General features: G+C 40.3%; 1 protein-coding gene across 1 annotated transcript; it reads right to left on the bottom strand.

The window, feature by feature from the left end:
- Positions 1–44741: 44741 nt before the first annotated feature.
- SLITRK2 (SLIT and NTRK like family member 2) lies at positions 44742–47312 on the bottom strand (the record flags this gene model as incomplete). The annotated part of the gene is made up of 1 exon (XM_084212984.1): positions 44742–47312. The coding sequence occupies one exon, from the start codon at positions 47310–47312 to the stop codon at positions 44742–44744; it is 2571 nt and encodes an 856-aa protein (XP_084069110.1).
- Positions 47313–72089: the final 24777 nt, after the last annotated feature.

Raw genomic sequence — 72089 nt, 5'->3', positions numbered from 1 at the left:
GGCTGCAAGTGCACATTGCAGGGTCGTGAAAAGCTTCACCACCACCCCCAAGTCCTTCTCCTCAGGGCTGCTCTCAATTTCTTACACTTTCTTTTCTTTAGAGGCTGGCAAATTGAGCTAACACTCCTGTGTATTCCTCACGTCCTTTTCAGAGGTAGATAGAGCCAGAATTACATCAGAATAGTAATCACATCAGTCTTTACTGAGGAGAATATTGCCAGGCTTTATGGGGCTGATTAGAGACAACAGCTTTGAAACACATCCTGCACATATTTAAGACTTTATGAACAATGAATATAATTTTGCATTACACTCACAGCACAGTATCATTGCAGGATAGTGTTACAAAGCAGGGATTATCTTAAAAGTGAAGGTTTGATCATTTCTTTTTCAGCATTTAAGAGATTTTGACATGTAAACCAGCAGTGTGGCTGCTGGGACACATTGGGAATGTTGCTGCACAGCTGGCACATCATGCAGAGTTTCTCAGGAAGAAATAGGGACTTCATTTCCATCAGCTTTTGGCAGCACAGTTTACAACTATCCTTTTCTTTAGGGGCCACTATAATTTTTATCATGAGCAGAAATAATTCCTGCATTGTAGCAGTGGAGAGCCAGTGGCTGCAGGAGTCTCACTGTGAATGCTAATCCTCTCCTGAGGCTGGCTCCCACAGAACAACAAAGAGGAACAAGTATTTGCTGAAGTGCTCATAATTCAGCTGGGCACTGTGCAAGCTTCCAGATTATTTCTATTTCCCAATTTTTGTATTTCTAAATGCTCAGAAAGCAACAATCAGGGAAAGAAAAGCCAATTTAACCATGTTCCTCTTGCCTAAGATGTTTTCATCCCAGAATAGACCATAGGAAAACTGGTATTTTTCTCTAGGAAACAGGGTGGTGCTTTTGTTTCCTGAAGCATCTCTGCCTTTAGTCTTTTCTGACCAAACCACATGGAGCACCAAGATCTGGATTCAAACCATCCACTAATCCACCAAGATCCTTGGCTGCATTGAATTTTATTGAAGCAATTATTTGTTAGAGAAAAGAAGTGATTCAGTTATTCAAAGATTGCTGTTGGGGAATGGAAAATGTGTGTTTTCTCTCAGCTGTTTGATGACCACATGCAGATTGATTCTTAAAACTCCTAAGGATTGTGAAATTACAATAAATTGAGAATGTTGTTTAGTCAGTCATTTGTTAGACATACAACTGGCTGGTGTTTGTGTTGGCATATGATCTTGTGTATTTTGAACTTGAAAACTCATCTTATTGTAACCAAAATCTTCTAGAAAGGCATTTTTAGGCTCGATGAGCTAATTAGGTTGATATAAAATTACTGTCTTATATGTCATATTATTGAAAATTTGTATGCTTAATAAATGTGTTTAAATGGACAGTACTTGTATGGGTTTTCTTATAACTAAAAGATTGTTAGCTTAATCCTGGAATTTTAGTAACTCTTAGATGGCAATTTAAGTATGGGCTAATGCATAATAAGGCAAAAATGAAACTATAATGCCTATCTGACATGACAGTTTTATGCAGGGAAATTTTTTTGCTGACATTTTATGATTCCTTCTCTTGTCAAAAGTATCTTAAATAAATAAGGTCTGTTTAGAACAGGTTTGATTTGGGAGTTTTCACATTCTGCTTCAATATCTTGTAACTATAGTATAAATTTACACTGATCCATTCATTCTTTCCTATGCAGTCTGACCTCAAATAAACTGATGTAAACAGAGAAATTACTTGTGCCAGCAAACCTACTGTAATTTGAGGCTATTAAAATAGAGGTTAGAATCTGACCATGAGTATAAATAGACTGTAATCTAATTTCTTGAGGTCTGCAGATTCAGTAACTTTTGATATTTATGAATTCAAACTCTAGCAATGGTTTATGCTGATATGCACCTGCTTGATGCAGCTTAAAAATGGGTGAAGCAAAATTTTTGAGAGGAATGTATGTCCAGCTCAAGACTGAGTCTTGAGTAGGGGCTATGAAAGTCAATCCTTTGGTTTTAATACTCTCCATACCATCTCTTGCATACTTACCTCTGCCCCTCTTTGTGTGCATATAGTCTAGATTTTTTTTTTTCATCTTGAAAAGAAACTGTGAAATTTAACTTGTCATAGAACACTTTTGATTTTGAAAGGGAGCCAATCAAAACCATAATGTCCACCAAAATGCTTCTCACCATTGATTTCCATTGCACTGTCCTGCAGGAATGGCTTTAGTTAATTATACAATGGCATTGGCTGAGATGTACATTTTTGCTTTCTCAGATTCCTCACTGCTGCAGAGATCACAAAAGTGGGGGAAAGCAGCCCAGGCCAGGTAGAACAGGAGACTGTGATTTTCATCTCTTTGTCCCTGGATGTTATGACTTGGCTCTAAACAGCAAGAGTCATGATGGACAGTCAGCCCTAACATTTGCATCAAAACAGACTTCACTGGAGCTGAACTAATAAAAATGTAATGTTGAGAGAGTGAATGAAAGATAAAGGAGTCCATGGTTTGGACTTCAGGGTGTGAAACAGAGACTATGTCATCTGGTCACAGTAGTCCTTCCATCAAATCATTGGCAGCCTCAAAGATCTTTGACTAGCCAAATACCTTGCAGACATTTCTATTTGTTGAATCAGCCATGCAAAACACAAAAAATTAATCTGTTATAGAGACTTAATTATAGGCAATTAGGCCACAATGTCTGTGCTGTCAGTTAATGACAATAATGTTAAAAAAAGGTAACCATTGCCATTGTATTCATGACTGCATTTTATGCCTTAACTTCATCTTCAAAGGGAAATGCAAGTTTAATATGTTTTATATATGTGTTGTTCTGTAAATTTTCTGCTGTGGTTGCATGCAGTCATCAGGTTTGCCATTGCAGAGCTGCATTGTGGTACTTCTCATTCCAAATGAAAAGAGCACAGATTGCTGACTTGAGCAATGCAGTGTTCCTGACGTTTGAAGTAAATCTCACTTGTGTAATTATCTTTCACTGCAGTAGGACCAAGTAAATCATGACTCTGGCATACTCAGCATGATGGGTGAGATAGCTTTCATTTTGCCTGATGGCAGGGAAAGACTAAAAGTTTCTCCAGCTTGTGCTGTGGAGCTCAGTTCTCTAAGTGTCATAACTCACACCCTTGGAGCCCAGAGCAAGTGTGGAGAACACACGGATTCACCACTCTCCAGAAATACTGGAATGCCTCTCTGCACATGACCTAAACCCTCTCAGTCCATAGTGGCTGAAACAGCAAATGAACCCCAGGTGCTGACAGAAGCCAGCCTGGGTGAAACAGCAAATGTGGAACCAAGTACATTGGAGTTAACGTCAGTAATTTCCAGCATCAACTGAAACATGGTCAAAGAGACTGTCATTGCCTTTAATTAAGGCTAGATAGGATATGTGGGTGGGTTAAATATGTGTCTATTGGGAGACTCTGCATGCAAAAAATAACTGGTGTTTCTAGGAGACAAGGTAGATGTATAAATTATGAGAAATAAATGCCATTACCATTTGTAGATGTGAACTGAGTTACAGCAAAATAGCTTGCATGAAAAAATAACACCATCCGAGGTTTGCAGAGGGCCAGTGACAGCAGTTCTGAGTCCTGTGCCTTGCCATATGTCCATATTTAAGTATTGGAATAAATGGACTGTGGAATAGATAGTTCTAAATAATAAATTAATTAAATAGTTATAATTAATATGTGAATTAATTAATTGAATAGCTGTTAGTAATGGTTTGGGAGGCAATGATAACTTTGGAATAGAACAGGAATAGGACAACTTCTGGCTGAACTGGCCCACCCAGTGGTGTCCTTGATTGCTCTGCACATTTCGTTAGATTGTGGACAGGTGAGTTGTGACTGAACCTGAATGCTTTCCACAGGAGAAAGAAATATCTCATTACTGAGCTCCAAGATTGCCTGATGAGTTCATTTTTCCTTTCATTTAAGTGGTTTCCTTTGGGGTATAAAAAATCATAGAGTTAATACTGTAATAAACAGAGGAGAACTACAGAACTGCTCAGTTAAAATTGTGTTCTCTTTTGGAAGATTTACCTACTTTACAGTGGTTTACTTAAGGGTACAATTGATCTATAAGATCAATTGATATATTAAGAGTGTTGTAATTGCTCTTAATATAGCCATGTGAAGTCAAGTTGCACATGGGTTTTATCCACATATTTCCTATATTTATGACATTTATTTGCTTTCTCTTGAAGCAGTAGTGATGGTTGAAGAAGATGCTCTTCTTGTCTTCCTGTTTTCATAATCAAACCTGGACTTTTGGATACCAGACAAATCACACTAAGTGTCAGGCTCTTGGAATTCCAAGGTGGCCATGTCTCTGTGCCCAGTCACCTTGGAGAGAATAATATTTGATAACATGAAGAAAAGAAATTAAATATAGGACTGAAACAGTCCTTTCTTTCCCTTTCCATCCCCATGAAATAGACAGTTAGGTAGTATTTTAATTCATTCCTTTAAATGTAAAAGAGTTTTAATTTTAATTTTAAGAGGGTGGTGCTGCTCCTCTCAGTCAATATCTGAGTCACGTTCTGCGTGATGAGGGAACAAAATCCAAAGTACCTAATATGTGAAAATAGCAGCTGTGCCTTAAATTAGAGTCAAGGACTGGGATGGGAGTTGCTTTTTTGGAAGAATGTATTAATAGATAAAGCTGAGATGTATGACTACCACTAGTGTAAAGTTACAGTTTAGATCTCTTTAGAAATTAAATTTGGCATTTATGCATGTATGAATCAGAAGGCACATCTGAATATGTCAAGCTTCCATCAACTATCATTAGGCTTTTACAACTTCTTTTCCTTTTTTTTCCCCTCAAGTTTTCTGGCTTTTGTTCATATTTGCTCAGCGTAGGAACTGTGGGCCCTTAACAGCAAGTGTTGGCTTCACTTCTGCTCAGTTTTCAGCTTCCTGAGCAGGGAGCCTTTTATAGACTGTGACACAATTGTTAATTATGAGTGTTGCTCTGCTCATGCTTTGGAATACTAGTGGGAAGATTAAGGTATTCAGAGAGACATAAAATTGGCCCACCTTGCGTCAACGTGGCATAAAAACATCCGATTTGGAAGTCAAACTCTTGACCTCGGTGACATTTGGAGGAGTCCAAGTTTGTGTTTCTGGCTCATGTATAATTAAGTAGCAAACACAGGCATGATTTTGCAAGGTGCTTTTCGATACCCTGAACTTTCTGACAAGTGGGATTTGGTTTCCACAAATTGTATTTCCATACCTCTCTCTCATAAGGGAAACCTTGCAGATTCATATTGGAAAAGGTTTGGTGAGTCTGTTCCCAAAGACCTGCCTGGGGATGGGCTACAATGAAAGGACAAAGACACACAATGGCTGGAAATGAGAAGGGTCATACAGATGATACACCCAGAGCTTGTGAGAGGGACAGGGAGGTGCCCAAGAGCAGGAGGAGGAGCAGCATGGTCTGTGCAGCTCTGTATTCAGAGGTAACCAAGGTGCTGAGCACAATCCACACATGTTGCATAAAACACCCACACTCTGGGAAGAGCTGCATTGTTTAGTTCTTCATCACAAAACTGCCATAGCCTGTGGATGAGTTTCAAGCAAAATCAGGTGCCTTGCCATTAATTTTTTTAATGCAATACCTACTGAGAGGTACAAAATAAAGGAATAAGAAGATATTGTTTGTTGTGTGCAATGTAAGGAAAACAATCAGCACACTATTTTAGTCCAGTTCTGTCTTGGATTTCAGCTCCCAGATAAACACAGCTTTGCATTCAAAGACAATATTTAGCACAGCTTGAAAAGTGGGCTTGTTTATTTTTAGTGTTTTGAAGGATCAGCTCTCAGACAAATCATTTTTCACATAAACCAACTCATAAATTCCTAGGATGCTATCTCAGTCATCCCAAATATGCCAAAGAAGTGAAGGTCATACAGTGTAAATTGAAGCTGTACAAGTTTGCCTACCAGTTTTTATGTTTGTATGCAATGGAAGGAAAAGAGCCATATATTTTTCATTTTTTGTTTTTTTCTAATTTGCTTTTTCAGTCCACCTGCAACCCTTAAATCACTGGGGGAATACAGTTTATTTAATGAATAACTGGTGTTGGTGGGTAATGCCGATTCACTTTCAACTCGGAGAAGAGTCAGTTCCTTCTGGACAAAAATTTTGTAAGAGAGGCAAAATGGGTTTTCTTCATCCAAGAAAAAAAAAAAAAACGCAGACAACAAAACAAAACTACCCCTTGGTGTTCAGTTGTTTTGCTTATCTTGGGGAATGTAGAGGAAAAACAGCCAAAAAGCAAAAACACTACAAAATTCCAAACAAACAAACAAACAACAACAACAACAACAAAACAAAATAAAAAAACCCCAAAAACTTCCCAATTCAGTGACTGGAAATCCACAGTAGTTTTGGGAAAATGACAATGTATATTTTCTTTTTCTGATGAAAATTAGTCTATATCATTGCCAACCACAAATTCAGCTACTAATGACAGCTTTGGGTAGCTTATTAAAATTCCCAAAGCCTTTAAGTGATAAGAATGTCTTGTATTGTCTGCTTAAGACGTGCAGTAACTCTTAAAAGAGTTTATGTAATCAAGCACATCAGAAATTTCTTGCCATGAATTGACATACAGCAAAATTAATTGATGCCTTAAACTGCACACTTTCTAAGCAGTTAAACTGCGGACAGAATGAAAGATTTCCATTTGGAAAGACCTCTCTTTGCTGAGTACTGGAGTGCTGTGCACAGCTGGGGAGGGAGGGGAGCTGCTGCAGTCAGTGCTCTAGGGGGCTCTGAGGGTGGTGAAGAGATTGGAGCATCTCCTGTGAGGAAAGGCTGGGAGAGGTGGGGCTGCCAAGGCGAAGGAAGAGAAGGCTCAGTCAGGGAACTCATGAACATCTGGTGTAGAGAGGACAGAGTCAGGTTCTTTTCAGCTTTGTCCTGTGAGAGACCAGAGATAGAGGGCATGAACTGAAACACAGGATGCTGAAGTTTCACAGAGCTTGATGAAGACTTTACTGCTTTGGAAGTAATGGATTATTACAAACAATAGTATTTCTTTTTTGGTTGTTTAAAGATTTCTCAGTCTCTAAAATGACACCTTGATTTATGCCCCTACATTCTTGTGGCTTGCTGCAAAATATTTATCTAATCAATTGTGAGACTGTCACAGAGGAAAAGTCAAGTGCCTATTTAGAATGCAAATTGGTATAAACTAAAGGCTGTAGTGCTTCTGTGTCTGCTGCAACATTCTGACCCCTTTTGTGTAGCTAACATTCAATGATGCTGAATATTTAATTACACACTGTGCTAAGAGACTGATTAAAGTGATTGAGGCCTTTTGCTATTGCACATTAATAGTACGGGGTGAAATTCTAATGTTTGACCCCAGGTACATGCAGGACTCAATGACCTGAAGTTTAAAACTGATTTTATTATAATTGCAAGTGTGCAGGTCTTTTCTTTTCTTTTCTTTTCTTTTCTTTTCTTTTCTTTTCTTTTCTTTTCTTTTCTTTTCTTTTCTTTTCTTTTCTTTTCTTTTCTTTTCTTTTCTTTTCTTTTCTTTTCTTTTCTTTTCTTTTCTTTTCTTTTCTTTTCTTTTCTTTTCTTTTCTTTTCTTTTTTAACTCTTTGAAGCATTTTGAAGGCAATTTAAAGTGTAGGAATGTGTACTTGTATTAGGCAGTTCCAAGTATGGCTTTCCAATATTTAGGGTTCTTGCAAGCAGAGAAAGTTGTGATTTCTTTTCTGATTACTTTAGTGTTGTGATTTCTCTGTGATTGCTAGCTGTCCTGATTTTATAGCTGTTAACCACAGCTATAGGTGAATGAAATGTATCCCTTAAAATGTCTCCCTGAAAGCACCAGCCATTCTCTTCCAGTTCACAAAATTTTCAGTCATGAAGCAAGATTAGCACTTTTCAGAATCCCCAGGTCTGAAGATAGCTGGAAGAATTCAGACATATTTTTACATCCTTGATAATACTAAACTCTACTTTTATGGAGATCAAAAAGTGAAGCCATAGGAAACGCTTGTAGTCATTTTAAAACTGTTGTTTATACTGCTTTCCTCTGTAATTGCGCAGGCTCCTTTTGTCAAGCATTGGGAGAAAAAAAAATCTGGCTTTTGCTATGGCAACACAGAAGACTTAGAAAATGATCTCTCAGCATGGAAGAATGATGATTCCTAAAATAGTGTAAGAGCACTGAAAAAGAGCGAGATTCTCTCTTGTGCCAAGGTCTTTTCAGCTCTGGAATGGGGGTTCTCCCACAGAGCTGGCTGTCATTCTCTCATCATTAAACTTATTTAAATGTACAGTAATTTAGAGCAACCTATACCCTGCTGTAATTTGTGACTGTCTGGCTATTGTCTGCAAGGACCCCTGGATATATTGGGAGCTGTCAGAGTGCGACAACGCTTTCCCCAACTTTAATGCATCCCCAGCCTTCAAGTGAGGGGGAGGGATAAATAGCAGAGCATGAGGATCCTCTCACTTTACACTACTGGTTAGCTCCAAACAGCTGAGAGAAGTCTTATGCAAATTAATCTTTTCAGCTGGATTTGGGTACTTTACTTTTCAAAGAACTTTCTGTGCAGGTAGAAAATTGATCACGAACTGCTTTAGGAGGTGGCTGCTTTGCTTCATTAATCCAAGCAGCCAATAATTTGTGAACAAAACAATGTCACAAGTCTTTGAGGTGATGTTTAGTAATGCAGCATTGGGGTTGCCACATCTGAAGTTGAATAAATCTAGAGGAAAGAAGAGCTGGCAGTAAAGTTCTGCAAAGTTCAAGCTAATTACTTCAATGATTTTAAAAATGACTGTGAAAGAACTCTTAGTGATATTTCCAGTTAATGAGAATGAATAAAAATCCTTGTGCCATAATTTTTTTTATTGTTGACATGTATTCCTTCACCAAAAAATTAGAATAAAAATAAACAAATATCCAAAGAGTTTCTTTTAATGCAAAACACAAGTACCAAAGAGTTTCTTGTAAGGATTAGTGTGTCCTCTGGTACCTTCTGCAAGCATCATACAGGAATTTCAACATTTGGAACCAAAATCATGAAGCAGCCACTTGCAGGTCCCTAAATTAATTGTTCCCTTCATTCTTCTGCACAGTACCTCTTGCACAACAAAATGGTCACACAGGGGAGGCAATAAAAGCTAATATATTGAGACAGTGAGATCTATTTCATATGCCCCTTGAGGGCACTGGTTCTAACCTTGGCCTTCTGCAATCTCATGTTGGGTAATACTATCTCAGAGCCTTTTCAGTCTGCTAGCCAAATGTAGAGTGCTCTTCACCAAAACTCACATCATTGGTTGACATGGGTTTAAAGGCAGTAATTTCTGCTGCCGTTCATGAATTTGTGTTTCTAGCCCAACATGCCTAAGTGAAGAATGTCACAGAGCTAAATTCATTCTAGGGGTACTGTGAGTGTTCCTTATTGGGAGAATTGCTTGTTGTTTGTTTCTGAGATCAAAGACACATCAGCTGTCTGACTAGAACCCCACAGACTGCTGGAAATGAAAACCATTTGTGTGTCTTGCTTCTTAAAAAGCTGCTTATCAGCCTCTTAGGCAAATGCACATATTTAAAGGAGTCCACTGGCCCATTCATTTGCACGATACACTGAGGTTTTTGTGTTCCCAGTGATGTTACTCTGATGTACAGGAGTAAACATCCTTTGCTATGAGAAAGGTTACTCAAGATGTTTTTGGAGCTGCTAGGTTCTGCTCTGCCTTTGCTCTGTGTTGTGCCAATATTATCTGAAGTTACTCAGATCTACACCCACTGTACATATAACTCACCTAACAGTTGACTTAATCTACAGAATTACGATTATTCAGACCCAGGGTCTCAATCAATGGCTTTCAGCCTCCATTTTTAAATGAATGAATGCTTCATTCTGTGGTAAGAGTCTCCCTCTGAGCAAATCTCTCCAAATACACATATCCCATGTGGAGCTCACAAGTCCTTCTGTTCTTACACAGCTCAGCTAGATGAGCTTTTTGTGTTAACAGCTTTCTGTGCTCTGCAAACAGTTATATTAAGTGTACTTGAGAGGGTTAGGATGGGTCTACCAGTTCTGTGCTTTGATGAGGGTTGTGATTAGTTTTCTTCTTTACTGCTGTAATTGTGTTAGAACCGTCCCTTGAATGGTTGCAACTATTTTGCCATCAAAGGTGCCAGGTATTTTATTCACATTTTTAGTAAAGGTATATAATGTCTCCACACATAAATCCCTTTATGCATATATCACTAAAATGCTCATGTTGGGGGGGAGTTTTGTTGTTCTATTTCATTGCAGGTAAGAAGACAATTTTGTTTGTATGCAAGATTGCGGCTATCAGTACAAGTCAGCATTTTGAAAAGCTGCTTACCATTGGGAAGTGTGTGTGTATTTCTTCTCCATCTCTTTACAATTTGCCTGTCTATTTATATTTTATAGTGTGTGGACGTGAAATGCCTCCCTTGCTATGAACACAGGGTCAGTTCTCCCTCTGCAGTCTCTCCTAAATCAGAATCTATTAATCCATTTACCTTTTGTCTTTGGGAAAATATATAATTTTCCTTTCCCTGTCTTGTTCTCTTACCCCTTCTTTGTATGTAAATGGGACACTTATGATCTCATACCCTTTGGAACTGGGATTAAATCTGCTTCATTTTATGTGCCAAAACTGCCTTTCCTTGTTGCTTATCACCAGCCACATTGTATTCTTGCACTGACATTGCTTATCCATGGGGAGGTAATTTATGGCATGCAAAGGGCATTGTTGTGCTAACTTTTAATGGTGGCAGCTGTACTTAGCTCTAAGGACATTTAGATCTGCCTTCACATATAAATGGTTGATTCTGTAGACATGGGAATATTTGCACCCTTGACACTCCAAGATCCTATCTCTGTGCCTCACATGCTGAACCCAGAATGTATGAGATTTTGAACAAGAGACACAAGACAAATCTTGTAACTAATTCAGTAAACTAAATGAAAGTCACCTGTGTAACTGACAGCAAAACAATAATAAAAGAAAAGCCTCAGCAATCCAAAGATCTTACTAAGCATGTTCCATAGGAGTGGAGTGCAATGACCCTGTTACATCAGGAGTTAATGGAAAACAGCATTTTACAAATATGACTATCCAAAAAAGCAAGTATTTGAGCATTTATACAGTGGATAGTCCTTGTGCAGGTGGTTCTGGGAGAAAATTCTTCATATGTGAAAACATAGGCTACAGGGGAAAAGGAATATGTTAACATCTTGGAATACAAGATTATTTGTATTATTTTCAACTCCAAGTGATGGCTGCTCACAAAGGTTTCTGCCTTCAGCTCTTCTCTCTGCATCTGAGGCTGTGATGATTTTCTCCTGGTGCTAGATCCAAGAGCATTTCCATTCCTTTATGCTGAAGAATGAAGGTTGTAATTTACCACACCTCTTACGATACTGATGGAGGTTCTCAGCTGGGGCCTTCTGTAGGAACAAATTTCTTTAAAAACAAAGGACAATTCAACCATGCCTGTGTAGGGTTTTATTGGGACTTTGTTGCCACAGAGGAGGGGTAGTGAGACTACAAGGGGTAGTCAGGAGTTCTGAGTTTTGTTTTGCCTAGATGCTGCCTTTCCTCCTTCCAGCAGGGTTCTCAGTATCATGGGATGTGATCATCTCTGAAGTGAGTGTCAGGCTCCTATGGCACTGCTGTGAATTTTGGCTTCTAATATTGACCAATTACAGTGCCCTCCACACCATACATTTATTAAAAAACTTTTTCCACATGTGAAATGTGTAGCTGTTTTGCAAAAGAACTCCCCACTCTCACACTCAGCTCTTGGACATTTTATGCAGGAACTTTCTTTGATGTACTGTTAGCTCTGCTTGGTGACATGAGGTAATCTCAGCCTGTTATGGAAGCAGGAATCATCTCAGACTCCCACAGAGAAGAAGCTGAGTGAAGGTGCAGAAAAATGAAGTGGGCTCTTTCCAGCTTTGAATCCATCCTAAATCTAGAGAACTAAAGCTGATAAGATCTGGAAAGACCCAAAAGATGTATGTCTCAGCTGGACTATTAGGAATATCTGCAATTAGGGAAAGAAATAGAATATGTATTTTTATTCATAAAAATATCAGTAATACAATTTTGAATAGGAATATGAGCACTAGCAATATGTTTTCCTCCACAAGGAAAAAGCTCTGTCAGAAGTCAGGGACTTGAACTTTAAACAAGTACTAAATGACTATGTGACCACCATCTGTGTTCACTACTTGAATTTTTATTCTCAAAGACGTAATAAATTTCTTTCTGGTATAAATTAATTAAGAAATAAATAAATGAGATATGCACATAATTCACTGCTGACAGAAGGAGAGACACAAAATAACACAATTGCATAAGCATAATTTCATTAGAAAATAAGTCTCATGATCAGCTTTTAGAACAGACTGTTGCTGGATGCTTTTATTAAAAAAACCCACATTTTCTGTCATAGGTTTTGTGCCTTCATGACCAGATAGAGGATAACAGAAAACTGCTGCTTCTTTATAGAAACCCTATATCATACTGGAGAATGAAGGGCTAACCATTCCTCATGGTTGGAGAGCAGGTCATCTAATCCAAAATAGATTAAGAAATATAGAATAATGATTCTAAGTGTTGGTTTCCCACCCCTGGAGCTTTCACATGGTGTGTGGTTACTTTTTTCCCCATTCTCTAAGCACTTGGAAACTGACTTTTTGTATTCTGTGCTGAAGCTCATGAATGTGATTCATGGAAGTTTGGTGATTCTGGTTTCTCCTGGCTCTTGGATCAGGTTCTGTGGCTGGATCTTTAGAGATCAAGACAGTGAAATGGTAGCTAATTTTTACTGGGTCAAGAAAATATCTCTAAGTCCTCATCCCTGCTCTGTGAAGGTTTTTTTTTTGTTGTTGTTGTTTAACTGTTGAAATGTTATCATGTCTCTTTTGAGCTTATGTTTTAGAAAAACATCTTTGGACCTAAACCTATAAAAAAAGAATAAAGAAAGGCCTCAGTAAAGCAATCAGAAAAACATTTATGAGGAACTTGGTGGTACTTTGAGGAAGATTAGTTTCCTTGATACATTCTCTGAATGTCAAATTCTTACATCCAGGAAAAGTACTGACGAAGAAAGCAAAAAGGCATTTTTTTTTTTCAATGAGACATCAACACCTCAGAAATTGAGGGAAGAGGAGAAAATTTTAAGTTACAGTTAAAAGTAGACTTCTCTCTTACCTGTTAACACTCAGTGTTTTTACTAGAAAAAAATATAATGAAAGACAGGAAATGAGCTATGATTTGAAAAGTTCCTCATGCTATTAAAAAAAAAAAAAAAAGAAAGGACAATTGTATTTATATGATCTTTAAAAACTAAGTAATAATGACACATGAAAGGCTTGAATGAATGGAACAAAGGGTGATCTGCTGAAGTGTTTCATAGAAATCTTTTTTCCCTAGAAGCATCACTAAATTGATTAACTTATTAGGAAAGCATACATTTTCACTGAAGGAAAGGATTTTTTTATCCTTATTTCTGTCATCTATGTGTTCTGGTTGTTGTCAACACATTTTAATCAAAAGAAATTGTTTAACAGCTTGCCTACACAGAATAAAATATCTTGTTGCACTCTAGGTCAGTTAACAAATACAAATTGGGCTGGCCATCTTTAATTAGACTGGTTTGGGTTTTTAAATTTCTCCTGTCAGGCTGCAAGGAATCTATCCTTACAGTCAAAGTGCTTGGGGGAATAAAAAGAAATCTGAACCATGGAAATTTAAATAAAAATGAAAGAAGTGAAATGGGATGTGCACTGCCATTCGAAATAAAGTGCTAATAAAACACTCAGGTATTAGCTTCTGAAGAAGATTTTTATAGAAATCCCTTGAAGCGCTGGAAAGGCTGGAATAATATTGTAATTGGCATCCCTGACCTGTTTTATGTATACTGCAAGAAGTTTTTGTCTCTGGCTTGAAAAGTTCATGATAAAACAAAGCTCCCAGAATTCCCTGGTCTTTAGCTTTGAAGGTCTAAAGTATGGATTTTTTTCATTATAGTATAGTGAAAAATAAACCGGTTTAGCCATGACACAGAGAGCATAATCATCAGGTGTTCTTTCCTGCACACTCTTGGATAATGTTTTTTGCAATAGCTTTGATGAGGATTCTACTTAGCAGACTGTGAAAATGTGACCTTCAAAGCTATGCTATGTTATAATCATGTGTACAGTGCCCTGTAACCAAATCTAAAGCTCATGGGTTGTGTGTTTGGGTGTCATTTTTCAGAACACTTTTATTGCTCATCTAGGCCTGGAAACTCTGTTAAAACCAAATCAAGCATTAATTCCTACAAAAGAGGCAAAAATACAGTCATATTAGCTGTGACAAAATCAGCAACAGCTCTAGTATGAGGGAGATTACCAAAGGCAAAACAAACAAAGAAAAGTATTCAGGAGCTGAAATATGTGATTGAGATATTGAAGGTGCTTTGCAATTAGGAATTCTTTGCAGACTGGCATAATGCAGCCTTCTCACATCTCCTAGTGTAATTACAGTGATGAGGAAAAGATTTTCAGGTCAGCTCCTTAATTTAGATAATTCTGTCTTAATATTCAAGGATAATACACCAAAAGATTAGCATTCTGAATGCTGAAGGGATTCTTGTGCCTTGCAGTCCTTCACTGCACCCAGCTTTATTGTGATATGTCTAATATCTTTCTTGCTTTATAACACAGATTCTGCTCTGCAGATATGGATCTAATATTTTGCTTATTTTCTTTCCTTCCTAACCATCACTTTCAAGGTGGCACCTTTGTCAGCTGCAAATCATTATTTCTGCACCCTGCATGGGTGGGAGCTCACAAGAGCTGAGCAATGATGTGGGCACAGTGTTCCAGCCGTCCCTTTTCTGCAGGGAGCTGCAAACATGTGCCCACCCATGTGCCACACTTGTGTTGATGTTGCAAGTCTGTCCCGTTGGAGGAGAAAACACAGGTACAAAAATGGCAATGATTGAGACATTTCCAAACTTAAAATATGCTTTCCTCTTTGTGAAATAACTGTTATTGAACAGTAAAATCACAGGCTTTGTTTTACTGCTATTCATCTAAATCTCTTCCCTTTTCCCAGAAATTTGCTCTGACTTGACAAAATGTATGGGGTTTTTTGAGTAACAGCCTCTATTAACAAACACAAAGGGTAATAGAGTTTGAGCATCTTGAAATGTGATTTAATTTGGAAGACTGTAGTCTGTGAATATTAACTACTAACAAATTAAATTATTCAATGACAAATCACATCAGGCAGGCACCTATGTAATATTAATTGGTTTTGTCATTATAACAATTCTTCCAAACAGTAGGATGCAGGCAAACTCTGCATTAATGTTTTGGCTCAAGGTGTTCATTTGTAAATGAACAATTCATCATGTGAAGGAAAAGGGAAATAGCTCCAGGTTTGTGTCAGACTGCCCTGGTGTTAACTGCTGCTCTTTGATGTGACATTGTCTAGACCTATAACCAGTGGGAGTAATAGAGGGGAAGAGTGGCCATTCCATTATTTTGGATGAATTATACTATTGGCTGCCACTACCCAAGTATAATGTTTCTAGTGATCCATATCCATAACTTGCATTATTATAAACATTGATATGTTAGGTGTTTGCTTCCAAACTTTAAAAATATAGCCTTTAAATTCATATGCCATTTAAAATAAGAACCTAGGCAATATCCTAAAGTTTGGTCTTTTTTTTTTTTTTTTTCTATTTAAAAACAGAGACAGGGTCTGCTGGAGCAACAGGAGTCATTCTTAGTTTCTATTGACTTTATATTAGCTTTTATAGGAATGCATTAGTGAACTGCCATGAGGGATACAATTTATGCTGGCAACTACAGAAGGAAATTAACAGTTGGAGGGTTATTCCACAGTGCAGCAAAAAGGAAAGGGCTGCACCCTTAGTCCCATATAATAGTATATACCAACATTTATGCAGACAGAATCTAGAGAATACTAAGGCAGAAATTTGTCCTCCAGCTCACAAAAATGAGGGCAACAGATTTCAGACTTGCTATTTCTGTTGTAAAGCACTAGATTTTAGGATACATTACTGTGTCTTTGAAGTATATTGTAATTGACTCTTCAATAGAAGAAAACCTTATTATTAAATGTATTTTGTGTGTATATGGTTGGAGATTAGGTATATTATGATTGTAAAGAACATTTTTTCTTCCCCAGAATACACTGTGTATGCAGAATATGATGCTTTAACATCCAACAAAGTCAAAGACATAATCTGAATGTCTCTGAATTCAATCAATACTTTGATTCTGTTAAAAATAGTATTTCTTAATGCTATTAAATTCATGTTTATTGCCAGGCTACATGCCAGGAAATGTACTTTGTTAATTTTATTTTTAAAATAATGCTGTATACTTTTGAAACAAGGCACACAGCTGCTTTCTTTGACATTTTTATGCTTTTAATAAGCATTCTCTTCTCAGTCAGTCTCTTCTGAGATACTTTATCCCTTCTACAGATATTAGCAGTCTTGATACAAGAAAACAAAATCCATCCAGAAACCTCTGCAAGGCCCTGAAGGTTTGTCTTGTCTGTGTCATAAATTTAGGAGTAGTCTGTCTCAGCTGAAAACACACAACACAGGCTGGTCCAGTTACAAGGCATCTCACAATAATATCTTCAGTGCTCTAAGAGAATATTGATGTTCTGTGGAGCAGACATGCCGGGTTACCTTGACCTGCCAATATGGGATTACAGCTATATCAGTATATTGGACTTTGCCTAGCTTCAAATGATCAAAGAGACTTTTGTTTCTTCTCCCAAGAGGCATCTGCACAGCACAATAGGCTAAGGTTAGGCTTTCTTCACACTTATTGCTCACTCCTTTGAGAACAGCAATTATTTGGTACCATCATAAATAACTCTTCTTCCTCCTTACTGTTCATTGTCCTGTCTTATGCCTCTGTTTTCTGTTTTAGGTAGGTTAAACACATTTAGCTATTTTTTAGTCTCCTCACTCTGGCCAGAACAATGTGGAAAGTCAGAGAAAAATTCAGCTTTCTCAGTTTTGTCAGTCATGCTGTTAGTCAGTCTAAAGCAGAGAATGAGAAAAGCATGTCAATGAGAAACTCTTCACTTCGTAGTCCTGTGACACAAACCTGGAGCTGTTTTCTTTCTGTCTCATAAGATGAATTGCTCATTTGTAAATGAGCACCTAGAGCCAAAATATGAGTCCTGACTTTGACTACATTGCAGTGTACAGAAAACTTTTGTACTTTCCAATTCTTGTACTGCAAACTTGAAAAATCCTACAGCACTTACAGGCAGGTTAATAAAGCCTTTCCAGGCAACAAGGACATGGTTTACAGAACTGCACAGAATCACTGGAGAAACTGAAGCTTACCCTAATGCTCAGACAAAGGCAAGTGAAATGATCCACCTGCCATTTGTTTGAAGGTGTGGGATATTGTTTAGCACAAATGTAGGTCAGAACTTAATTTTTTTGGAAGTGTAAAGGCCTACAGTGTCTATCAGTGAATATGGGATGGCAGTGGGTACATAGGGATGAGAATTACAGTGGACACGTGCAGAGTGATGCTTTCCTTCTTCCTGCAGTCACAAAGAGCTCAGGAGCAGAATGAGGCTCTCATTGATGATTACAGACCTCTGAATTTAATTTGTTCTTACATACTGAGCAGAAACTTGGTGCTGTCACCTCCACAACAGCAGTTGTGGCACTCTGAAATCCTACATTTAAATCTGCTGCCTGCTCATTTATACAGATAGGAACTACTTGTAACGTGCAAACTAACAGGTCCCCATCTTTCAGGATTTTATTGTGGCCTGTAAATCATCTCTTTTCAAACCTTAAGTCATATTGTGTTTATTCTCTCAAAGTAAAGGCTGTTCCATACTTCTGATCATCTTTCTCATTCTTTTTCTGTATCTTTCCTCATTCTGCTGTGTTCTTCTTCAAGTTGTTACAGAATTTCATGCAAAAATCAAAACAGATGAAACACCAGGCACCTACTATGTTTTCTGATTTGTTCTCAGTTTTTTCTCTAGTATTTAGCATTGTTTGCTTTTCTAGACTTATAACAGGGATCTTCAGAGAACTTTCTAAAATTACTCAATTTTTAAAAAAATTGAGTTAAAAAAATTCAAATCATATATTTTTAAATGCTGAGGTTGTTATTTTTGATTGCAGCAATCAACCTTGCATTTCATCTGATCCCAGATAATTTGTAACACCTGGAAATGTTTTATCTCCCTGTTCACTATCTCATATTAATTCATAAATATGCTGAATAGCATGTGTTTACTAATGGATGCCATTGGGCCTCTGGGACAACCATCCTCAGCTGTGAATGCTGTCTCTTTATACTTGTTTCTTAATTTTCAATGAATTACTGATCTGCTGCTCTTTCATCATGTGAAAGCTTTCCTGTTTCCAGAACACTGTCACAAGCTCTTTTAAAAATCCAAGGACAATGAATTGACCCCACCAGAGCTGTCCAAATGCTCGTTGACTCCTTCAGAGAACTGTAAGAGGTTTTAAAGGAAATACTTTCCACCTCCAGAAGCTGCAGGAGTTTTCCCCTAATGCTTATCCAAACATCTGCTGTTCTAGTTCTTGTTCAGATCTTTAGCTATTTACCTGGAAGTCACAATTCCTTACCTACAGTCCCTTGCCTGCCTGGTGGAGCCCCTCTCAAAGGCTGAGGCTGCATTTCCTGCTCTCCATTCCTCAGCTGCTGATAAGGGTTTGAGTGACAGGTTTTATGACACCACAGTTAGTACATGTTTAGTTTCCTATTTATGTAGAGTCAACTTTTCTGTAAGGACTCGAGTGCACAGCAGAGTACAAAACAGCTGTTTAAAACCTGTGTTTTATTCACCTACTTCACTGAGATAAGAGACACTAATTTTTCATTACAGTGTAAATCAAATGCATTATTCAGCCAATATGACCTTGCCAACAGATCCTGAATATCTTCCAGTCCTTGAGATTTTGTTTAGTACAAATGGATCATATTCAGTATTAGCTGGAGGAAGATCAAATGTAAATGCTGACCTACCGGTTATTAAAAAATGAAGAATTTATCAGATATCAATAGGGTTTTTACCTATCACTGTGTTCACAACAGATAACTAAAAACATAAAATAATTAATGCAAGGGGAAAGTCATATTTTATTCTGTAGTTTCATCTGATATCAAGAAAAGGATAAGAGGGCTTTATACTTCCATTAACATTTTTTCAGAGTAAGCGACTGTCCACAGGGGCCTCCACTTTTACTTTGTAACACACATCTTGTCAGAAGGAACAAGCGGCATGAATTTTACTTGAAGTACAATTCTCTTTATCAAAAATTTCTTCTTTGTCTGGGAAAAATTCTCAGTTCATTTTGGGCTGCTCTCACATGACCCATGTTGGGTCAGTGATTTGAAACCCAGAGGAATTTCAGACCATTTATTTACTACGCCTAAGTTCCAACTGTTTGCCTTTTAAATTTTATGCACATTGGTGATTGTTAGATAGTTTTATTTACACTCACACTGTACTGATCCATCCATTAAAAATCCACTGCAAGAGATTAGGAGAATTTTTTTTCTTTTTTTTTTTTAATCTGCCAGGTCAAGGTGCTGTTGAGATGACTCAACCATTTTCCTGAAGAGAAATAAGGTTATGCTAAAATGAGTTTGCTTTCAGTTGAATGTCTCATGGAGCTAGAACCACAGCATGGGAGGCAGCAGGAAAACTCAGCCTGAGCTTTCTTGTCTCTGTAGCTGGATGCTAACACTTTTCAGTAAAAACTTCACACCACCAGTTATTACCAAGGAACTAGCTAAGTGTTGTGCATTTATTTCCAGCAAGGCTGAGCTGATGAGGAAACAGAACAAGTCTTTTACTTGGTGTCACTTGGCTATGTCTTTTGCTGGAAAGAAAACACCATTTAAATTCTGTTAAATCACACTTAATTTAAGAGAAATCAGAATAACCTGCCTCTAAAATTGCCTTCTGCCAGGAACTATTTTTAATGTCATTATTAAATATACACAATAGACAGTAGTTTTAGAAAGTGTCTACTGTATTGTTTAGGATCACTGTGAAGTTGCCAAATTGGGAAATCTTCAAATTGTTCTGGATTATATGCTCAGCTTTTGGAAAATATCTCAGACTTCACAATCCATATATTTCACTCCTTCAATATTCTAGAAATAGGTTTCAGCACATTTCTGCAGGAGACCTGCATGGATGGGCAAGGAGCTTCAGGCCAAACTCAAACTGAAGAATAAAGTTTACAGAATGTGGGAAAAATGGGGAGGCCACTTGGAAGGCATGTAGGAATGTTTTCAGAGTATGCAGGGATGTGCAGAGGAAGGCTAAGGTCCACTTGGAATAAAATCTGACAAGAGATTTCAGGGACAGGAAGCAGGGTTTCTTCAAGTATATCAGTAGCAAGGGGAAGATTAAGGAAAGTGGGCTCAGTGCTGACTGAGGTGGATGTTTTGGGGTGATACAGAGAGGGTGGAGTTACTGAATGTCATCTTTGCTTCATTCTCTAGGGCTAAAGCCAGCCCTCAGGAGTCCTAGGCCATGCAGGCAAGAGAGAAAGTCTGGAGAAGGGATTGGGTAAGGGATCAAACTGCAGTTTAGAGAGGAAATGTTAAACTTCCACCTAGAAAGCAAATGCAAACAAAGACATTCTCTGGAAAAGCATCCCTGTGTAAGCACAGGAGAGGAAAGCTGTTGCAGTTTACTGCTGTGAATACTCAGATAACACTGAGCCCAGCTGACAGCAACTGAGAGGAGCTGATCCTTGTTTCTGGAGACAACAAAGGAAACAGAAACCCTGTTCCTTATGGGTGGTGTGAAATTGGAAGCTCTGAAAACTGACATTGGATCTTCAGTGCATTCTTTTAGACATTTTTGTTTATTTCCCATGTTCCAATTAATAAAGGAAAATCACACTTAACGTGTGATAATTAAAAAATCATCCATAAGGTTGACCCATAAAGTTACACACATCTATTTGGTGCCAGAGCTGTATGCACAACGATTGCCAGGTCTTGTCCACATGAACAAAGGTTATACAACAATGGGAAAATGGAGCACCTCTGGCCCTTTGCAGGGGTGTTTGAATATGTGTTGCTTTACACACCTAGGACACTGTAACTAGTAGTTAATAGTACTTCTGTGGTATGAATACCATGGCTTTTTGCTGCATGGCACTCTCCCCAGCACGTTTAGCTGCTGTTTCCAACCTGTCTCCTGCCATTTTTGCAGCATTGACATTGACTGTTTTGTTGTGCCTAAATAACATTGCTTGTTAGTCTGTGATTCCCTTTGCTCATTCCTGCTGACCTCAATGTTTCAGTTGATATTACTGCCTGTAGCATTCTGGCACAACCTACTGGAGTCAGTGATTTTTTTGTTTCTATTTTCTACAACCTACTCAGTAACAAATCCACTGCCACTACATTTATATATTAATGACCCTTTGTTAAATCATGAGGGTGTCTTGCTCCTTATTTCTTATCAGACCTAGTTCTGGAAGTCATCACCTTTCTGTATTTGTGGCTTAGGAAGGCTCTGTGATATGAAGTTTTGGAGGCTGAGCAAATATTCTGAGGAAGAATCACACTGTTGACTTGTTCATATGATCCATTAGATATCTGTTTGTGGCATTTGAGGGACAGGGTGCAAAGATACTTGTCCTGATAAATGAGGCCATTTCATGTTTTCAGCTAGGGATGCTTATAAATTTTAGACAGATACTGCAGAGATACCTAGTCTTCATGCTCGCCAATATCTTTTTTCTCCATTAATTCCTTCAATTCTTGCTAATGAGGGGATTCAGTCTGTGCCTGTGCCATCCAAGAGGGATAGCAATATCCCCTCGAGTTCCTCAGATATCAAATGGTAAGGTAATGTCAACTAAATGTGGTTGAGGTTTGCTGTACTAGAGCCAGTTTGAGTGCTTCTTTTTAACTTATTCCTTTTTTTAAATGTACCAGCTAGCATGAAGGCAAAATAAGCTAATAATGCAACTCTTAATTGGCTGTAAATAGATAGAAATATGTGTTAACATATGGTGACTGTTAATGGTGGTTTACTTTGTATAAAATAATTCTATCATCTTCTGTCCAAATGATCTCACCACAGAAGCACGGCAGCATTTAGTGTAGTACATATTTCCCTGAGTGTTTTTTGCATGATAGCAAGAGTTGAATGTTAACCAATTTTATTTTCTGTGGCTTGGCAGCAAATCTGATCTTTGATCATGTATCTCATTTATATCACACTTTTCTTTTCTTTACTAACTTAGTGTAGTTTAGCTTAAATGTGCCAAATAAACATGGTTTGCTGGCTACTAAACCAAAATAAATATATTTGTCCCGCTTAAAAACCTTCACATTCGCAGTTAGCCTTGTGCATAACAAAACAGAGACTGTGGAGCATATGTGAGGAGTCAGCATTACTGGCAGAAGGAAAGCTTTTAAAATGTGAAGGACACCCACTGGGCAGTTCAGAATCTAGGGCAAAAATTGCTATTTCACTCGCTCATTCCCCATATTTACAAATCTTTTATATAAAAACCAGCAGCATTTATTCAAAAACAATTCTGTAGCTGGCTGGTTTTGGCAGGTAGGCAAAGTGTTTTAAAATTTTCAACTTTAAGAAAACATTTGACACTTGATAATGGATAGTAGCAAATGGTGCAGTACAAATAGGAAAAGCTGTAAATGGGCACTTGCCTCCAAAGGATGAGTTAATTTACTTACAGGTGGTTTGAGTTTGAGCTGTTCCTCTCCACCACTCTGAATTTTGCAGACTGAAGCAAATCTTACACCTCAACAAAATCAGGTGTACACAAGCACAGTTTTACAGATTTTAATTCATTAACAAAGACATTTCACTTTACAAATGAGCCATAAATCTCCTTTGTCAGCTTATATTAAGCTTATTTGAATTATCCTCCTAGTACAAATTAGGGAAGGGTATAGCCTTTATTTGGATTATTTTAACTGCAAGCATCACCACTGTGCAATTTCCTTGGACTGTGTCTGAACCAGACCTACCTGGAGGTCAGGGAAGAGTGAGGGCATTTTAAACTCCACACTATGAAGGTTCATTTAAAAAAAAAATGCCTGCAAAGTTCATGTTCAGCTGTAAAGCACCTATGATCCAGGCAGGGCCTGGTGGTGCCCCTGTCAATAACTCTGAACAGTTCCTTTGTGGGAGGCCTCCTGAGCTGCAGGTAGATCCTACTCAAGATGTGAGTACTGCAGGATGGGAGGAGGAACACAGCCTAGCCCTGGGCATTTGGTCAGTGGAAGGCATGGCTTAATATTAAACAAAAAGAATGTTTTTAGTGTTCTCAGAGCTCTGCTGGTTATTCACATCTCATGAACTCAACAAACTGTAAATAGCAGGCAATCATGCATTATTTGTGAATGGTCTCCCTGCAGTTCTGCTGTTCCAGATTGCAAGGCAAGATGTATTCTATTGCCATCTGTATGGCAGTGGTCTGGTGTCAAGTGGGCAATTCTCCTTATCTCTCTTCCTGAGTGATCATAATCAACAGGGAACATCTGCTGATAAGGGGCTATTAAATGTCACCACATGACTGATAAGAACTATAGCATCCCATTGTGAGATGCTCTGCCCAGAGGGAGGAGCCAAGCATTCCTAGCTGGATATAATCTGGAGATGCTGACACACCAGCATGGCTCTGCTCCACTGGACTCCCCAGAGGAACAGCAGCTGCTTCTACTTCCACGGATCTGCAGAGGAAGAATTCACCCCTTTTCTACAGGACCCCCCTGCTCCAACAGAACCACGCCTGACACTCCAGGAGGACTGCAGCCCCTTTTCCAACTGCACTGTCACCAACACCCTGACCAGCAGGGTGTCAGGCTGAGTTCTGACTCTGTCAGTGTTGTTCTAATGTACTGCATTGTTTTATTTTATCATTTTATTTTTTTTTCCTTCCCTATTAAAGAACTGTTATTTCCTGCGCCCGTATTTTTTGCCTGAGAGTCCCTTAATTTAAAATTCATGGCAATTCGGAGGGGTGGGGAGGGTTTGCATTCTCTATTTCAGGGGAGGCTACTGTCTTCTTTAGCAGGCACCTGGCTTTCCAAACCAAGACATCTGCTTAGTCCTACAATACACACAGTTAATAAGGAAACCTGTGAATGATTCCCAGGGAAGCATCATCATGTTCTGTAGACACCTGAATTAAACCTTTTCTTACATGCTTTTGCAGATGCATTCTTTACTTTTTAGTGTAAACCAGATAAAAAATCTTCATCAAATACTTTAAATTGTTTAAATCTCTGTCAATGGAATCAATTTTATTTCCTGGGTTGTCAAATACAGGAAGGGAAATCTTATCTTTTTGTTGTTTACTTTTTTACTATAAAAATATTGGTGTTCCTGTACCAAATGCCTTTCCGTCTGTGGGAGTTGCACACAGAAGCTGTAGGAAGTTTCCTAGTTTCTATGTGCATGTTTAGTGAGATGCTAGAGTTTTGATATATTGTGATGATTTCCAGACCTCTCAGCAGCTTTTAAACTCAATTTACAAAAGTTTTCTATTATTTCTCTCATGTATGAGGTAGCCTGGCTGATTCCTCTCCCCATTTCCATGATGCATTTGTCTTCTTGTAACAATGCTGGTGAAGGGATCTGGAGGCTGTAAGGGTCAGAAACAACCACTTTATTATCTTCTGTAATGCAGGAAGGGCCTAGAAATTTATTTGCCCTGCTCTGCCAGATTCTGGTTATGATGGTCAAAAAGGCCTTAATAATTAAAGCTCATATCTGAAGATTGCATAATCTCTTTATTACCTGTAACATCAATTTAACCTTTTTTTTCCTCTAAAGATGGAAAAACATAAAACCAGTGGAAAGTTGAATTCAGACCAAAGTGAACCAGTCATTTCTTAGCCTTATATTGCACTGTAACCTCTACTGTCTATTTCTATAGTACTTTAATTGTTCCATACTGCATCTCAGTGCATTTTTTAATACCTTAGTCTAAAATTATTCTTTATAACAACATATTCTGTTACTGGGGAAAAAAAAGAAAAGAAATCATAAATTCATCATGAATACTGATTCATATTTTATGGGAATCAAGAAATAAAATAAAAATTCGAGAACACATTTTCCCTGACTTTCATTGTATTTATATTTTTACAGAATATCTTCCAGGTTATGTAAATATTAACTTTGGGATTATATATGTGAGGAGCCAGAAAATTAAGATTTTTTTTTTTCCTGACAAGTTAAATGTAAAACCAAGAATTTAACCTGGTGTATTAGGTACAAAATTTCTTAATATACTTAAATAATTCCTGAGAAAAAATTTATGAATAGGAAGGCAGCAAAATTTGCTGAGAGTAGGGGTATATGGGTCAGTTATCACAAAGGAGGACTGATTTGTGTGTGAGGGATGGAAAGATGTTAACACTGGTTTTCTGGTTTAACATCAATTATGTGGTGAAGAGCTTCCAGACTCAGTGGCCCTGTGGTCCTGTTTGATACTGTGGGCTGATGGATGAGCTCCACCAGGACCATGACAGCAAACCAGACTCACCAGGCAAAGCATAAAACATCTGTGAAAGTGCAAAGGATTCAGAATGAATTATTCTGTTCAGGAAAGAGATTTGGATGTTGTTACAGACAGCTTAATGAAGTCTTTACTGATGGCCAGAAGTCCAAAAAGACATTAGGAACCATAAGGAATAGGATGGGGAATAACATGTAAAACACTATAATTAGACCTGATAGGGAAATGTTCCCTCAGCAACGAGTAATTTGAGAACTCTGAACAAAACCCACACCTATATTTGTAAAAAAAAAAAACAAACCAGCCATTTGGACCAAAAATTTGATTACATTCAAAAGGAGTCTAGTCAATTAATAATGAACAAAAATAAGAAGGATGTTCAAAATTGTTTTTGAAAGAGGTAATAAGCTGTGTGTTTCATTTTCATGCTTATCCCAGTAAGGAAATACTTAGTGGGGAAGACTGATTACAGCACAGATTTTAAAGGACTGTTGTGCTAGCCACTGATAGGAAATGAGAAAGGATTATAAGGTTAAGTGAACTACAGGATTAAGCCAGTGTAGTGTTCCTATATTCTTGCCCTTTGCCTATGCTCCCTGAAAATTAATCCATGGCAATATTTCAACATCAGCTCTTTGGTGGAGTTATGGTCTGGTGCATTAAAAGGTGTCTCATAGATCAAAGCAAAATTATACCAAAATTTAAGGAAAAACTCAAACAAGTGTATCATTCAACTACAGGATATTTGCTCTTAAATGAAAGACATCAATGTTTTTGAAATTTAGCGTAAAAAGCAAAGGTAATTGAAGTAATTGTTAGTGCGAAGCAATATAGAACCTGGTTCACATAACTGCACTCCATTGGTCTCAGCACAGACAATATTGTCACTTCAATGAAGTTATGTCACTTTTAATTTTAATAGTTCTATCAGGTATCTGCTTTAGGCTGTACTTAAACAGACAGTCCTAATTCCCCACTGGTGTAAATTACTGCAGTTCCATAGGGATCTTAATAATTTTAGCAGTAATGATCTGATCCAGGATAGCCTGAACATAAAATTTTCCTTTGACCTTGTGACAATTTTTTAATTAATTTTATAAGGAAAGTAAACACAACTGAGCAAAGAGTAGATCCTACCTAATTTGTAGCAGCATTTTCCACAGAAGCACAAGCAGGAAGATCACAACCTCTGTCAATAAGTAAAGGATACTGTAAAATGCTTAAATGGAATGGAATTAATCACTACTTAGCTAGCAGGGCAAAATCTATGCATTGATGTTTGTCTTATCCCCCAGCTAGAGACAGCTTAATACTCAGTACTTTGTCTGCCCTCTGCTAGTTCCAGTAAATTCCCATTTTCTTTTCTTGTTAATCAGGAATGTTTGTTTTCCCCTACCATCTTTTGGCATCCTTCCCCGCCTCCATTATTTAATTTTCTTTTAAATCCTAGCAATACTTATTCTTTACATGTCTTATACCCCATCTCCAGATACTTTTTATTTCCTTTGCCTTTATTTCCTTTTAGGCTTTTCTTCACTTTTTTCATCCCTTATCTTTTTCTTCCTTCTCTCTTCAGAAAGTTCAGTGTGCAAGTTAATCTAACAGCATGAAGCTCACTGATATGATCAAGACTTGTGAAATAGAAACTAAGTCCTGACTGATTTTAGAGCCTTCTGGTGGCAAATCTCACATGAACAAATTGGTTCTTGACATTTGATCAGGTCTGCTTGCTTCTTAAAATATGCTTTAAAATTAACCTGTAGGCCTGATTCTCCTTTTATTCTGGAAATAATGTACAATTGTTTCACAAAATTTCCTTCTCCATAGAGTAATTCTTGGTAAGTATAATCCAAATCAGTCGTAGGAAATTCACACTTGGCTTGCTTCATTATAATCCCATATATTAATGAAAAGTTTTAGAGAGAGAATGATATTAACCACATCATATATATCTATACAATACTCATGTGGAATCATAGGATGGTTTGGTTTGGAAGGACCCATAAAGGCCATCTAGTTCCAACCCTTTGCCATGGGCAGGGACAGCTTCCACTTACACCAGGTTGTCCAGGGCCCCATCCACGCTGGCCTTGAAGTGGTCAGAGATCTGAACAGCTCCAGCCCTTCCACAGCTCCTCTGGGCAACCTGTGCCAGGGCCTCACTGCCCTCATAGTGAGTAATTCTTCCTACTATCAAATGTAAACCTTCTCTCTTTCAGTTTAACATCACTACTCCTTGTCCTACTTAATAGAGCCACTGCTGCTGCTGTGTCATTTTCATTTTCACTTTCTTTATGTCTTTGGACTAAGACAACCCAACTCTTCTGCCATGCTGATGACCCTGAAAAATCTTTTTAACTACTTGTCTGGAAGAATTAATTAATAACTGTTGCCCCTTTAAGGATATAGAATAGGCTTTATCAAATGCATCATAATAATTAGGTTCTTACAGAAAAGAACTAATGATTTGGAAAGTTATTCTATTGAGAAACAGATGCACCAAAAAAAGGAAGATCAGGATAAGCTAACCTCTGTAACCCACTGCAGGACACAGGATTGTAACTCTTGCATCCATGCCTGATCCTGACACATCCAGCATCCTGTTTAGTCCTGTTCTAGGCATCAGATGTGACACAGACAGTCTTTTCTCAGTGGCTTGGCTCAACATTTCTAATCTCTCTTTGAGCAGAGGTTCAGAGACAGCAGCCAGGTCCAAAGCCCGTTCCAATCAGTGTACAGGTACTCAGGAAAGCTGGACAAGGCCCTTAGATGAGCAGAAGCTTTCATACTCCTCCAAGGAGGCTGGGGGCTGCCATTCCAGCTATGTCAGAGTGTTTTGGAGTGGCTCTGGCCCTGCAGCTGCACAGCCCCAGCTCTGTGAGAGGCACTGGACAGCACCAGTGCTGAGCAAAGGGAGGTTGGAAGGCTGGGTTTTTCACCACAGCTGATTGGGATTCTGAATTATCCATGAGTTTCCTTATTTTATACTTAACTAACAAGTGATTTGTGCCCTTTCCTCTCTTACTTAGAGAATGATATTGCCAACTGTGTGCATTTCAAGTGACTGCGGCAATCCTACTGAATTTACCCAGGGTTTCAAATCTATGTAGGGTATCATAACCATAATGTCCTCATTCTGTCATATTTCCTTGAAATGTGTGTATTTGTGTATTAGGTAGCTTTACCCTGCCTAGAAAACAATACAAAAAGCAGGATAAACAGTTTTTCTGTTTTCAAACATCTTCATTCTATCAGTAATATTAAAAATTAGAAATAATTACTTAGAGATCAGAGATAATTTTCTCATAGGCCTGTTGATATTGTTTTCCTTATTTTGTTTAACACAACTTTTGTTGCATTGCCTCAGCAGTAGTTTTTAAACCTTCTAGTCAAATGAAAATCTTGTAAGAAGTGCAATAACTTTAAAAGAAGATTAAGTAAATGGGAAGTACTGAACAGACTTGCTACATACAAAATGTCATGTACCTATTTTGCCACAATAAAGTCAGTCAGTGACGAAAAGAGTTTGTCTGTTTTTCAGGAATACAAACTGAAGATATTAAATTGGTGCCAGAAATACCAAAAGGCAGATTCTTGACTAGCCATGGCATAAAATGGGATGGTTAGGGCTTCCATTTCAGAGGGAAATTATTCAACACCACAAACTAACGTGCTACATGTTTAAAATTCTCTTTTCAGCAACAAACTCCGTGTTTCCTTACAAACTGTTTTGTTGCTGGGAGGATTTTCAGTAAAATTAAAACTTCCTATAATAAACCACACTTCAAATAAAGCCTTTATTCCTGCTCCCACTGAATTTACATGGTGAATTTACATTTAGTGATACAGGATTGCAACAAAAGGGTGCAACTGACTTAAACTGATTTTGTGCATTTCATCCTTTTGTGATAAGAAAGGAAGAAAAAAAGAAAGTGGATAATGGGCTGCTTTTTAAAAGAGTTGTCCGTACTGCCTGACTTTTCCTTCATACTTAGCAAGTCTCAGAGTGGAAAGTGAAGGGTATCAAATAGCCATGAGCAACAATAGCAGCACATATTTTACCCTTCAATAGCTCTTTCTACCTGGGACACTTAGAACTCTAAATACTAGCTGATAAAATCTAATTGAGAGTTTCACCCCCTTTTAGCAAAGAAAGAAACAATTCTGTAATTAATATGACTCATCTCTATGAATGTCAAAGAACTGTTCTAAGTTACTTGATTTCTCAGTTTTTGAATCTTATGGAAGGAAGAGAATGACATGCATTGCTGTGCACTTGCCACATTTACATTCTACTTGTGTATCATTTTCCCATGGGGAAATCCTTATCTTCCTTACAGTTCTTCTGGATAAAACTCACAATTATGCAATTATTGCATGGATGAACTGCCCCATTTGATCAGTTGATATCTGAAAGTGTTCTGTTAGTGGAGCCAACATAAATGAAGAATAGAGGTAGTTATTGTTGGTTCATTTGTTTTATAAAGGAGAGAAGTGTGAATGTGTATGAAGCAGGAGACAAGAAGGGCTCACCTAAAGCAAGAATACAGGCTCCAATGTCTTTCTGTCTGTCTTCAGGCTATCTGCTAAGCACAAAACAGAAAAGTAAAATATGCATCTTTATTATTGCAGAGCAAGTAATGAAAAAGAATGATTATGTACTTGCTATAGAAAATATATCCATTGCTCTCTAAATGAAGACTAATGATGTTGATTGTGTGATTAAGATCAAAGCATATCCAGGAAAGCCCTTGTTTTATGCACCAGTCACAAAGGGTGGATGGAAGCAGGTCTGTGTGGGGAGGGGGTCCAGGCATCCCCAGCTGATTGATCATTGATCTTTACTTGACTTCTGCAACAGGGATGAGGAAAAGTTGTACTGTACAAAGTGAGATGGATGGCTGCAGAGGCACCTTTTCCTTAATGTGAGCACATGGGAAATCCTGCTAGTACTGAGTCTGCTGCTCAGACTTGGGTTCATTTTGGGAGCTGGGGTAAAAGCCCCAGGGGATCAGGAGGATGGTCTTTCCTCCTGGAGCAGAGTGTTCCTTAACTGACTGAGGCACTGCTTGTCTGGACAAATAGGACTTGTGTCAAAATACTGAAAAGGGACATAAATCCCCAAAGTTTGTAAACTCACATGACTTGTCTAGGTAACAATAGCCCTTCATGTCTGTGCTTCTAAAGTGACCATTTAGGCACCTTCTAGAACTGCTTAGAGCTTTGAAAATAAATGAGCATTAGCTGCTTTAAAAAAAACCCATGTATTTCTTTTATGATCAGATGTTAAAGAGATAATTTATGGTGTGGTTCAACATTTATACCAGCAAGCTTTTTGAAAATGCCACCTTTTGCTCCTGGGCATTTTTATTTATAAAAGGACATGTAGAAAAGATGGAGTGATTTGTCTCAGTGAGTAAGAGCAAAGTGAGGTCACTCTGTAAGCAGCAACTGTTATGATAAACAGCACATCATAAAGCCGTGGTTGGCTAAGCAGAATAATTTTAAATACTTTGCTGGATTCTCACAACAGCTGCACATGGCTGGTGCTGCCTCAGAGTGATCAACACAGAGCACTTGGTGGAATCTCTTGCTTGCTCACCATTCAACACAAACCCACTCTGGGCCCCCTCATGGGAGGAACTTCTTAGCATCTTCCAAATCTTTCTCCTGTACTTCTCTCAAGTTGAATACATGAGATGCACAAACACCTTTGCTACTCTAAAGACTGCTGGATCTTTCAATATATCTAAATGAGGCCTTTAATAGCAGCAGGGGATGTCATTTTTCTGCTGGTGTGATGTGGGGTGCCCCTGACAATTAGTCTGCTCTAAAATCTCATTTGTGGCTAGGGCACCTCTGTTTTAACTGCGACTACAAATCTCAAGACATATCTGAAAAAGCCCAATTGCCTGTAAGGAGGTAAGAAAGGACATGAGGATCTATATCTTAGGAATCTATGTGGGATCCCAGGATTAGCTAAATCTTGCTAAAATTATAGTTTTCAAGGGAGGAATCTGGACATAAACAGAAAATTTGCTATAGCATTATATGAGCTGAGTATTTTCAAGCATAGGGGTGGGTGGAGGAGATTTAAGGCTCAGGAAACACTGAGAATTTGTGGCAGTAGACATGAAGGAAGGAGGTGTAGGGGGCTGCATACCACTAAAAATATGCTCTTCTCATAAAAAAAATCAGAATATTTTTTCTTCTTTACCTTGATGGTTTTTTTCCCTTGACAAGAGTTTTACTTTGGCATTAAAGCATAAGAAATTCTAGTTTCTACCAGAAACTAGAAGATCCATATCAATGTAACTCAAAAAAAGAAAAACCTGCTTTAGTGTTTTCACCTATTTCCTGTTCAGTAGGACTTTTAGCTATTAATTTACTTTGGGGACTAGTCTAGCTCACAAAGGCATACACAGTGTGCAGACAATGACAATTTGCTGAGGTGGGTGAGATGAATCAACTCATGATGGGACTGATTTCTTCTGCTAACAATAAAAAGTACACTGATAATTAAACCAGGAAAGATACCTCATACTTAGGTAGCTACTGTTAAATGACATGAATCCCACATGAATGACAAAATCAAGTAGCAAAAAAAGCAACATTTATTACAGAGAATCATCAGTGGAGGCATCAATGCTTACAGGGCATATCTCAAAGGACCCTCTCCTTTTATCACTGGAATTTAAATCTCTTCCTGTACTGGACTAGGGAGCACAGTACTGCCATGTTTGGTAAAGTGATAATTTCTCTGCATTAAAAGGGTAGAGCAGTGCACAATTTTTAAGAACAATCACTAATTCTAAGGGAGTAACTTTGTTTAAAAATTGATGGTGGTGCTATGTGACCCACTTTTTTCTCAGGGCAGAGAGAGTCCAGTGCTTTTCTGCCATCTGTGCTATCAAAAAGCACTTGGAGTCAGGGTCAGTTAATAAGGAAGACAGAGCTCATTTGTTCTTTCACTTTTGAGATCATCAGGGAGTCTCATCTCCCTTTCTCCTTTTCAGGATGGTCCTGTTCATATATTTGGAAGAGTTTTCTCTTTATCTCAGTCTAAAAATGTGAGGCTTTTATTAAACCCCCCAAACTAACACCCACCCCCCATTTAAACACAGATTGATTTCTGAACATTGCTACTTAGAGAGGAGGCAAAATGTACTGGAATACAGTTTCATGTGCTGGAATATTAACAGAGTAGAGCTAAAAGATTTGAATTGTCCCCCATGTTTTCCATGCCATGGGAAACAATACTTAGCTGATAACATGGTATTAGGAACATGTTTTACTTGCACAAGGGGTTGGGGACTATATTCAGAGTAATGTTTGTTCATCCAGTAGAGCTTCACCATTTCTGAAAATTTGGGAGAACTTCAATTCAGGGTGAGTAAGGGTGTGAGGAGCCCAACCTTTGGAAACTGTGGGAGACCTCTGCTCTGTGCTTTTCTGGCAGCAGCAGTGTTGGTGTCACAGACAGAGCAGCAGCATGTAGGGCTGTATTCTGGGATGCTGATCCCTATTCCAGCAGCTCCACCACTGGAGCCCTCTTTGACCTCCAACACCAAGTACTTCCCCTTATATAACCACTTTAATATTTATCTTCCTCTGTGCCCTTGTTGAGACATCTTGCTTATCTTTTCCTTAATGATAGTGACATCTTATTGAGTGCAATGAGATGAGGAGTGTCAGGGCAGGCTCCCAGGATTCTCTCGAGGAAAGCTGATTGCCCTTCCCACTTTCCCAGTCAGCTGAAGCACAGAGCTCTCCAGACCCAATTCCCAAGCCCTTAGAATGGGATTTACACCAGACCGTTCGATTTCTCACCATATTAGCCAAGTTTAAGAGAGGGCAGACAGCTTTGGATGGATAGACACCAACCCAGGGCAACTGCCCTGCCAGCAGGTCCTGGGGAGGCAGACAGGCCGGGTGCCCCCTGACTGGTTTGGCTGTTCTGAAACCCACCAAAACCTGACTGTGCAATGTGAGAGGGAATGTCATGCTGGAGGAACCTGTCTCTATGTGTGAGTGTGGGGAACACTGCTAGGAGGGCAGAGCTCTCATTTTTCACAGCCTCAACACCTCTTCAAGACTTTGCTTCTGTGTCTGCCCTCTGTTCCTTCTTGTGTCCCCACAGCTCCTCTTCTGTCCCTTCTTTCCCCTTTGCAGAAGCAGCCCAGCAGTTACTCAGCCTGACTCCTCAGCCCAGAGGCAGCAAAATTCAATTTATCAGTTCAATTAATTCAGTTAATAAGCAAAATTCAACAGATCAGAGAACTGGCATTGCAATCAACATCACAATCCATGTTGCTAAGCGGAGTTCCTTGGGTGAAGGGACATGCCATTGTTATTTCCATGCTCATATTTTATTAATATGGAAGAAATTGTTAAGGGTATTATTAAATTGGAATCTCATATAATGGGAAGTGTTCTGGAAAGATGCTGGCAAGGCTTACAAAGTTTTCCTCATTTCCCTCAAAGCTTTCACAGCTTTCAGTGTGTCTTTTTCACAAAGCTAAACTTCGAGGATTAACGCCGCTCTCCTCATGGTACTCTGTTTACCAAGGGAACTTTGGTCAAAGGGAGAAAAGTGGACGACTTCAGACTTTTCATGTCAGTGCTACTTACAGAACAAATATCCATTGGCAGGGTAAGAGCCAGAAGAAGAAGAAAAGCAGCTTTCTACCTATTGTGCAATAAATCAAAAGGTTCCAGTGAATTTCTTTGAGTGTTAGCAAAATTGCTTAATCGAGGATTTCAAAGGGTGATCAAAACTGTTTTCAGTTATTCCTGACTTGCACTTGTATCATTCCAGACTGAGCTTTTTCCCTAGTACATTCCTTTATTTAAAGGCAACAGAAAGAGAAAGCAGTGAATTTCAATTATCAGAATCTTAATGTGTGGGAAATATGACTTCAATTCTTCCTCTGGAACATCTGAATAAGAGCAAATAATTGCAAGTTCTTCACTAATAAAAAGCAGAGGAAAAAAGAAACAATAAGAGAACATTTTCAGAAATTGGATTTTCATTATCTGCAATAACACAGGAAGCTTATCTATGGCAAAGAAAGCCAGTCTGATTCTAATGTGGCATAAATATTTGCATGATAATAAGGTCATGTATTTTCGATTAAGTCAATGTATTGCTCACAAAGAAGAAGAGACAGCTGTGGCCTTCCTTGGGAAAACGTGACTTTCTGGATGTGACTTTGTGCATCTCAGGACTCTGCTGCTGGTTTTCTTTAAAGGACATTTACTGTCACAGTGCAGTTACAATTGGCTACAGACTCACATCCAAACTCTGAGGGTGGCAGAATAGGGATGCTGCTAAAAAGCTTTGATCTTTAGGAATAAGTGAGAAGTCCCAAAAGAGAACACAAAACATGCCTGTCTGCCTCACTGTGTTGTATTACCAACTCTTAAGAACTGAAAATTAAAAGGGCTTGTGAAGTACCAAGTGTATAAATGTATCGACCAAAGAGTTTTAGTACAGAAATTATTCATTTACATCCCAAAATGAACTAGGTGGTGAACTTTCAAAGATCTCTTTCTTTTCAAATGTGACTAAAAATTCCAAGGCAGTGGCAAATTGTGCTGGTTCTACAGCAGTGGAATCAAAGTGAACAACATAGTGCACTGACAGCACGGATCCATTATTGCAGTAAAAGCTGATTGCTCAAGTTGAAGGGGTTAACAAAACAAAACAGATGCCTTCTTAGCTACTCTAAACCAGTGCTGTGATGTTTATGGAAGTAAACACTGTTACAGCAGATGAGGGTCTGGATATCTTTCCTTAAATAATAAACTCTGTTTTCTAAGGAGAGAAAAATAATCCCCTAAAGTGCTGAAGATGAACATGTTAAAAGGACCATTGAATATTTACTTTCCTTGATTCAGATTTCTCTGAGAATTTAAGAGTAGCAAGTAATTTTAAGGACTACTTTGAACTACCTCTTTAGATGTATTTCTGCTGGTCCAGGACAGATGGTTTACCTTGCACAGCCAGAAATAATGTGGGTGTATCATGTATCTTATGTTCTATATAAATAGCCTCTAAACAATTGCCAATAATCTAGAAGTATGAAATTGTGCATGGGATCAGAGCACTTGCCCCATCTAGACAAAAATCCCATCTCACTTGCAGTCTAGAGACCAGGAAAAACATTATTGATGTTGATATGAACATTGTTCATATCCCATTTTATGAATCAGCAAGAAAATGAGAGCATCACTCTTTGCACCCTCAAAATTTAGATGGGCATAATATCCAAACATAAAGCAGAAAAAAAGGCCTAGCCAGTGAATGAATTTTAGTAGGTTAATCAAAAGCAAATTTAAAAGCTGAGGTGAAGCTATGTCTCTGTTGTGTTGAATGGATGTGGTGCCACAGATTCTTTAGTCCTACATTTAGAAATCAGCTCACTTTAATAGAAGCATCAGATTTCTAAGCATGCCATGGAAGATTGTCTGTAGAAAATGCTGGGCTTTCCTACACATAGTTGGATTTTACAGTATGTACTTGGGCTATATATGGAAAATATGCCCACAGTCTGCATTCAATGGACAAGAGAATTATTATGGTTACTATAGAGTAGAAAGAAAGAAGTTAAAGAGGAAGGGAAGAGGCTGACAAGGAAAGCTGAATGAATTTCTTTCTTTCCCCAGAGTGCCAGGCTCTTATTTCAGCAGCTGTCTGCCACTCAGAGCCTCTCTTGGCTTGCTTGCCAGCATAAAAACTGTCAGCAATAGCCCAACTGACTTCACACAGAAAAAGGTGAATAAAAAAATGACTGGTATGCTGAGAACTATTTTTGAAGGGATTCTATAGGGCAGAAACAGACAAGGTGATTCAACTCAGAGAGGGAAAGCTGAGGAGATGGGGTGCTATGTATTTTCAAAGGTTTAAAAAGAAACTGTACCTTTTGCCTCCCCATTTTATTCCATATATCTCATATGATTTTACAAGGAGACAGTATCTTTTCCCTGTACAAGGTAATCTTCATGGTCTGTTTTTAACTGCAAAGACAGAAAACAAAACTAAATCTGACATGTCGACACCACATTCTTAGATCAGAAAAACATATGCCAAGGAAAAAAAGCAGTACACCATTACTGCATTTGGATGAAGCTATAAAGGCTTTGAAAAACAATTATACTTAACATTTCTCATCAGTAAATCCCACCAGACTAAGGCAGAAAGTATCATCCTCCTTATTTAACGATGCAGAAATTAAAGCATGGGGATGCAGGTATGCCTTGTGCAAGGTCACTAGCAGAATGAAAAAGTGAACATTATTTTTCACTTCCCAGCAAATGAGCTTTTAACTAGGGACACTGCTTCCCTATCTACAAAACAAAATCAAACAAAACAAAAGATAACATAAACAAAGTCCTTGATAGCTCAGTTTTAGGCTTTTACTATGAAATATCCATTGGGACTCTACTGTTAGGAATTATCCCTCAAGCATTATTTGGAGAGCAAAAAGAAGCCATGGCAAACTTAAGCCACCATCAAACAAATTTGTAAACATTGCATTACGGAAAGGAAGGCCCCATCAATAAATATAAGAATTATCTACTCTACTCAGCTTATGAGTTGGTTACAGAAAATAGAGGCTACAAACTATTTCACTAATTAAGGAGTGAACTGCAGCATGAAGCATTTTCCCCACTCCCATTACCTCTTCACATGAGCCATGCTTATATCTGAATGACAGTAAATCTGCTCTAACTTTAAGGCTGGGATTTCTCAGCTCTCCAAGGGAGCCTGTCCAGTTCCCTCAGCCCTTAGGAAAGCAGTCTGTGTACCATTTCCCTTTAGATGTTCCACAGAAAAGTAAGCATTTTTGTAAGCTCTTTGAGTCATAAACTCTGAATTCCTTCGTTTTCTGGTAGTCTCCTTCTAACATCTTGACAGTTAAGACAACTATAATCTACCTTTTTGTCCCTCATTCCCCCACCTCCACTATCTTGCATAAAAAACCAAAAAAAAACCCCTACACAACACTGTTGTTAGAATTCCTTTTGATTCCCTAGTAATCATAATAAATCCCTCTGAAACCTTCAGCAAAAAAACCCAGAAATTTGAAAGGCTTTTCCCAACCTCTAACTCCCTCTCTTTTTTCTATTATAAGCTGAATATTACAAGGTTTTACACAGATACTTATTAGCGTGTATGTGTTTCAAATTGGAATTCATCTGAATAAAATCAGCAGCTTAGCAGAACACAGCAGATGTGATGGGAGCAGTAAGGCTTTGGGTAAAGCTTTGCTCACTTGAGTGGATCACTGAGTTTCTGAAACTTCTGACTTGTTCAAGTCTCAGCTGCCTGATACATGAGGAACTTGGTTACTTGTAAAATAGGATAAAGAAAAAACAAATATTAAGCTGATTCCATTTGACCTCCATAGCAAGAACACAGTCAGGAATAATTAAGAACTAAAATTTAGAAGAGATAAAATAAACCAAAGGTTCCAAGCAAACCTCACCCAGGAGTAAGAGATATGATAGCCAAAAGGTTGCATGCATCATTCAAACATTACTGAAAATCTGATCTTGAAGTATAAACTTGGAGTACGCTGACTTCAGATTTAGGGGAATGAGTATTGAGACTGGAAAACTTCCAAATGGCATTTTAAGTGATGGCAAGAAGGACATAGGCATTTTTCTCTCCCTTCTGCCACTCACAGCTGGGGAGTTCAATGGGATTGTTCTTTTTTAGTGAGATTCCTGTCACTCATGCCAATCCCAGGGCATCCCACAGAAGGCACTCAGGTGTAAAACTAACAAAGGTACTCTGCACCTTCACCTGAATTCCTCAGATTTGACTGAACCCTGGAATCTCAAAAAGCCTCTGTGACAGCTTTGCTTCCTCATCATGTTGTATGTTCTTCTGTGATTAGAAGAAAATTTATGCAGTCATTATATTTTCACAGTTCTCAAAAAAAATTGTGTTCATTTCAGCTATCTGGCTAAGATGCTGGCATGCATCAAATCTGCAACAAATCCCCGGGGAAAAGGACAAAACTTTATAGCATAGGAAAAAAATGCCTTAACTCTAACTCTCAGATGAGAGGCTTTCAGAACTAAAATCAAGATGTTCTAAAATAGACTCTGTCACATTATCAGCAATCTCAAGGGGATTTTTTTCCAAGCTTTTGTATGGAAATATGTCTTATCTCAAGAGGAGATGACTGCAACAGGTCTATATACATTAGCTGTGCTTTTTCCAATGCAGAGTTCATTTTTAAAAAGGCTGTTCTGCCTCCTTCTCACAAGATAACTGGTGATTAACAGTTCTGGCTCTGAAGAGCAATGCACAAGCAGGGCAAGAAGACACAACCTACACTTGCTCTTGCTCATTTGTGTCTTGTTTTCAAGACACAAATCTACACTTGCTCTGTCACCACAAAGAATCCTGATGTCATTATATTGCATAATTTTGTAATGCTGATTTGTTATACTGCAAATATGTTTTTGCTTTACCTTGACGGCTTCCTTCTTAAGATCAGCCACAATGTTTTGGATTGCTCATTTGTAAGTAGCTGCATTCACTGATCTGAACAGTTTGCTGAGAACTTAGTTTACAAAGGACCTTAGGATTTAAAAGTCTATGGCATTAAATGCACCAATGGTTAATTACCTTCATTTTAAAGGAAAGAAATAAGAACAATTCAGAAATACTGCAAATAACTCTGCTCCTCCAAACTTCACCTTGTTTACTTTCTCCAACTGAATGTAGAAGCAGTGCTAATATAGGTGTGTGCACACAGGGTAACAGCCAGGGATGAGAACAAATCCTGTACATTTCAGTCTATCCTCAAGGATAATGGGGGTGCATCTGGTCTCTAATTTCATCCCTCCAAATGGTTAACAGCATGCACCAAAATCTGCTGCTGTATTCACAGCGGTGTCCTCTGTGTTTATGATCTCAGGAAGAAAGGCACTTTTTTGACGTCCTGTTTTTCAAACTTCACTCATACTCTTGAGCCTATTTGGTCTTGAGAATGACTGCATCTCTGACTGCCACTCCAACATTTCTTTCATTCAAAACGATCTATTCATCTGTATTCATAAACATGTCAATCTACTGGTTCAAAAAATCCAACCAACCCTTCAAGAACAAAAGAACAACAACAAAAACCTTCTCCTTAATCCACCTCCCTCATTAGCTAGGATTAAAAACCTTAGTCAAAATGATTGGCCTTATGCCCAGAAAAGCTATGAGATCAATAATCCAAACAGACTTAATGATCCTCTTAGAAAAGAATAACTTTTGTACTTCTTTGGAACGCTTAGAAAAAGTGATGGGAAATGCACAAGAAGTGTCACATCATCTGCATAAGTTAATTTATGCTATTTTGAAGTTCTACAGTTGGAGGAGGTCTTTGGGAAATAGTTTTTTTTTCTTCTTCTCTGTTAAATGACATTTATTGTCTGCAAAAACAGTAATATGAAAAATCACAAACTGTATCAGTGATTAGCCTGTAAGAGCCTAAGAAGTTTCATTAACATTTCTAGTGTCTCATTTCACTCATGAGCAGTTTAAAATTATTGTATTCCTATACAAGCTCAGTATTCTATAGGACTTTTTTTTTAGGCAATTTAACTTGTTGGTATCCTTATTTTGACATTACTAATTACAGCTTCAAACTTTTAAAAAGTCGGACTTTTATTTTACTAATTCAAGTGTTGGTGGGAAGAAAAGGAAATCCAAATTAAGCCCTACTGTATAGCACAAGGTGGTGTTATAAGAAGTCAGTGCATTTGACCAAAGCAGGGTTTAAACTCCACAGGGAATGCTTCTCTCATGGATAGGAAAAAAATGTCTTGGACTAAAGACAGGCAGATACTCAGCAGAGCATGGATGTTGTATGCAGGTGTGCTAGCTGCAGTCAGCCCAGCCTGACCATTTTCTGTGTGGGAATTAGCTGTTATCAGCACTCATTATCGATCCTCTCTACACTTCCTGGAAGAAAGCAGGCATACCTGTAGCCCAATTCACACCTATGTTGTGAGCAGGAATAAGTCCCCTTTGAATGGCCTGGTATCTTTGCTATTTACTCTAGACATGCTCCACAACCAGTTTGAGTTTAAAATTTCAGTAGCTAATTTTGGCAAGATTAACTCATGCTGAAGACAACTCACCAAAATTACAGCCAAAAATGATGTGATGGCAGTGGTTTCAGCAAGCTCAGCCATTTGCTCTTGCTCAGAAGAGCAGCTTGCATAGACAGAGGTTTTGCCACCGGCCCCAGGCTGGCACATGGGGAATCCTGCATGGAAGCTGAAACACTCTGTGATTTTAGGCTTCTGTTCTCTGTTCAATGAGGGGAAGAGGGAACAGCTAAGCAGACTTTCCTCCAGCACAGCTCCCAGGAAAAGCACTGGGACCAGGTGTCTCATTTGGCACACTGCTACTCGGCAATGGCAGGGCAGGAGGCGAGGACTGAGCTCAGGGTGGAGCAGGGACAGCAGCTCCCTTCAGAGCTGGAATGGTCTTGCAGAGCTGGCTAGGGAAGGAATGGAGAGCCTATAGGGACAAAGGCAAGCGAAAAGATTGGGGCAGGATGAGGGCTTTGGAAGCAGATAACAGAGGTGAGGTAGGAGCTGATAATGCAGGAGCCCAAAAAGGTGAAATCAGATGGAAGACAGAGACTGCAGAAAGGAGGAGCAGCAGGAGGGCATGCAGAGTGGCTCTGCAGCAGGCTTGAGGACACAAAAAACCACTTTTTCCAAACAGTGACATTTTTTCTGTCACTGGGGAGAAAAAGGGAAATATGTTGATAAACTTTATTGAATACTTACCCAGAAAGGTCTCTCAAAAAAAAAAAAAAGTATTCATACTTTGGAAGTGTAGCACTCCTCATTTTCACTAGAAATAACTGCATAGTTTCTACAGTGCTTTAGTCTGCATTGTTACTGTTTCTGTAAAGGTCATTAAGTTCACTTTCACAACAGAAAACTTATGAAGAAAGAAAACTATTTGCGCCCCATTTTCCTGAGGGAATAAAAACAACTTTGCTAACCTGGTTACATAATTTTCACAGTTCAACTTTTCAAACTGTGAAAGAAATTTTTTTTTCAGACTCATTATCAAGCTACGAGTCAGGCAAGCAGCTCTCCCCTAACAAGCAGCAGCTTCCAGGGCAGCACAGCTGAAGAAATGTGGAGACCTTCTATACAGCAGCTGCCGACACACTTTCCCTGTTAAACAAATCTCTTTAAGTGTAACTGAAAAAAATCTTCTTTCACCTAGACACTCTATGAAAAGAATTACCTAAAAGATGTCAGCTGAAGGGTATAAAAACAAACCTAAAAGATCTTCAGCAATAATAATTTTTAAGCTGGTACTGGTGATGCAAAATAAAATCTAGTCATTAAATAAATTCCACTAGGAAACCTTAGGAAATGTAAAGCAACAGCAGCCTCTGTAAAGTATGGCTGTGCCACCAAAGCAAACATCAAAGTACTGAGACTGAAGCACTAAACCCAAACAATATAATGTTACTAAAAGAATCAATTCCCTATCTCTGTTGTTTGCAAACACTAGAACACTGAAAACACTTCTGTTGAAAAAAAATAGCTTTTTTTCTGAGGGAAAAAAAACCTTTATAATTGGTTCTAGCTCACTGGAGAATAATAAATAATAATATCCTAGCTGCTGCCAGATGTAACATGGTACTTGTTCTGCAGGCAAAACTAAATTCATACCTGGAAAGAGTTAATAACTTTACTTTAAAATAATACTTATACTTTTCTCAGGGTTTCAGTAATAAATGCTTTTAATTACCCAGGGGAAGGAGCCATAAGAAGACAATCAGTACTGGAAGCTTTCCAGCAAGTACCTTGCCCAAAGATGGATGTAAGTCCAGTCAAATGTTCCAAGTTCAACTAAAGTGATACCATTTCACCTCCCTCTTGATGTGAGACCATTTTGAAGACTGATTCTTCAGTAGTTCATTGTAGCACTTCAATTTTAAACCTGATCTAATGAACAGCCATAGATTCTATGGATTCTAAACATAAAGAATTGACATGTTAGCATATTAATGTACTCAGATGTCACATAAATCATTAGAAGGCATTTCACTAGGTGACTCAGATATCTGGCAATACACATGCAAAGCCTCTTTAGCTTTTAAATATAAAGCAACTTCCTTTTGGCAAAGTCCTGATTAGAACAACATTGATTGTAGTTATTTATAGCTTAAATGCTATTGCTGACAATTTCTCCAAGTTGTAGATACTGTATTATTAACTATAGTAAAGCTCTAAAAATCAGTCAGCAGAGGCCACTTCAATCTCTGCATGATAATAAAGGATTATTATGTGCAGTAACCTATTTATGAAAAGGAAACAGTGTGCTTCTTTCAGACCCCATCAATTGCTTTAATAAGGAATTGAAAAGCCTGGCCTACTTTATATGCAGATCACCATCCCAGTTGCATAAGGATTTAGAACAGACAAAACAAAACTGTTTTTGTTGTAAATAAGGGCTGTTTGTTTAAATTGCACAATAATGTTTGCATCTAAAAATTATTTAGAAGCTAATAAGGTTTAATAAAGTTTGACTGTATACTTGTTAATAAAAATGGTTTCAATATTCTCCATGGAGGAAAAGCAAATTGAAGGTGATAACATAAAGCTTGAAGCAAAACAGGCCTGAGTTAATGGGAAAGGAGAAGACTCATTGCATTTGCTCACTGATGGTCTTAAGAAAACCAGTGGTGAGAATGGAATTCAGTTAACTTAAAACATTTTATAAAATTTAAGACAATGAACTTAAAGGTAGTTTTCTCTAACAGATTAGAATTATCACAGTATTACTTCTGCTTTAGAGACAAAAAGCACAGACATAGGCATAATTCAGACTACCAAAAGTTAGTGGGATGCATGTACTGATTTCAATTGGAGGACTCTGGAGTCCTGGGTTCAAATTTTACCTTTGGCATTGGTTCTTTTGCCTGTATGTTAATAAATTTAATGAGGTGTGGGATGACCCCTGCTGGTGTCCCTGCTTATGAAAAAAAATATGTATCTGGCAAGAAGAGGACATGTTAATTTCAGTCCAAAAAGTTACAAATATAAACTCTGTCCCAGCATGTATAAAAATACCTAATCCAATGCCTAAAATATTATGAGTAATGTTCTGTTAAGTATGAAAATAATCTTAAGCCATTGAACATTACTGTGTTAGAGCTGCAATGCAATGTATTAAGAAGGACATTAATTGTTCAGTTCACTATGACATTGTGTTAAACATCTTTTATTAATGAGCTGTTATTCCCGGCTGAGGCATTTGATAACCTCTAGTCCATTGCTAAATCCTCTCAGTTGATTTCTCTGAGTCACTCTAAACAAACCTAGAGGGAAAAAACACCCCAATAATTTACATTTAAGTCTGTAAGGTCCTAGAAGTAGAGTCATTTAAAGAAGGGCAGCTTTCCTATAAATCAAACCTTCTGATTTAATGCAGCTGACATATAGATCTATTTTACAATTTTTTTTAATTTCAAAAATACAACACATTAAAATAGGTTCAATTTATCAAAGCTAAGAGCAACAATTAAGTAATAATGTACTTAAAGTGCAAAGGCACTTTAACACAAAAAAGTGACGCCCAGTGGCTATAGTTGGTAATTGAAACAGCAGTACTGTATATTATTATTTACAAAAGAAAGTCATAGTCCAGGAAAAAAAAAAGATCTTTGGAGATCTTCTACATAATACATTAAGTTTCCATTTTGAAATGAAAAGGAAAAAAATAAAATCAAAAGAAACCCCAAAGACCCCTTACTCATTTCCTTCAAAATCAAAAAAAATTATGCAAGATCCATTACAGAAAGGTACATTTGCAATGACAGTTCCTAGAGAAGGGTCAAAAGGAGAGAGATATAGAAATAACTTAAAGGGAACGTTGTAAAAGCAACACCACATCCCTGCTATGCTGCAAGGGTTCCTTTTCTCTCTCACTCCTTCTCTGATTTTAAAAAAGTGGAAATATTGGGAATGCGACAGATGACATCAGTACTGAGTTCAGACTCAAAGAAATATGATGCTGAGCTCATTTAAAAAATTTTCTTTTGTCTCCCACCTCCCCCCTCACAGCTGACTGATTGCAGTTTGTTTTTCCAGAACTTCGAGGTAGTCTGGTTCTGTTTGTAGCTTTCCTTGGAGTAAAGGATGCTCAGGTTTAGACTGTTCTGCAAAATATTTCCTGGGAGTTCCATATAAAACAGTTTTATTTATCCTGTCCTGGTTTTGGCGTCTGGATTCATATGAAGGGGCAAACTGCCTTTTGGGTAAGGTACAAAAGTTATAATGAACTAATCCCCCGGTGGGGAGTTCCTTGACCCTTTCTGCAATATTTTGATACAGGAGCTCTGGTTCCCTTGGTGAGGACTGCTTTTCCAGCAATTCAGCTGCACTGATGGTAAATGCAAGACTGGTGGGGTCTTCTTTTTTGTGGTCAAGGCTGCTATAGCTAAACTCATGGAGATTCCTGTAATAGGCAACTGGATCCCCTTCCTTTTGCATGTAGATTGGGTTTTGGCACATCTGTCCAACAGGAGGGGGAATGTAGTTATAAACATGTCCTTCAGTTTTATCGTGGGTCTCAGCGTTGTAAGACCCATACTGGAGCTGAAATGAACTTATATCTACGTTGTTGGCACTGCTGGGCATGCTCTGCACCCCCTTCCGGCGCTTAAGGACAAAGACAAACAGACCTGCCCCAAAACAAACGGACAAAATAAACACAACCAGCAAGCCTAAAATTAGGACAGACAGCGGAACTTCGGTGTGCAATTCTGGGTAGGAGCTGGGTGAGACACCGACATGGGGAGTATCAGTGTTCTGGTTCATGGAGAGGACAGAAGAATCTGACAAGTTGGGGTTCTCTGGGCAGATGGCTTCTTTGCTCAGGAATTTCAGATGCTCTCCAGAGTGCTTGGTGGGAGACTCGCAGATTACTTCATTGATAACTACAGGGGGATTTGACTGCTGGTTGTTCTGGTCAGTGACTTTCTCTATCCAGTTCCTCAGCCCCAGGATGTCACACGTGCAGTCCCAAGGGTTCTCTTGGAGGTCTATCTGAATCAGAGCCGAGAGCTGGTCCAAGACTCCTCTTACAGGCAGGTGGGAGAAATGGTTGTTCCTAAGGTTGAGCCTGGTGAGGGAAGTGCCTCCAAAGACATTATCAGGCAAGGATCTGAGCAGGTTGTTATTGAGAAACAACAGATGAAGATTGCTCAGAGCATCAAATGTGCGTGGCAAGATCTCCTTAATGACATTGTACTCTAGGTAGAGATATTGCAGGCTGTGCAGCCCTTCAAACATGGATCGGTATAGAACCTCAAGGTAGTTGCCATTAAGGTAAAGTCTGCGTAAACTTGTGAGGTTTGTGAAGGCACCTTCTTGTATCACTGCAATTCTGTTATTTCCTAGATGTAGCAAATCCAGAGAGCTGTACTCTGTGAGATCGGTTCTATAAATGACTTGCAGATAGTTACTGGTAAGGTAAAGTTTCTTTGGACTGGTTGGCCTGGGGTGCAGGTCAGAGATGTTACTGATCTTTTTCTCTTGGCAGTTAACATTTAGGCCATTGTCTGAGCTCTGAGACGTACAGATGCAGCCAGCTGGGCAGGTGATGGGCACAGGAGACTTTGTCTGGTAAACCATGATAGGTCCAAATATTTGCCTGTCTTTTGACACAGAGACACGGGGGGTGGGGCGGTTCCTAGTTTTGGGTGGCCGGCTGGCTTTTGGGGCCCTGGTGGGATTGATGGCAGAGTTGGCTGTGGGCGACAGCCTCGAGATGTGTGGGTCTGAGAGGACAGGGTGTTTTTCCCTCTGGTTTGAATCACTGGAGCTTTTCCTAGGGCAGAGATCTTGCCTGGTGAGCTGGGTCACATCCTTCCCATGAAGCCTGAAGGGGGTTTCACAGACGATCTCACCCACAAACACGGTGATGGTGTCCAGCCAGGCCTTGAGCGGCAGCAAGTCGCAGGTGCAGTTCCATGGGTTTTCCTCCAGCTGGATTTCCATGATGCCTCCAATGTGCTCCAGCACACCAGCAAAAGGCATCATCTTCAGCCGGTTCCCCCGCAGGTCCAGGTGAGTGAGGAGCACAAAGCGGAAGACATTGCTGGGCAGGGACAGCAGGAGGTTGTCATTGAGGATCAGCACCTTGAGCTTGTTCAGCTTGCTGAATGCCCCCGCTTCAATGGCACTGATGTAATTGTAATCAGCCTGCAGGTACTCCAGACTCTCCAAGCCCAGGAAGGTGTCTTCCTTCAGCACTTCCAGCTTGTTGTTGTTGAGGTGCAGCCTCTTGAGGGTGCGGAGACCACTGAAGGCCCCCGTGCGGATCTCCTGCATGTCGTTGTTGCCCAGGTGCAGGGTCACGGCGTTGGAATAGTTGACGAACTCATTGGGGAACAGGCGGGTCAGTGCGTTCCCATTGAGAAACAGCTGGTAGATCTTGGAGGGGGGCGGCAGGAGGAGGCTGACGGTTGTAAATCCCTTGTTTTCACAATTAATGTTCAGCACGTTCTCCTTCTCCTCGCAAGGGCAGCGGCTCTTGCTGCAAATGTCTTTGGCAGGTTTGCGACTCTCTGTCCACGAGATCCCAGCCACTGTTAACAAACTGAGCAACCAAACACCCTTCAGCATCTTTATGCGCCGTCGATCCCCGCTTTGGTACCTACAGTCAAACCTTTTGAGACAGGTAAGGAGAGAAAGAAGAAATCCCCAGTGAACACGGCCGGAGCAGAGGCTGCACGGGGAGAGCGAAAGCAGGTCGGAAGGCTGGGGGGGAAGGGGAGCTGCAAGGCAGCCACTTCCAAACTCCTCTGGAATCCCCCCTCCTCCTCCCTTCTTTTCCTCTCGGAAAGCGCCTGCGGAGCCGCTGTGGGGGAACCCCCGCCGGGGAGCTCCCCCAAACCCGGGTCCCTAACGCTGGGCTCTCCGCCCGATCCCCCGCCCGTCGCGGCCGCCGCCTCCGCCCCGGCGGCCGCCGGCAGAGCGATTCCGTCCCCGCTGCCCGTCCCACGGCCACGGCGCACCCGGCTGCCCGGCTGCCGGCGCCTGCCAGCATCTTAAACCGGGGTTCACACGGACTGACAGCACACCCTCCCCGCTGCAGCGGCGCCCCCAGCCCGCGCTCCCCGCGATCCTACCTGCTCTCGGGGCGCCCGAGGGGGCAGTGGGGGCAGTGGCCGCCGCCGAGAGCCGCCGCGCCCCGGGAGCCAGGCGCCCGGCGGCGAGCGGCATCGCCCGCTCACGCCTCAGCAGGAGCCCAGCGGGGCGCCGCCGTCCCGTCCCGTCCCGTCCCGGCCGCGGCTGTGCGGGAAGTTGGGCCGGGCGGGGGCCGAGAGCGGCGGCGCTGCGGGAGCGCGGGCAGTGCGCGGGGCGCGGCGCGGCGCGGCGCTTTTGCCGGGTGCCCCGCGCGGAGCCGCGCTGACGTCAGCCGGGGGCGGGGGGGACACGTTTTTCCCAGCCCCCCTGTCCCAGTCCCCGTCCCCCCTTCCCTTCGTGGCTCTCGCAGCCGGCTCCGCTCCCGGCTCGGCCGCTCTTCGCGGGAGCGCTCTGACAGCACCTGCAGGACAGCGCGGGCACTCGGAGCCGGGAAGGGGAATAAGGTAACGAGCGGATTTACCTGGGTCCGGAGAATTTTTGGCCCCGAGTCCCTGAATCCGCGCCCTCAAAATAGAGAGCAAGTCAAGCAGCTCCTTTGGCAAAAGCCAGCCGGCAGGCGCGCACACAGCCCGCACACACGCACACCGCACAGAGAGACACGCACAGCCCGCACAGCCCGCACACCGCACAGAGACACACGCACAGCCCGCACACATCCTCCGCACTCGCCGCACAGACGCGCACATCGCGCATCACACACGCACAATCTGGCTCTCCGAGCAGCGGTGCTGCAAATCCTGATCTGGCATCAGCATCGATCCCCCGCTCCGGCTGGAGCAGGCAGCCCCCTTCCCAAACTGCCGTGCCGAGCTCTGCCCAGCGCATTGGTGTTCTACACGTTTAGAGAAGTTCAACACCTTCCGCCAAACCGGGCTGTCAGGCAGCGGCAATCGCAAGCCTGAATCCCTGCACCCTCTGGAACGCTCCCCCGAGTACTGAGCAGCCACATTTAACCCCATCCAACACCATCATTCCCACTGGCTGGATTAGCCCCACTGCCCCATTGAAATGTTGTGGTGCAGCATTTGACTGCCTTTAAAAAGAGCAAGATGTTGGATCTGGGTTATTGTGACTTTGCTTAAGCTCCATGCCCTGGGCACAGATCTGTGTGATGGAAAAGGATGGCTGCTCTTGGTCTCTATCTAAAGGTAAAACTTTGGGTTCACACCACGGGGGAGAGGACAAAAAGGCACTCTACAGGGAGTTTTTAAAGTGCTAGCAGGGCAGGGTGCATTATTGCCAGATTCTTATAGGGTGTTATATGCACTTAGTCTCCAGAATGTAAAGCTTTGCTGCCAAAAGAGTTCTGAAATTGGCAAAAGTGGTACTGTCATCTCGTGGTATTCTTTAGCCATTATGTATCAGAGCCCACATTTTAGGAGCAGCAGAAATGTACTGTCTATTTTTATCTCTCTTCTTGAGGCTGGAAAAGGTAACATCCTGCAGCAGCCAGCACAGATGCAGTACTCCTGGACAGGAATAGTGCTGGAGTTTTCGCTTGGGATTGAAACAGTTGCAGCTTCCCTATGTAAAATTTGGAGAGGTTGTGACAAGAGCAGGAGCATCCCACACTGGAGCACGCTTTTGGTGTGGTGCTGTGTGAATTTTGACAAGACTGGGATTCTGAAATGCACTCAGAGCTGCTCCATTCTGACTCTCTTTATCCAGCTGAATTCAGGAGCGAAAATTGCTAAGATCAGGAGAGATCCGTGTGGCAGATCTGCTGTTTTACAACACTAATACACCAGCAGTCAGATTATTATTTTGTGAGATTTTTTGCTTGTTTTCTGCTCTAAACATGAAGATATGGTTTTTGGGAAGCAAAATTGGACTAGTTACAGGCTGTAGCAAATCCTGTTTTCAGCTCTTTCTAGCATAGTCTGGGGGCATGAGCCTAAAAACAGAAGGTAAAAGGAGACCCAGGTTGATTTTTTTGTTTGTTTTATTATTTTTAGAAGGCAGCATATTCATACACACCTGGCCCACACAGGGGCACATAGAGGCTCCTGTAACCTCCCTCCATCACATCTCACCTGAGCAGCCCAGCACAGCACTGCCAGCTCCCACAGGGCTCACTCCAACACAGCAAAAATGAAGGCACAAGTAACTCCAGTGCATTTTTCCCTTGTCTCAGAGTGTACATTTGTTTTATGTCCATGAGTTTCAGCCAGGTGCATCTTTCTGGTGAGCAAGGACCATGTCCTGGAATTGGCTTATGAGGCAACATGCACTGTCCCACTTGCTTGTGTTTACTAATAGGTGGGAAATGTGTTTGTGGCACTGCTGATGCTGCCTGGGAAGGGAGAGCGTACACATGGCATGCCTCAGCAGTAATTACCAGATTCATGTGGGATGGAAGGAACAGCATGTTAGGGGATTGCAACAGTAATAAGACACAGAGATGATACTGATTCTATTACACTGCAAATGCATGCATATAATAACCATGGTTGTAGGAGGAGGAACAAGGATTAAAAAAAAAAAATAATAGCTTCAGCTTTTTATTTAGGAACAAAGTCCTGATTTCTCAGCTTGCCTGAAGCGTTTTATAATCCCTTCAATTAAAAACAGAGTATAGAAGAACAGCTTTTTCCTCCACCTGTTTTAAGGCCTTTTTATTTTATATGTTGAATGGTGGAACATTACCAGTTTGTGACTATCAGGGAGCCTCTAGGGATAAAAGGCCTGGAGGCAGGTTGGTACAGCAGCCCATGAGGCCTTGGGGAAACTCAAGGTTAGGCCTGATTTTCAAGCATTGTGGAGGTCCCAAATATTTAGCTGTGTTCCCTCAATGCTCCTTTTTGTGCAGAGTCATGAAGAGTCAGTACAGATGCATAGATTATGAGACTTAATAGAACCATTGTGGCTTTTGAATCTTGCATAACCCAAACCATCAGCTAAATTTGAATTAATTCCTGTTCAAACTAGATCATATTTCATAGGAAAAAGAAAAAAAACTGAAACCCAAAAGCATAGCCAGGCATATTTTAGCAATTGCCTATGGTGAAAATCTGCCGTCGTGTTCAGTAAATTGTTCCAATAGGTTTCATTCCCCACAGGTAAAAGACTGGGCTTTCTCTACAACTCTGCATCTAACTGTCTTCAGTTGGAAATGTTTATCCTTGTAATATCCTTGTCTGCTGGCTTAAGAGCCCTTAATTATCCCCTACCTGTTTCCCATGGGAACACTCCAAGACAGCTGCAGAACAAGTATGAACAGAATACTTGCCTGATGCCAGCCTTAACCTGCCTCAAACAGTCTGTTAGTCCTGTGCTCTACCATACACCAGTGCAGCTTTTGGCTCCTGCACAGTCCTGAAGCCACCACTTTATCTGTCTGCTGGCAGGGGAAAAAAAGCCAGACCACAGCATGAAGCATAAGCACATAAAATTTGGCACAGATCATTACCCTTCCTGCCTAGTGCACATCATGCTGTTGTCCTTCTGGGAGAGTAAATATCAAGGAGAAGAAAAAGTCTGGAAAAATGTGGAGATAATTTTCTTTCTTCACATTGTGTATCTGCAGGTGGATGCTAAAACACTACTTACACATCTTTACCCATCAGTTTTTTCTGGGTTTGATTCTCTGTATATAAGTGAAGGAACAAACATATCCACCAAGTCTTATGGAATAAAGAAATGAAGGCAACCAGAAACAAAGCAAAAACTCTGTGATTTGGATGGAGGGCAGGATATAAGTTTTACTGGTCATTAGAATGTCTTAAGGTAGCCTGGATTCTGCTGGCAAGTAAAGAAGTGTTTATTCATATAGTATAAGTAAAAGCCAATATTGATTTCTGTGAACAAAACATGATGGGTGATGCAGTAAAGCAGTTGGAATTTGTAAATGTAGGTATTTGCTGATCTCATATGTTCCTCATCCTGGAATCCTGAACTGCATATGAGATGCCTACTCCATATAAGCTTTTAGGGTTCTGAGATAATCATCACTGCTCTCCAACCAGTATCTTCTATTCTTGCTTTCTCTCTGCATATGTGTGTCTCTTTGTAGCTGGAGATATTCTACTTCCATAACTATGTACCTTTTTGAGGTCTTTCCTATACTGTAAAGTGAATTTTTGAGCATCGCTTAAAAGGAATTCTTAAGGAAATAAACAGTTTCCAGATTTAGAAGTGAACAGTATGCAAAATAATTGTTACTTGCAATCCACAGTTTTATCTCATCCAGCAGCACTGGGAAGTGCTGTAAAGGACAGGATGAAAGAGGAGTCTCTGGCTTTCACTTTCTTTGGGCAAGGAATGAGCAGGGGATGGTGAAGGAGGGTGGGCATGAGAGGCAGGGAGGAAGGAGAGGCAGGGAGGGCAGCCTGTGCCCTCCATGGCCCCGTGTCCCTCCTGGGCTGCCCAGCCACAGCCACACGAGCCGAGAGAGGCAGAGGAGGGAGACCTTTGGGATGAAGCCTCAGTGGAAGGAGAGCTGCTGGATGTGAGGGCAGAGGGACACTCCAGACTGGGTGGTGTCTGCTGAGTTGCCTTTTGCTGGCAATCAGTGATTGCCTGTGCCATCAACTGTAAGGAATTTCTCTGGTTGCCAGATGTGCTTTTTAGCTCCATTTCTCTCAACCATGCAAACATATGGAGGGCTGGCCTACTTCAGAGTACTGTTCACTGACACTTCATGATTACCTATTGTATAACTAAAAGGATTTAATGAACTATGACTTAAAATTAATGCGCTTCCCACCTCTTCCCTCAGTTTTTGCTTCCTGCAAGGACTCAGACCCTGGCCAAGGTTATGCATTTTTGACACCCATTATCTAACTGCAACATGATTTTTTCTGCAAGGAGACTACATCATGATTTGTTTCAATCCTTCTGGGGTAATCTGTTTTATAACAGCACAGTGTGATTCTACCCCAGTGGTACAAACTGCAGCAGCAGAGCTACCAGTTTCTGATTTTTTGTATCATTAATCCTGACTGTCTTAAGAGGAGAATTTAGTGTGTTATAATGGCAGTAATATTGGTTTCAGTAGGAAATGTGATAGAGAAGCTGTCTTTCAGAAGGCGTCCCTGGTAGCCTGTGCTTTGGGGATACTGACAGACTCACCACTGTGCAATTAAGAATTGATCATTAGTTTAGATTTAGCCCAATTTTTTTTCTTTCTTGCCTAGAAAAACAAATATCCACTCCCCTACTACACTCACACCTTTTATCATAGGACCAGCAAAGTACTGTAAGACAATTAATATTTATGGATGTCTTCATCCTATTCAGGAAAGTAGTATGTCTGATCCAAAGCCCTTTGGTGTCAGTGGAAGGACTGACTGATTTCAGTGGGATTTGGATCAGATCTTTGAACAAATGTTTAGCTTCAAAGCCGGCACTTAGGTTTTATTGAGTGCTTTAAATATTTTTGGAAGTGCTTTGTTTCATCATGTCAATGGGTCCTTTTCTCTGATAGGAACAACAAGATAAATATTCCTGATGATAGATATTCTGTACCGGCATTGCTGAGCAACAAGAACAAAAAAGAAAAAAAAGAAAAAAAAGAGGAGTGTGGGGTTTTATTTCCCCATCCTTAAAACAACAATGGATCTATTATTAATTGTGTTTCAAATGTGTGTCTACAGTAATTTCTACCACTACCATTTACAAGTATATTTTGTCAGCTTTCCTCAGAGTCATAATCCATGTGTTACATACTGTGAACGTTTTTAGCTGGAAATGTCCCATCATGTAAGCACAAGTGCACACAAGTGTTTTTAGTGATTTGGAGAGTCTTGTTTAAATTATTATGTCTTCTTGCCTTACTTCAGTGGATAGGGGGCTCATATTTGCATAATGCAGTTGATGTATGGATATGATAAACATTCACTGTTGAAAGTCTGGTGAGCTGATGTGAGAAGTTTTTTCCCTTTAGTTTTTAGTAGTAAAAGGAATCTATCCATATCATCATTTTTATGGGAATTAAGTTGAAAGAATACAAATTCCACTGTGCTAATGGCATATCTAGAAATATGTGAGGAGCAGGAGCAATGGGTGAAATTCAGTCCTGGGCAGAGGGCCAGCCTAGAGTGATTCATCATGAAAGCCCCCAATTAAGACCTCAAAACAGGGCTTAAGTGAGACTTCAGTGCCCTATGCCTTGAGCTGGCTTTCTGTAATAGTGGGAGAAAGTTCCTCCAAATGAATTATTCATCATAAATAATGCATTCTATTAGTTTAGCCTATTTTTCTTGATTCCGTGAATTTATTTAATTGAAATTACTCACCAAATAATTTCTATGAATAATCATGGCCTGAGGATTATTTTTGAGCAGTTCATGGTGAGCATTTCATATTCCACATTCAGAATGAGGGCTGTGTCATTGAGTTGTCATTATGCACAGAGGTCACATAGTTGTGGTTTCGCTTCAGAAAAAAATGAGATGAGTAGAAAAGAAATGGCATTTTTTCAGACTCCACGTGTTCCCAAAAGTTCCTTCCATTAAGTTCATTCCATGAGATGTTTGTGAATAGCTGCCCACTGAAGAAAGAATTGGGTAATCACTGGCTTTTGTTTTTCACCTGATTTTTAAGAGGAGTGTAATTCTGCTTGTGCATAGGGTGTGTGCATGTCTGGCTGTCAGTCAAGGTCCCCCTCTTCACAAAAGTTTTGAACCAAATCTGCTGAAAGGTGCTGCCCTGAGCAATTTCAGTTTCCCACTCCTTCGGTGGAGAAGCGACTGAGGATTGCCCCAGGTGGGTGGGAAATTTCAGCCTGGCCTTGCTGAGCCGGGTCTGGCTGAGCTGGAGCCCATTTCCCCTGTAGCCCTGCAGTGCTGGGCTGGGCACTGGCAGCCAGAGGGGGTGGATAATTCACCAGAGGTTTGGCTGCTCTGAGCAGTGTTCCCACAGCCTCGGGACTGTCTCTCCAACATTCTCCCTCCTCTGGGCTGGGGAGGAGGAGGGTCCTGGGGAGAGCACACAGCCAGGGCAGCTGGCCCCAACCGGCCAAAGGCATATTCCACACCATGTGATGTCTGCTCAGCACTAAGTTAGGAGAGGGAGGAGATGACATTTGTTACAAGGATGTTTGTTTTCTGGAGCAACCACTAATGAAGACCTACATCCCAGGAAGTGGCTGGACAGCACCACTGTGCTGAGAATAACTCTTTTGTTTTCCTTTGCTTCCATGTGCAGCCTGTCGCTTTGCTTTTTTAAACTGCTTTTATCCTGACCCACAAGTTTTTCCCATGAAAAAAAATGTAATTTTCTGAGAATTAAATACTTCAATTTTAAAGTGAAGAAGAACATTCCCTGCTTTTCTGCAGTCTTTTCCACATCACTCTAGCTAGAAACTTCACTGTCTCTGAGCAGTAATCATTTACCTGAAAAATACCCTATAATATTTGTCTTGTGGAGGCTGGTTGTACACATGCTGACTTTGAAGCATGATGTATAACTGCAAGTGGCATGAAAAGAAATTGATGAGACAATTAGAACTTGTGAGAATAGTGGCTGCATTAATTTTTCGGGGAGAATCACTTATAAAGTATTTCAAATTCCACAGAAACCTCAAAATTTATTTGGCATCTGAAGTAGCTGCCTGAGTTGTTACTGCACAAAGCACAGAATAAACATACATAAAATCCTGACCTAGACTTCAGCCACAGACAAATCTCCCTTTGGCTTCATGGGGCCAGGGTTCCAGCTGGCTTCTACCCTGGGGAGTTACACACAGACACACAAACCTTGAGTATCTAGAATGAGATTTATGGTGAGATGTAGGTGCTTGGGTAGAAAATTGGCATACTCAGAATCTCCTCTGCTATTGACAGTGGTCAAACTCTGATGGTGCTTAAAACTGCTTGATGTCAAAATTTCTTACCTTACTTTTTGCCTGGCCTTGGAGTTGCTTTCCTGGCTGTCCTCAGAACCATCTCAGGCTTGATGGATTCATTCAAAGGAAATCAGAAATACGCCAAATGTGCACATTAACTGAAAGGACAACAGGAAGGGAAGGAGTTGGTTAGAATACTATCTCTGCTTTATTGCAGTCTTTGGGGTCTGGATGCTGAAGATATTTAGTCAACTGCTTTCCAGCCTAAATGCCAGGGGGTGGTGGGGGACACCTGAATCTGTGGAAGAGTCTGTGGATGAGTGTGTGCCCAAATGCCCTTGTTCTTTGGGTGGTGCCTTTCCAGCCCCTGAGATTCCCTGTGATGTGGAACAGCTTTGGCCTTGATAGGAAGAGTGTGTATGAATTCCATAGCTCTTGTGGCATTTCCTTCCATTGCAAAGCATATAATTTTTGAACAACTGCCCATCCTTTATATGGCCTCTTTTTTATCATCTATTAGTCTTTTTCCTGTAAAGCAATAAAATCCTTTGCACAGCAGGAGGTTTTTATGTCCACTGTGTGCCTGAGCAGCAAGTAAAGCTGGGAGGAGAAGAGGACAGCTCAGTTAGCTTTGGTAATCAACTGCACCTTGGAATCCATTTCCACACATATTTGCTCAGAGTGTTTTTGCTTTACTGGTTGGCATTTGAGCTTTCTGATTAGAAATATTGTTGCTTTTGCACACAGGAGTATTTGGCTTTATTGTTTCTAGCTGGTGTTACTGATGCTCTTAGAATTCTACAGAGCTGAGATCCCTCCTTTGCATATATTTACTTATGAGCTGTCCAGTGGTCCAGATCATCTCAAGTTCCAGCACTTCAATACCTTCCTTTTTAAGTGTTGTGTCTTTCAGAAGCCTCTCTTGCCTTATGACAACTACCTTTGTCTTTTGACATTTTTTTTTGTACTAATACAAATATCTTTAAAAACTTTTCTTTTGGCACAACACTTAAACATCAACAGCTAACAGGTGTCATTTGGCAAATCACAGCTTATATGGTACCTGAAGCAGAATTGAGCTCATGGCAGATGCATTGCACCTACGAGTTTCTCACCCCAAAAATTCTAGTTGTTTTTTTTTATCCTTTCTGGCATTAAAATTTGTATTCAGCATTAGTATTTTGATACTGCGGGAACATCTGATAACATGAGTCATGAACCAGCCCTCATTGTTGTATTGTTAGCTGTTTTGCTTATCTCTTTCTTTCTCCTCTAGAGTGCAAGTATAACTGTGAGGAGGGGGTCATATCATTTTTGTTCCATACCTTAAGAGCTTTTGTAATATGAAGGCTTAGATCTAGAATTATAATTGTGTGGGATGCTGTATGCACAGGCAGAATGACAGCACTTGCCAGGTAGCTTACAATGATGTAGTGAGAATTTTGCTATTTTTTAAACAGAATGTGGACATGAAAGATGCACCTATCTCTGAAAGATAGGTACAATTAGATTGACAACTTGTATGTTAGGCTTCTTGTTGGTGTCATTTAAAATTGCTGAAACACAGTATTGCCACTCCCTCCCTTCTTCCATTCCCTGAAATGAGGCTTATACTGGAAATGCTGACAAGACCCTTATCATTCGAGATGGCACCATGCACAGCTCTAAATACTGGTTATAAATGTTAATGCGTTATCTGAATGATATTTTTTCCACATGTAGGCAGCTCAGGATAGAGTCTCAGTAATAAATTTAACGAGTTCAGGGGAAAGACACAGCATGCTTATGTGAGTATTATAATGATTGGCATTTTTGCAAACAGCATATGATAAGTGGTGCAATTTTATTTTCAAAGTTTAATCAATAGAGAGCTCTTTGATATTGCCACGCACTTTGCAAATAGATGCTTCCTTGGGATGACAGCAAAACAACTTCTGTTTCATGGTGTGTTTACGCTTAGGGTTTAATCAATCTGCTTTAGTGATTGTCATAAATTTTGATATTCCAAAAATTAAATAGGGGCTGTAAAATAATTATGCTTCATGGTGGCATCCTCTTGCTGCTAGCCTGGGTCATCTGGCTTCTCAGTTGTTGAAAAGGTCTCCAAGTCCATCACTGGGCCAATTACAAGAGCATGGGCTGTGTACCAGTTTATTCTCATTTATTGTAAACCCACACCAGCTGTTGTAGAGGAAATCGAGGTGGATCTTCAAGAGCTTAAGAAGGACTTTATCAATGTCTTGTGTTCACTTTTGGGAATGAATTTCCTGTCAGATAAGAGGAGGCAGAAATGACCCCACTTTACACTGCAGCCTCCCCTGTAATTTTGATCCACATGGATCACACAAGCGGCTGAAGCTCCTTCTGTATGACCACATTAGTCCAAACACCTCAGAGTGGCTCCTTCAGTGAGCCCCAGCACCAGCACTGGCACTCCGCAGGGAGGCTGGGAGCAGCAGAGCATCCTTGGCCTTTCTTTGTGACATTTCAAACCAGCACAGACTGGGGGATTCCCACTGCTCTGGGTGAGCTGTGTTCTTTCTGAGCTGAGCCCGATGGGCTGTGTCTCTTTAGTTCTTGGAAACAACAGTAGCCCTGGAAAGCTGGAGTTGGAAGATCATTTCACAAGCATTTGAAGGGTGACCATGCCCACATGGAGCTGTGGTGCCAGCCCAGCTTGTCCCCCTGTTCAGCAGGTATTCACGCTGGCCCCACAGGAGCAGTCCCAGGGCAGGCTGCCCGGAACAGTGTTAGTGATTGATTGGACGTGGCAGCAGAAGGACACACACCATGAACTCAGAGATAACCTTTGGCAGGGAATTCTCTCTGTCACTCTTGTCCTCTCTGATAAAAATACAGTAACTGGTAGACATTTGGGAAATGAGGAAGCTGGAGCCTTTCAGGTGATTTAACCTGAACGAAGCAGAGTGCCACGAGTACTGAGGCAGAACCTCCAGAGATGGCAGTGGGAGATCTGTGCCAGGCACCACTGCAGGGAATGACCCTGTGGGATCCTGATCTCAGCACAGAAATTCCTCCAGAGCCATGAGGGGTTTTGGCAGGCTGACAGCAGTGTAAGATCAGGGTGTATGTGTGCTGCGCATACCTGATGAGTTGTTGTAGATGCCTGTGAAAAAAAATTGGTCTTAGAATATTTGTTTTTAACACTTTTTACTTGCAGCAAGAAGACACTGTTTCAACATCAAGATACTGCAGCTCCAGCTGGAGTTCCACTTATGTTCATACAAAAATTCAAGAGAATGTCCTAGAGAGAGCAAAGCGGTTTGAGTCCTTTTTATACAAGTTTGTTTTGTGATATATGTATCTGTGTGAGCTCTGTATGTGCAAATAAATTTATACAGGTAAGTATGTACATCTGTTTGTTTAAATAACAGGTGCTGTGCTTTGCTGTCCTCTCACCAACAGCAATTGTTGTGCTGCCTTTGTAAATATGCTGCAATGGCTGATTCTTTTGCATTCTTTGTGCTATCCTTGCTTATGCTGAATAGCAGCTGACACTTTAATTGGGATGGCTGAGCTCAGTGCATTTGCCTTTGGAATTGGACACTTTTCAGTGCAAAGAGAGGGTACCACAGACTGACTCTTCTGCCTTTATCCTCAATCAAAGCTCTGTTAAATCAGATCTATAGTTTGGGGCATTCTCCCTGGGACATTCTCCCTTGCATTGAAATGCATGGGAAAGGCTGGAGACTTCTTTTTTAAGGTTAATTAGGTCCTGAAAAGAATTAACTGGATTTGTTTTCCCTACATTTTTTTTCTCCTATTTTTAAGAAACTTTTTAATTCCCTTCATCTTTGTTAGTATATTCAGATACACTTTTCCCTTTATAGGAAAAATTTTGCATACGTTTGAATTTATTAAAAGCCATTTTGATAGACAGATTCTAATTCTCATTTTAAACAAAAATTAGCAGAGTTCTTGACATTGTGTTAAAACTTAGGCATCAGATATTAATGTGAGTTGTACAGTAAATCTTTAATTTTTTTTAACTGACTGCTAACATTATTCACTGCTTAAGCACTACATATGAATATGATTTTCAGTTGGCTACACTGTGTTTGGAAAATAAAGGAACAAATAGTTTAGGGCATAACCACTCAAAAATTCTTTGGTGGAGGTGGCAGTTTCAGAAACCAATTTTTTTATTTTTTTTTCAGGTTCCCATAATGAATCTGCAGCGGACCCTACTGCTGATTGAGAAAGGTCAATTCTCTCCTTTGGCTTTTGGCTGCATGAAAACATTTCTGTATAGATATGAAAGCAATCTGCCCATGGGCCAGCAAAAACATCCCTTCTGTGTCCCTAAAGAGGATTCCCAAAGCCTGCCTAACGCTGCTAGAAGAGACAGTCTCCTTGGAGAAGACCATGCAAGGTTTGAGGCTGGAGTCAGTCTCATAACTTTCTTCTTTTTGTTACTGAAAATAGAGCTATTTATCATGCTTACCCTTCAATGTCAATACACATGAAGAATAGAATGTGTTGTAGGAGGGAGGAGGGAGATATCATCTTGTTCTTTTACTCAATTTTAGATGAATTGATTTTGCAGGGGAGTGAATTTGTATTTGTAGTCCTCCTCCCCATTCCAGGTTTCCTTGTGTTGCATTCACTTCCAGCCCTTTCTCCCACATCTCTTCAGAAATAACTGGGTTCTCAGTTATTTTCAGTGAAATTCAATTCTCTTAACCCTTAGCAATAATCCAGGCAGGAGGGGTTTTGAGCAAGTTCAAGAAAAGCCCTACAATGTCAGCATAATAACATAGCTCTTCTCATTCTAATGACACTCCTTGCTCCTTGTTAGATTAAAGAAGTTTCCTGTGACTTTTTTCCTGTTGCTGTACAACATAATTCAGTCACGAAATGGAAATGTTCTCCATGGACTGCAGGATTTTCTTCTTGATTCTTTTCTTCTGTTCTTATGATCTCTTTTTTCTCATCTTAGCTCTGGCTCTTGGTTTTATATCTGTTGTACTGAATGTAAAATGCTTGGAAAGAGCAAGAATGAACAGAGACTGACAAGGTAGACTTCTGATCAATCATGTCACACCAGAAGATGTTATTAAAATAGTAGTCAGACTGGAAGAGGCACAGAGGAGGGACTGCTGTGGGAATGCTGAAGAAAAGTGGGGTAAACTCCAGTTTTAGAGCATGGCTTGGAGACCCCACTCTTCTGTTGTGTCTGATACCCTCAAACTCTCCTGTTGCAGACCCTCAAAGCCACAGTGTGGTGATTCCCAACAGGACAAAGGCAGGCAAGCAGAAGCTACTGTAATAACACAGGTCCCTGCATTTTTCTTGGTGTTTCAGTGCTCTCTTTACATGGGCACCCACTGGGTTCAGCACTAATGACCCCCTGGAGGTGCTGAGTGAATGAAGCCATACAGTCAAGCTTAGCTTCAGAAATTATTGGGACCATTACTAGATCTTGGAGTTCTACTTGTCCATCCCAGCTGTGTTTCACTCTTATGAAATACACTGAGGCAATTCCCACCTGCTGTCACCTTAGAGCTCTTCAATACAGCCTCACTTGATGCTGCCTCAGGCATCCAAGAACATCTGGAGAGTCACTGAGAGTCACAGCCTTCAGAACATCCTGAAGTCCTGGCATTCCTGCTCTCATAGCTTTGGGGTGCTGCAGGAATCAGACACAATCAGATTAACTGGAGGTGCAAAGCACTGAGGTATGATTGCTCACAATTAACTAGTGAATTTTAATGGCAGCTGAGTCATGGATTACCCCTGTGGCTTTGAAATTGCCAAAAAAGCAAAGTGGTGGGTTTATTTGACATTCAGTGCAGAGCTACATTTGGTATCTTTGCTCAAGAACCTTGACAATGGCTCAGAAGCCCCTTGCTCTGAGCAGGGGAAAACACAGAATAGGGTGGTCATTGCTCCAAGTGTAACTATTGAGTGAAAGTTTCCTTGATGACATTGGCAGCAGAACACAAGAGCACAAACCCAATCTCCTTTGAAAGATAATTTGTTTTTTGCAGATGTTGGAAAACAAGTTGGTTATTTTTTGTTTGGATTCCATACAAGGGAGTGTCTGATAAGGAGCTGCTTTTATGCTAAGAAAGTCAAGATGTTTTATGTGATTGCTTAGAGTCAGAAGAAAGGTGTATTTACAGACCTTAGCAAGATATGGACCTAAAGCCATCCTTTTCTGGCACCTCCCAAAAGCAGATTTTACCTTGCTAACTGGCAAAATGGCACCTGAGCAGGCCAGCAGAGGCAGGCAGACAAATATTGTGGCTGGGTTCATCTAATGTGTTTGCTGAGGTCAAATCTCCTGGAAGGCAGTGAAACAGAGGTGCTGTGTCCTGAGTGTCTGAGGCTTCATCTGCTAATTGGATAGACTGTCTGTGCCTTAGTGCTGATCAGAGTTAATGCCCGAGATCAAAAGATAGCTCAATGAAGATAAATTTACAGCATGAGAGAATTTGTCGTGTATTTAAGTCACTGAAATACAGAATAAGCAGAGCACTGGTATTATGTAGGTGTGTGCAAGAGTGTTGTGAGGCAATATCCTGAGGCACTCATGGAATCTGAACAGTTGGACATGGGTTTTAAAGAAAATTAAGTGCCCTAATTTGTGTTTGAAGTTATAAGCTTTTCCCAATATATTAAAGTTCATCCCTCAAATTCTCCAGAAATCATCCCACATCCCTAGAACATACCATAGGACTTTCTGATTGCTGTGAAATCTTTCCGCCACCATAAGATATTGTAAAACTGTTTATAAACTGAGACAAAACTGGTTCTGCAGGCCATGTTCTGTGTTACAGGGAATTCTGACTGCAACAAAATCAGAGGGACTCTGGCCACACAGGTGTAGGAATGGGGAAGCACAGTCTTTGGGTTACTATTCCTCCTTTTTACAGTAGTCAGAAAAATTTTTCCAAACTCCTTTCTTACTATTCAGACACTTTGGGATTTATGGCAGGTGAAAGCTTTTGAAATAGGGTGAAATCTAACCTGGAATCATGGGGGAGCTTTATTTAAACCAGATGTATGCACACACACACTTCCTATGCCTACAACCTCCTTTTTACCCATAGGAAAAGAAATGTTTTTTCTAAATTTGCAGCCAATGCACCCTGTTTACATGTGTTACACTTTCAGGGCATCAAGCAGGCTAAGGCTGGAGGGAACTGAAACTCTTTCTGCTGCAGAACCTTCTTGTGGGGTGTAAGACAGTGAGGAACTACCAGAAGTGCTGAGGAGGTCTGTGCAGGTAGTGCTCACCATCCTCTGAAGGGCAGCAGGATGGTTGTGCAGAGGATGAGAGCCACTGTTTAAGGTAGCTAGAGCCAAGCCAGGGTCCAGCAGGAGCATATCGTGGGGTGGCTGTGTTCTGTTGCTTCATTAACAGCACTCGGTGTGCCTCCAGAGCTCTGATCTTTGATGTCCTGTGAGCATGAGGATGCTTTCAGTTCTTTGCCTCACCTACTTCTTCCTGGCCAGGTGGCCTGAAGCAGACACTGACCACCCTGTCAGCCACCATGGGCTGCCCTCTGCTCCTGACCTGCTGTCAGCTGGCCCATAGCCTGCCCCACGGCACCGACAGCTCCATGTGCCCCAGCTGCTCCCTCGCATCAAGGGATCTCTTCAGCTTTACTGTCCTGTCCTGTCCTTCCTGAAGATCCATCCCTGGCAGCCCTCCATGGCAGCTGAGCACTGCCCTCCCTGACTTACAGCCCAGTGCACCACATTGCTGTGATGTCAGCGAGATCACAGCCCATCCCAGAACCTTTGTGGCTCCTGCTTGTGCCCTGTAGTGCACAGGGACTTACTGGGGATCATTGTGAACCCCGATGAACCAGCACCAGGCTTTGCACCGAGCCCAGACACACCTGCCCAGCAGCAGGGCAGGTGCAGCAGAGGCCAAGCAGCCCTAGAAGGACTTCTTGACTCGCACAGCTCCACTGAGCAGCTGACATCAAGGGGCAGACACTCTCAGTGGGGCTCAAATACCTGCCCCAGCACTTTGGTTATGCTGCCCTGCACTCAGGCAGGTGTGTGAGCCCACTGCCCGTTGGTGTGGTGTTTTCAGGTGTACCAAGAGCACAGGATTTAGCAAAACCGTGACCTGAGCCCTCAGTGCAGCACTCATTAGCAGCAGGCTCAGCCCCTGGCTCTGCCTGGTGCATACTAACAACTTGTTTTGATCCTTCCAGGCCATGGGAACTGTCCCCACACGCTGTGCCCTCAGCCACTCCTCCCGTGGGTGCCCGGGGCAGCACCCAGGGCACCTCGGAGGTTTTGGTGATCCCATGTACAAGGGGAAAAAAAGGAAACTATCACTTGTTCAGAAGACTGTGCACAGGATTTATGATAAGTAAGATTTTGCTGTTTTTTCCTTTTAGTGTGCAGGCCCTTTCTCGTAAGTTCTCTGCTGCCTTGGGTTGAGACAGGATGCCCTTTATGCTGGCAATATGATGCTATGGAGCTGGCAGCCTTCCTTTTTCACAGCCCCACACTAAATGCAGGGCAAGCAGGCAGGGGAAAATAAATCTGAAAAGGGAGAAGGTTGTGCTGTTCTAGTTTTCCTTCCCCTCTTTCCTGCCTGCTCTTTTCCTCAGGTCTTTTGCCCTGCTATAAATGCAGGTAAAAGCCTCCAGTCACAATGAGCAAAATGAAGAGAGCCACGGGCACAGGCAGTGCGTATCTACTCTAATTTCTCTTTTCTTTCTTCTAGTAATCCAGACAAGACTTGCATGTTTTCTGCTCCATTCTTTGGGTCAAGAACACACTGGTTAATAGCCAATTATTTCATACCCTAAGGAAATTTTGGCAAAGAAGTTCCTGGGAAGAGTCAACTTGTTTTGGGAAATGAGACTAATATTCAGTAAGTGAGATATTTCCCTTTGCTCTCCTTTGCAATGCTGTCCCATCTCAGCACAAGGCTGAATTTATTGCTGTAATAGCTGTGATTCAGACAGAGCATAGTTGTTTCCTAGAGTTGTTTTTTTTTCCTTTTCCTGTTTTTCACAAAAAGTGAGGTTTTAGCCGGGACACTATAGGAAAAATTTCAGTTAGGTAATTAAATTCTGCTTATTAAAATTTTCCCTTTTAAAATCTGTCCCAAACTACTGATTGCTTTTCCTTTGAGCACTTTTAAAGGGATAATTCACTTTAAATTCACAGCTTTCCAAATTCTGAAGCCTGCTGAAATTTTCCTGGACTGCCTAAACCAGAATGTGCCATTCCAGCTAAGATATCTTAAGGTACAGTTTTGCTGGTTTAATTGCTGTTATTTGTATTCTTGTTTAGACACAACTCATGTAGACTTAACCTATGACTAGCAGAAGTAAACAAAATTATTTGCACGGGGAAAAACAAGCCTTATTTAAAACTATTTTTTAGTACGAGTAGCATAGAGCATGATTAAATTCAATTTGTGTATCAAGGGCTGTTTAACATGTACAAAAATCCAATAAGGAAAAAAATAGGCTGAAAGATAATCTGAGGCGAACAGTCTGGAACAGCAACCCAGAACAGATGATCCACAGTATAAATTACTGCAATTTATTTTTTTAATTTACTTGTGCTACTTTATTATTGTTTATTCATTTGATAGATGGCATTTAATTTCAGTTTGAGAGCTTCAGGATGAGTGTTTGATGCTAATGGTCGGAATTTACTCCTGGGCAGAACGCCAGCGTGCCACAGCCATGTTCCAGTGATGCCCTCCAAGCTGTGTTTAAGTGGCCTTCTGTTGCCCTTGGGGTATGTTTTACACAGGAAGTTTAAAACCTAATGCAGGCCTGCAGCTCACTTGCTGGAGCAACAGAAAGATGGTTTTCCCTCTCTTCTGGTCTCTGCAGCGAGAAAATCAAATTATTGGATTACTGGCCCTTCGATTGTGCTCAGCGCAAATAGTTCAAAATCCCATTGTACTGGAGACCTTTGAGATGAAATGTAAATGGATAAAGAAAACAAATGTATTAAATTGGTCTAATATGTCAATAGTGTGCTATTACCTGATTAAGTGAAATGGCTATGACTTCTTCCAAACAGCCTGATGTATGTAAGACATCTGCTGCTAGACTGGCCACACAAAAAAAAAAAAAACCAACAAACCAATAAACCAAAAAAGACATCCACAGGAGCCTACTAGAGGCATAAATTAATGCAGATTTTCTTTCCTTGCTTATTTTTATTTCTGGAAAAGAAAATCAAAGCAAGCAGATCGATCTTGTGCAGGGTTAAAATTGCAATTACCCAGGGATCTATGCAGTACATGAAATATTGTGGCTGATAGATCAGAACCTGACTGGTTTGTTCTACATATACCTCTGTATGCATCAGCTTGAACTTGGAATTTCCTGCTTTCTGCCGTTTTTTTTTACTTGCACATTTGTTTTATGTATTTATTTAAGGCTAATTCCTATTTTTTACAGTGTATTTTTAAGACATAATATCAGCTAAGACTGGGAGAAGCATCTAATGGATTTTAAACTACCTTATTGTTGTGATTTTTGTGCATATTCACACATAATATCATGATTCAAATGTCACTCCATTGTGCAGAATAAATAGGTCCACAGGAAAGTGTAAGTAAGTGAGGTAAATTAGTGTACTTTTCAAAGTGGAGAAAACTTCTTTAAAAACCAAGGATTCAATTCTTCCATTTTATATTAGACTGATTGGTTTCTCTACAAGTTTCTCGTTAAAATTGTTATCTTACTGTCCTTTTGTATTTATGTGCCCACAGAGCAATAAATAGCTATTGAAACACAGTTGTTACTGCCAGTGTCACTGTCACTGTGTTTGAATTTCTTTCACTCCACAGTTTTGTTGAAATCAGGGTAGCTCTTGTGTGCAAGTGCCAAATATGTGAGCACGTATTCTAATGACTTGGGTTTCAAATAGAGCCTCCCAAACTGACTAATAAAATGCACATTAAGCTGGTGGCTGAGATATATTTTTGTAGATTGCTGAGATATATTTTTGTAGCTTGCTGAGATTCTAGCACATACTGGTATTCATGAGATAATAAATGTGAAATGGATTTGATGCTTATCCACCTGAACATTTCTGAGTTAAAAAAAATAAAAGAGATTGATAGACAACGCCTTCTCTCTTTTGCAACTAATAAGCTTCTAGTTCATTAAGTTATTACATGCCATTCCTTGTCTGACAAATAGAATCCATAATTCAGTTTTTCCCAGAGTTGCACATTCTTTAAGGCTACAGACTAAATCACCAGAGCACATTTTGTCAATAAAGCTTCTGTTTGGTGGGGGAAGGAGGGGGCAGTTAAGTAAAGTAATATGAAATGCAGTCCGTTCTTGGTGTCAGAGGTCATTTATTTGCTTCAATATTGCTTTTATTCTATTTATACATTCACTAAATGATGATTGTTATGGGAAGTCCGTGGTTATTCACTGCATTATATTTAAAATGTTTTACATTTTGTTGCAGGCTCTTACACTTGGGAATCTTTAGCATTATCTTGAGAAGTAAACTGTGCTTTTGCAAGGAATCCTTGACAATGTATTAGTTCAGCTCTGCATTTACTGAGGGATAAAGGCTTTCTTCTGTGAACAGTGGGAAAGCCACAGAGGCAAATAAAAAACCAGCCATGTTCTGCAGCCCTGAACCAAAAGACTTGTCACTTCCTGAGCCAGAGCTGCTCAGCACAGATGCAGGCAGCCAGTGACACCTTCAGCACGGAAAGTTATATGGGACTAATTTGTGTCCTAGACCAAGGTTCCAGCACTGCTCTTCTCACCAGGGCTTGAAGAGGGATTGCTGTGCTCTGTGTTGAGTATAATATATGGTATCTATTTGTAGAAAATACAACCTGGTGATAAAATGCTTGCCTGGAGAGTGGGATAGAGTGGTCCAGGCTCTTCACAGCTTGCAGTGATTTAGACCCATTTTTGCTGTCCAGAGAAACAGGCAATCATGACAGGGGGAGAAAAAGCAGCGTGCCCTGCCCTCTCAGCCCTGGCATTTGGGTGGATGCTCTGCCAAGGGTCCCCAAGGTTGCAGCTGATGACAGCAGTGAGACAGCACTCCCAAAGGAGGGGGTGAGCTGAGAGCTGGCAGGGTGAGCAGGGCAACGTGGCACCTTTAGTTCTCTTTTGGGGTGGGGTAACCACTGCATTACCTTCCTTGGGAAGCTCTTGCTCTAACCCTGGGGAGGCTCAGAACTTCTTCCCTTGTCTGCCCCTATTCTGATTAAAGCCTGCCTTTTTCCATGCAGTGGAAATTAGCAGCTGTGAGCAGTTGTCATTTTCACCAGAGGGAGAAGAAGACATTCCCTGCCCCAAAGTGTCCCGGGGTATATGGTTCAATTTCTGCAGGCATCCAGGGATGAGTGTCACCTCTGCAGGTGAATGAAAGTCAGGATTAGTCTGAGTAAGGAGGGGAATGAAGGAGGGTAGCACTGAGCAGGAATATTCAAGCCTGCACACTACTGGGAGGTGTTGACTAACATTTTAACCAGTCCAGATCTGTCCAAAATGCTCTGACAGTGTATTATTGTACTTTAATATGGGCTAGTACTTCTCATTTTATTTTTAGTTAACAAATATACAGGTGATTGTTGCATCTGAAGGATAATGGTGTCTTTGGAAAGCACGATTTTAAAATGGAATGTTGTAACATGATGTTAAGACAACAGTCTAATGGGGTTACTGCTCATGACAATTACTGACTGTGAATTATAAATGAGAGAACAATGGGAAACATTATTTCAATGGAAAATGTAATAAATGAAGAGAAGCCAAAAGCCTCTAACTGATCCTTTCCCCAGAGATCACTCAGAGCTGCTCTCATGCTGAGAAATCCATCTCTGAAGAAGATGCAGTTCCTGTGTGTCCAGTCTGTGCAGTGGTCCCTGACAGCAGAGCAGAGCAGGCACCTCTAGACCTACACTGGTGCTCACTCTTGGGCTTGAAACCCTGCTCAGGGTATATCCTGTCTTCCCAAAATGGAATTATGCTGCTGAGGCTGTATTAGTGCCCTTAGCTAACCTCTGTAAGGAATGCTCACTAGATCATCATGGAAATGAATGAGTCAACAATGCTTTTTCCTTATCAAAGCATTTATAACATCTGATAATGAAATATTCAGCATTCTGATGGAGTTTCCTAGCCCACTGTCACTCTTGTCTGGGACTGTAGCTTGTGTAATTTAATTAGCTATTTATTAGTTTTATACATAATATATAAAAAATAGCAATGAGCTGAAAACACTGAAAATATTCACAAGAACCAGAAAAGCAGACTGGTAGCTGTGGGTCTCCTGTGACTGCTGATGTCTCCTGAGAGGCCCTTACACTGAATTTATCCAGGACTTTTGAGCTCTTGCTTTATGTTTAAATAAATAAATAAATAAATAAATCTATTATCTTTAAGCTTTTTGCTTTTTTATCAGGGAAAATTTTAATGAGAAAGTTTAGCTCATCAGTGTTAAGTTTTCTACTAATTAGGTGAAAGTGATTTTTCTTCTGTGTGCAGTTTCTATCTGGCACTCCTGAGCTTGTAGGTAGCATCCACAAATAGTGCTGCCCTTCTTTAATCTTTTCAAAAAACAAAAGAGAAGGTCTAAGAAGTAATTGACTGCAATAGTATTTACATTCTGTGGGAACAAGTAAAATGACATTTAAGAGCTGCATGTTTGCACGTTGTTTCTGTAATTCCAGAACTGGAATAGATATGCTCAGCCTTTCTGCTATAGTGTATACTCTTTCAGTAACAAGACAATTCAGGATTCAAAATAATATATTTGACAGCATAAATGAGTGATCTGGTCACAGCCACCAACTTAAGCATGTGGTTTTGTGTTTTTTTTATTGTTATTAAAAAAACAAACCAAATTTTCATTCGTAGCCAAACCAACACTCATTCTTGGCCCACTGGCTATTTTTTCATGCTGGTTGTTTTTTATTTTACAGGCCTATAAAGTGCTGCTATGGAAGTCACTTTTTTTCCCTACTGAGTGAATAAATTACAAGTCCTGGAGCAGTGCTCAGTGTGCTGTAATTCTTGGCTATAACATCTATGAGATATGTTTAAACTGAATGATCCACTGCTCAGAGGAGTGATGGCTTCTTTTATAGCCCTCTTGTTCTTGCAGACAGTAAACCATTGAAATAGACCATGAAGACAAGGGCAAGTTCACCATATTCTCATCTTTCCTGGAGTTGCATGTACTTTTGTCTGTGCTGTGGGACACCTTACACCTCACCTTCAGGACTAGCTAAGTCTTGGCATTAATAGTGGTTTGTGGTTGTTTTTGGCTTTTTTTTTCCTCCATTCTATATTTTGAGTTATAAAACTCAGATAATTTCTAGAAAAGGTTATACTTCTCTCTGAAGCAGATACAAGCTTCAAACTCATATGTAACCTATATGTATAAAAACCACTTTGAAACCATTGTTCCTTCCAGTGGTTTTTTCTCCATCTGCACAGAAAATGTTTTTCCATTTCCAGGCAGACTCTTCTGTTCATACCTCTTATAGACTCAGTCACCTTGTAAATGCAGAGCATTATTGTACAGAAGAAGCTTTTTCACAGACTCCATGACTTTGACAATTACCTATGTAATTTTTTCATCTCTCCTGTCCTTCTTGACAGATCCTGCAAGATTATTTTATCCATTATGTGACCTTCTTACTTGACATTCCTTTGTCATTGTTCTGAATCCAGGCACAAAGAGCTGAAGAAGGCTGGGATGCAGAGGAAGGGAGAGGCCAGGATTGCTACCCAGAGCTCCAAAGCAAGTGTGCCTGGGCAGGTCTGGGCTCTAACACTGCAGTTAAGGTAATTGCATTGCATATCTATTTAAATGCTAAAGAATAACACACTGCTCACAGCCTCCTCATGGGTTAAACTGTCTTTCATTGACAGCATCAAGGTGACATAGAACCCTTTTTTATACTCAGGCTGGAAGTTGTGCTTGAAAATCCCCACTCTCAATACCCCCAGCCCCATTCCAGACTTTACTGGGTTTCTACTAGTGAGTAGTATGCTTTATAATTTTACTGTTTTCATGTATTTAAATATAATGCCTCTCTAGCTACTAATTTTATTTTCCTGTTAAATTTATTCTCCAGATTCTCTGGCCTTCAGTCAATGCACTGAGTGATTAAATTATTATCCCAGTAATGAGATTTGACACAATCTATGCCAGTTACCTGTGTGACCTGCTAAGTAGGTTAATTGGCAACCCTGAATAATTATCAGCCACCTCATCTTGCTGACTGAGAGTCTGACAAATAAATGAAACATAAAAATGCTGAAAATTACACGCCATTTTTAATTTCAACTTCTGAATTGTTTCAAAGAAACCTTTTACTTAGTAGCTTATTAATAAAATTGAGAAAATACCTTGTGAACCTACTGGTTTTATTAATATGTTGGTGTTTGCTCTTGTGCATCAGCAAAGCTTCCTAGAGTAAAAAGAACTCTGTGACATATTAGATGAACAGGTCCCTCTATTCTGCAAATTGCTTATGTAAGTCAATTGTTGCATCCTCAGAGACACTGCTCAAAAGTGAGGAAAATTCAAGAAGTCAAAGTGATATTTGTGGTGACATTGCAAGAATTATGTTTCAATGCTTTTCTGTGAAATCTTGAGAACTAGAAATTAACTTTATTGTTTAATGAAAGCTGTGCTCCTTCTATTCCCATTTCCCAGGGAAGAGAGTTAAGAAAAATAAATATGGTACCTGGTGATGCTGACTTGTATTGTGTATCTAATCTTTTCTACTTTGTTCATTTCTGAAAAGCCAGGATGCTATCTCTTTCTGCCCTAGAAAATGTAAGATTGGAGCTTACAGAGGAAAAAGAATGGACTCTTATAGATGAGAAGATGGGTTAAAAATTTAAACTTGTGGTCTTTTCAAAAGATAATCAGCTCAAGTTAACGGTTCAGAACCACAGATTTAGTCAGACTACTTCCAAAAATCATTCCTCTGCCTTGGCCAGAAATCTCACCAAAACTTGGGGTAGAAAGAACAATCAAAGAATTCATTTCTTGTTATCAGCAATTAATGACTGCAACATAAAGTGTCTTCAGAGAGGCACTTTGCAGAGGGGGAGATGCTCTGCCCTGTCCTGGGGCACTCCTGTGGCACAGCTGGTGGTCCTGAGCTGGTCCTTTTCCACTGGGACCCTGCAGCCTGCAAGCACAGGCACCACTGATGGAAATACAAAAACAAGTACTAAAGGCATGGTAATTTTGGGCCAGTTACATCAGCTTCTCATGCGCCATGTCTCAAAATTTCAGCATGGTTTTCCATTAAATAAAAGCTTGCAACATCCTGATGTCCCATCCCCTCTGGCTGCCATTGACATTCCTCTTTTCCAGCCTCTGTCTTTGCAAAAATAGGTTTCCATTTCTAAGCTCACTCCATTACAGAAAGCAGAGTGTGCAGTTTGCAGTGTCCAGAATGGATTCTTCATGTGGATAACCCATCCAAAGCCATTCCA

Source organism: Fringilla coelebs (genome assembly GCF_963513975.1).
Source record: "Fringilla coelebs genome assembly, chromosome: 11".
Classification (NCBI taxonomy): Eukaryota; Metazoa; Chordata; class Aves; order Passeriformes; family Fringillidae; genus Fringilla; species Fringilla coelebs.
The sequence above is the reverse complement of the archived record's forward strand: the minus strand, read 5'-3'. Positions and strand labels throughout refer to the sequence as shown.